General features: G+C 47.6%; 2 protein-coding genes across 2 annotated transcripts; both read right to left on the bottom strand.

Moving 5' to 3' along the window:
• Window positions 1-43,436: 43,436 nt before the first annotated feature.
• On the bottom strand, window positions 43,437-48,806 carry LOC126183246 (uncharacterized PE-PGRS family protein PE_PGRS54-like). Its single transcript, XM_049925041.1, has one exon. It carries the CDS (start codon window positions 48,804-48,806, stop codon window positions 43,437-43,439), a length of 5,370 nt encoding a protein of 1,789 aa, XP_049780998.1.
• Window positions 48,807-49,481: 675 nt separating this feature from the next.
• Window positions 49,482-52,124, bottom strand: LOC126183245 (uncharacterized transmembrane protein DDB_G0289901-like). Its single transcript, XM_049925040.1, has one exon. It carries the CDS (start codon window positions 52,122-52,124, stop codon window positions 49,482-49,484), a length of 2,643 nt encoding a protein of 880 aa, XP_049780997.1.
• Between the last annotated feature and the right edge of the window lie 19,965 nt (window positions 52,125-72,089).

The raw sequence follows: 72,089 nt of genomic DNA, 5'->3' as shown, positions 1-72,089 counted from the left end.
ATAGACCAATGGAGGCAAGTTTGCTGGAGGACGAGGTATTGAATCGGGACGCAATTTGAGTGTTCCATCGTCATTAGGAGTCCCTGAACGTTAGAATTCACTATCAGTTTTTCGTCCGATTCGAAAATCTTTGACTCACAGCAGAACGGCCATAAGGTTCCCGAGGAAGCAATTGACCCATGGAGACAAATCGGCTGGAGGACGATGTATTGAATCGGGACGCAATTTGAGTGATCCCTCGTCATTAGGTGGCCCTGAGCGTAACAATTCACTATAAGTTTTTCGTCCGATTCGAAAATCTTTGACTCACAGCAGAACGGCCATAAGGTGCCCGAGGCAGCAATCGACCCATGGAGACAAGTCTGCTGGAGGACGATGTATTGAATCGGGACGCAATTTGAGTGATCCATCGTCATTAGGTGGCCCTGAACGTTACAATTCACTATCAGTTTTTCGTCCCATTCGATAATCTAGACTCACAGCAGAACGGCCATAAGGTGCCCGAGGCAGCAGTAGACCCATGGAGACAAGTCTGCTGGAGGACGATGTATTGAATCGGGACGCAATTTGAGTGATCCATCGTCATTAGGAGGCCCTGAACGTTACAATTCACTATCAGTTTTTCGTCCCATTCGATAATCTAGACTCACAGCAGAACGGGCCCAAGGTACCCGAGGCAGCAATAGACCCATGGAGTCAAGTCGGCTGGAGGACGATGTATTGAATCGGGACGCAATTTGAGTGATCCATCGTCATTAGGAGGCCCTGAACGTTACAATTCACTATCAGTTTTTCGTCCGATTCGAAAATCTTTGAGTCACTGCAAAACGGCCATAAGGTGCCCGAGGCTGCAATAGACCCTTGGAGACAGTCTGCTGGAAGAAAATGTATTGAATCGGGACGCAATTTGAGTGATCCATCGTCATTAGGTGGCCCTGAACGTTACAATTCACTATCAGTTTTTCGTCCGATTCAAAAATCCTTGACTCACAGCAGAACGGCCATAAGGTGCCCGAGGCAGCAATAGACCCATGGAGACAAGTCTGCTGGAGGACGTTGTATTGAATCGGGACGCGATTTGAATGTTCCATCGTCATCAGGCGGCCTTGAATGTTACAATTAACTATCAGTTTTTCGTCCCATTCGATAATCTAGACTCACGGGAGAACGACCATAAGGTGCCCGAGGCAGCAATAGACCCATAGACAAGTCGGCTGGAGGACTATGTATTGAATCGGGACGCAATTTGAGTGATCCCTCGTCATTAGGTGGCCCTGAACGTAACAATTCACTATCAGTTTTTCGTCCGATTCGAAAATCTTTGACTCACAGCAGAACGGCCATAAGGTGCCCGAGGCAGCTATCGACCCATGGAGACAAGTCTGCTGGAGGACGATGTATTGAATCGGGACGCAATTTGAGTGATCCATCGTAATTAGGTGGCCCTGAACGTTACAATTCACTATCAGTTTTTCGTCCCATTCGATAATCTAGACTCACAGCAGAACGGCCATAAGGTGCCCGAGGCAGCAGTAGACCCATGGAGACAAGTCTGCTGGAGGACGATGTATTGAATCGGGATGCAATTTGAGTGATCCATCGTCATTAGGAGGCCCTGAACGTTACAATTCACTATCAGTTTTTCGTCCCATTCGATAATCTAGACTCACAGCAGAACGGCCCCAAGGTACCCGAGGCAGCAATAGAACCATGGAGTCAAGTCGGCTGGAGGACGATGTATTGAATCGGGACGCTATTTCAGTGATCCATCGTCATTAGGAGGCCCTGAACGTTACAATTCACTATCAGTTTTTCGTCCGATTCGAAAATCTTTGAGTCACTGCAAAACGGCCATAAGGTGCCCGAGGCTGCAATAGACCCATGGAGACAGTCTGCTGGAAGACAATGTATTGAATCGGGACGCAATTTGAGTGATCCATCGTCATTAGGTGGCCCTGAACGTTACAATTCACTATCAGTTTTTCGTCCGATTCAAAAATCTTTGACTCACAGTAGAACGGCCATAAGGTGCCCGAGGCAGCAATAGACCCATGGAGACAAGTCTGCTGGAGGACGTTGTATTGAATCGGGACGCGATTTGAATGTTCCATCGTCATTAGGCGGCCCTGAATGTTACAATTAACTATCAGTTTTTCGTCCCATTCGATAATCTAGACTCACGGGAGAACGACCATAAGGTGCCCGAGGCAGCAATAGACCCATAGACAAGTCGGCTGGAGGACGATGTATTGAATCGGGACGCAATTTGAGTGATCCATCGTCATTAGGTGGCCCTGAACGTTACAATTCACTATCAGTTTTTCGTCCGATTCGAAAATCTTTGACTCACAGCAGAACGGCCAAAAGGTGCCCGAGGCAGCAATAGACCCATGGAGACAAGTCTGCTGGAGGACGATGTATTGAATCGGGACACAATTTGAAGGTTCCATCGTCATTAGGAGGACTGAATGATACAATTAACTATCAATTTTTCGTCCCATTCGATAACCTAGACTTACGGGAGAACGACCATAAGGTACCCGAGGTAGCAATAGACCCATGGAGACAAGTCTGCTGGAGGACGATGTATTGAATAGGGACGCAATTTGAGTGATCCATCGTCATTAGGTGGCCCTGAACGTTACAATTCACTATCAGTTTTTCGTCCGATTCGAAAATCTTTGACTCACAGCAGAACGGCCATAAGGTGCCCGAGGCAGCAATCGACCCATGGAGACAAGTCTGCCGGAGGACGATGTATTGAATCGGGACGCAATTTGAGTGATCCATCGTCATTAGGAGGCCCTGAACGTTACAATTCACTATCTGTTTTTCGTCCCTTTCGATAATCTAGACTCACAGCAGAAAGGCCATAAGGTGCCCGAGGCAGCAATAGACTCATGGAGTCAAGTCGGCTGGAGGACGATGTTTCGAATCGGGACGCAATTTGAGTGATCCATCGTCATTAGGTGGCCCTGAACGTTACAATTCACTATCAGTTTTTCGTCCGATTCGAAAATCTTTGAGTCACAGCAGAACGGCCATAAGGTGCCCGAGGCTGCAATAGACCCATGGAGACAGTCCGCTGGAGGACAATGTATTGAATCGGGAAGCAATTTGAGTGATCCATCGTCATTAGGTGGCCCTGAACGTTACAATTCACTATCAGTTTTTCGTCCGATTCGAAAATCTTTGACTCACAGCAGAACGGCCATAAGGTCCGAGGCAGCAATAGACCCATGGAGACAAGTCTGCTGGAGGACGATGTATTGAATCGGGACGCAATTTGAGTGTCCCATCGTCATTAGGAGGCCCTGAAAGTTACAATTCACTATCAGTTTTTCGTCCGATTCGAAAATCTTTGACTCACAGCAGAACGGCCATAAGGTGCCCGAGGCGGCAATAGACCCATGGAGACAAGTCGGCTGGAGGACGATGTATTCAATCGGGACGCAATTTGTGTGGTCCATCGTCATTAGGTGGCCCTGAATGTTACAATTCACTATCAGTTTTTCGTCCGATTCGAAAATCTTTGACTCACAGACGAACGGCCATAAGGTGCCCGAGGCAGCAATAGACCCATGGAGACAAGTCTGCTGGAGGACGATGTATTGAATCGGGACGCAATTTGAGTGTTCCATCGTCATTAGGAGGCCCTGAACGTTACAATTCACTATCAGTTTTTCGTCCGATTCAAAAATCTTTGACTCACAGCAGAACGACCATAAGGTACCCGAGGTAGCAATAGACCCATGGAGACAAGTCTGCTGGAGGACGTTGTATTGAATCGGGACGCGATTTGAATGTTCCATCGTCATTAGGCGGCCCTGAATGTTACAATTAACTATCATTTTTTCGTCCCATTCGATAATCTAGACTCACGGGAGAACGACCATAAGGTGCCCGAGGCAGCAATAGACCCATAGACAAGTCGGCTGGAGGACGATGTATTGAATCGGGACGCAATTTGAGTGATCCCTCGTCATTAGGTGGCCCTGAACGTAACAATTCACTATCAGTTTTTCGTCCGATTCGAAATTCTTTGACTCACAGCAGAACGGCCATAAGGTGCCCGAGGCAGCAATCGACCCATGGAGACAAGTCTGCTGGAGGACGATGTATTGAATCGGGACGCAATTTGAGTGATCCATCGTCATTAGGAGGCCCTGAACGTTACAATTCACTATCAGTTTTTCGTCCCATTCGATAATCTAGACTCACGGGAGAACGACCATAAGGTGCCCGAGGCAGCAATAGACCCATAGACAAGTCGGCTGGAGGACGATGTATTGAATCGGGACGCAATTTGAGTGATCCCTCGTCATTAGGTGGCCCTGAACGTAACAATTCACTATCAGTTTTTCGTCCGATTCGAAATTCTTTGACTCACAGCAGAACGGCCATAAGGTGCCCGAGGCAGCAATCGACCCATGGAGACAAGTCTGCTGGAGGACGATGTATTGAATCGGGACGCAATTTGAGTGATCCATCGTCATTAGGAGGCCCTGAACGTTACAATTCACTATCAGTTTTTCGTCCCATTCGATAATCTAGACTCACAGCAGAACGGCCCCAAGGTATCCGAGGCAGCAATAGACCCATGGAGTCAAGTCGGCTGGAGGAAGATGTATTGAATCGGGACGCAATTTGAGTGATCCATCGTCATTAGGAGGCCCTGAACGTTACAATTAACTATCAGTTTTTCGTCCCATTCGATAACCTAGACTTACGGGAGAACGACCATATGGTACCCGAGGTAGCAATAGACCCATGGAGACAGTCTGCTGGAAGACAATGTATTGAATCGGGACGCAATTTGAGTGATCCATCGTCATTAGGTGGCCCTGAACGTTACAATTCACTATCAGTTTTTCGTCCGATTCAAAAATCTTTGACTCACAGCAGAATGGCCATAAGGTGCCCGAGGCAGCAATAGACCCATGGAGACAAGTCTGCTGGAGGACGATGTATTGAATCGGGACGCAATTTGAGTGATCCATCGTAATTAGGTGGCCCTGAACGTTACAATTCACTATCAGTTTTTCGTCCCATTCGATAATCTAGACTCACAGCAGAACGGCCATAAGGTGCCCGAGGCAGCAGTAGACCCATGGAGACAAGTCTGCTGGAGGACGATGTATTGAATCGGGATGCAATTTGAGTGATCCATCGTCATTAGGAGGCCCTGAACGTTACAATTCACTATCAGTTTTTCGTCCGATTCGAAAATCTTTGAGTCACTGCAAAACGGCCATAAGGTGCCCGAGGCTGCAATAGACCCATGGAGACAGTCTGCTGGAAGACAATGTATTGAATCGGGACGCAATTTGAGTGATCCATCGTCATTAGGTGGCCCTGAACGTTACAATTCACTATCAGTTTTTCGTCCGATTCAAAAATCTTTGACTCACAGTAGAACGGCCATAAGGTGCCCGAGGCAGCAATAGACCCATGGAGACAAGTCTGCTGGAGGACGTTGTATTGAATCGGGACGCGATTTGAATGTTCCATCGTCATTAGGCGGCCCTGAATGTTACAATTAACTATCAGTTTTTCGTCCCATTCGATAATCTAGACTCACGGGAGAACGACCATAAGGTGCCCGAGGCAGCAATAGACCCATAGACAAGTCGGCTGGAGGACGATGTATTGAATCGGGACGCAATTTGAGTGATCCATCGTCATTAGGTGGCCCTGAACGTTACAATTCACTATCAGTTTTTCGTCCGATTCGAAAATCTTTGACTCACAGCAGAACGGCCATAACGTGCCCGAGGCAGCAATAGACCCATGGAGACAAGTCGGCTGGAGGACGATGTATTGAATCGGGACGCTATTTGAGTGATCCATCGTCATTAGGTGGCCCTGAACGTTACAATTCACTATCAGTTTTTCGTCCGATTCGAAAATCTTTGACTCACAGCAGAACGGCCACAAGGTGCCCGAGGCAGCAATAGACCCATGGAGACAAGTCTGCTGGAGGACGATGTATTGAATCGGGACACAATTTGAAGGTTCCATCGTCATTAGGAGGACTGAATGATACAATTAACTATCAGTTTTTCGTCCCATTCGATAACCTAGACTTACGGGAGAACGACCATAAGGTACCCGAGGTAGCAATAGACCCATGGAGACAAGTCTGCTGGAGGACGATGTATTGAATAGGGACGCAATTTGAGTGATCCATCGTCATTAGGTGGCCCTGAACGTTACAATTCACTATCAGTTTTTCGTCCGATTCGAAAATCTTTGACTCACAGCAGAACGGCCATAAGGTGCCCGAGGCAGCAATCGACCCATGGAGACAAGTCTGCCGGAGGACGATGTATTGAATCGGGACGCAATTTGAGTGATCCATCGTCATTAGGAGGCCCTGAACGTTACAATTCACTATCTGTTTTTCGTCCCATTCGATAATCTAGACTCACAGCAGAACGGCCATAAGGTGCCCGAGGCAGCAATAGACTCATGGAGTCAAGTCGGCTGGAGGACGATGTTTTGAATCGGGACGCAATTTGAGTGATCCATCGTCATTAGGTGGCCCTGAACGTTACAATTCGTTATCAGTTTTTCGTCCGATTCGAAAATCTTTGAGTCACAGCAGAACGGCCATAAGGTGCCCGAGGCTGCAATAGACCCATGGAGACAGTCCGCTGGAGGACAATGTATTGAATCGGGAAGCATTTTGAGTGATCCATCGTCATTAGGTGGCCCTGAACGTTACAATTCACTATCAGTTTTTCGTCCGATTCGAAAATCTTTGACTCACAGCAGAACGGCCATAAGGTCCGAGGCAGCAATAGACCCATGGAGACAAGTCTGCTGGAGGACGATGTATTGAATCGGGACGCAATTTGAGTGTCCCATCGTCATTAGGAGGCCCTGAAAGTTACAATTCACTATCAGTTTTTCGTCCGATTCGAAAATCTTTGACTCACAGCAGAACGGCCATAAGGTGCCCGAGGCGGCAATAGACCCATGGAGACAAGTCGGCTGGAGGACGATGTATTCAATCGGGACGCAATTTGTGTGGTCCATCGTCATTAGGTGGCCCTGAATGTTACAATTCACTATCAGTTTTTCGTCCGATTCGAAAATCTTTGACTCACAGACGAACGGCCATAAGGTGCCCGAGGCAGCAATTGACCCATGGAGACAAGTCTGCTGGAGGACGATGTATTGAATCGGGACGCAATTTGAGTGTTCCATCGTCATTAGGAGGCCCTGAACGTTACAATTCACTATCAGTTTTTCGTCCCATTCGATAATGTAGACTCATAGCAGAACGGCCCCAAGGTATCCGAGGCAGCAATAGACCCATGGAGTCAAGTCGGCTGGAGGTAGATGTATTGAATCGGGACCCAATTTGAGTGATCCATCGTCATTAGGAGGCCCTGAACGTTACAATTAACTATCAGTTTTTCGTCCCATTCAATAACCTAGACTTACGGGAGAACGACCATAAGGTACCCGAGGTAGCAATACACCCATGGAGACAGTCTGCTGGAAGACAATGTATTGAATCGGGACGCAGTTTGAGTGATCCATCGTCATTAGGTGGCCCTGAACGTTACAATTCACTATCAGTTTTTCGTCCGATTCACAAATCTTTGACTCACAGCAGAATGGCCATAAGGTGCCCGAGGCAGCAATAGACCCATGGAGACAAGTCTGCTGGAGGACGTTGTATTGAATCGGGACGCGATTTGAATGTTCCATCGTCCTTAGGCGGCCCTGAATGTTACAATTAACTATCAGTTTTTCGTCCCATTCGATAATCTAGACTCACGGGAGAACGACCATAAGGTGCCCGAGGCAGCAATAGTCCATAGACAAGTCGGCTGGAGGACGATGTATTGAATCGGGACGCAATTTGAGTGATCCATCGTCATTAGGTGGCCCTGAACGTTACAATTCACTATCAGTTTTTCGTCCCATTCGAAAATCTTTGACTCACAGCAGAACGGCCATAAGGTGCCCGAGGCAGCAATAGACCCATGGAGACAAGTCGGCTGGAGGACGATGTATTGAATCGGGACGCAATTTGAGTGATCCATCGTCATTGGGTGGACTGAATGATACAATTAACTATCAGTTTTTCGTCCCATTCGATAACCTAGACTTACGGGAGAACGACCATAAGGTACCCGAGGTAGCAATAGACCCATGGAGACAAGTCTGCTGGAGGACGATGTATTGAATCGGGACGCAATTTGAGTGATCCATCGTCATTAGGTGGCCCTGAACGTTACAATTCACTATCAGTTTTTTGCCCGATTCGAAAATCTTTGACTCACAGCAGAACGGCCATAAGGTGCCCGAGGCAGCAATAGACCCATGGAGGCAAGTCTGCTGGAGGACGAGGTATTGAATCGGGACGCAATTTGAGTGTTCCATCGTCATTAGGAGGCCCGGAACGTTACAATTCACTATCAGTTTTTCGTCCGATTCGAAAATCTTTGACTCACAGCAGAACGGCCATAAGGTGCCCGAGGCAGCAATCGACCCATGGAGACAAGTCTGCCGGAGGACGATGTTTGAATCGGGACGCAATTTGAGTGATCCATCGTCATTAGGAGGCCCTGAACGTTACAATTCACTATCTGTTTTTCGTCCCATTCGATAATCTACACTCACAGCAGAACGGCCATAAGGTGCCCGAGGCAGCAATAGACCCATGGAGTCAAGTCGGCTGGAGGACGATGTTTTGAATCGGGACGCAATTTGAGTGATCCATCGTCATTAGGTGGCCCTGAACGTTACAATTCACTATCAGTTTTTCGTCCGATTCGAAAATCTATGAGTCACAGCAGAACGGCCATAAGGTGCCCGAGGCTGCAATAGAACCATGGAGACAGTCCGCTGGAGGACAATGTATTGAATCGGGACGCAATTTGAGTGATCCAACGTCATTAGGTGGCCCTGAACGTTACAATTCACTATCAGTTTTTCGTCCGATTCGAAAATCTTTGACTCACAGCAGAACGGCCATAAGGTCCGAGGCAGCAATAGACCCATGGAGACAAGTCTGCTGGAGGACGATGTATTGAATCGGGACGCAATTTGAGTGTCCCATCGTCATTAGGAGGCCCTGAAAGTTACAATTCACTATCAGTTTTTCGTCCGATTCGAAAATCTTTGACTCACAGCAGAACGGCCATAAGGTCCGAGGCAGCAATAGACCCATGGAGACAAGTCGGCTGGAGGACGATGTATTCAATCGGGACGCAATTTGTGTGGTCCATCGTCATTAGGTGGCATTGAATGTTACAATTCACTATCAGTTTTTCGTCCGATTCGAAAATCTTTGACTCACAGACGAACGGCCATAAGGTGCCCGAGGCAGCAATAGACCCATGGAGACAAGTCTGCTGGAGGACGATGTATTGAATCGGGACGCAATTTGAGTGTTCCATCGTCATTAGGAGGCCCTGAACGTTACAATTCACTATCAGTTTTTCGTCCGATTCAAAAATCTTTGACTCACAGCTGAACGGCAATAAGGTGCCCGAGGCAACAATAGACCCATGGAGACAAGTCTGCTGGAGGACGTTGTATTGAATCGGGACGCGATTTGAATGTTCCATCGTCATTAGGCGGCCCTGAATGTTACAATTAACTATCAGTTTTTCGTCCCATTCGATTATCTAGACTCACGGGAGAACGACCATAAGGTGCCCGAGGCAGCAATAGACCCATAGACAAGTCGGCTGGAGGACGATGTATTGAATCGGGACGCAATTTGAGTGATCCCTCGTCATTAGGTGGCCCTGAACGTAACAATTCACTATCAGTTTTTCGTCCGATTCGAAAATCTTTGACTCACAGCAGAACGGCCATAAGCTGTCCGAGGCAGCAATAGACCCATGGAGACAAGTCTGCTGGAGGACGATGTATTGAATCGGGACGCAATTTGAGTGATCCATCGTCATTAGGAGGCCCTGAACGTTACAATTCACTATCAGTTTTTCGTCCGATTCAAAAATCTTTGACTCACAGCAGGACTGCCATAAGGTGCCCGAGGCAGCAATAGACCCATGGAGACAAGTCTGCTGGAGGACGTTGTATTGAATCGGGACGCGATTTGAATGTTCCATCGTCATTAGGCGGCCCTGAATGTTACAATTAACTATCAGTTTTTCGTCCCATTCGATAATCTAGACTCACGGGAGAACGACCATAAGGTGCCCGAGGCAGCAATGGACCCATAGACAAGTCGGTTGGAGGACGATGTATTGAATCGGGACGCAATTTGAGTGATCCATCGTCATTAGGTGGCCCTGAACGTTACAATTCACTATCAGTTTTTCGTCCGATTCGAAAATCTTTGACTCACAGCAGAACGGCCATAAGGTGCCCGAGGCAGCAATAGACCCATGGAGACAAGTCGGCTGGAGGACGATGTATTGAATCGGGACGCAATTTGAGTGATCCATCGTCATTAGGTGGCCCTGAACGTTACAATTCACTATCAGTTTTTCGTCCGATTCGAAAATCTTTGACTCACAGCAGAACGGCCACAAGGTGCCCGAGGCAGCAATAGACCCATGGAGACAAGTCTGCTGGAGGACGATGTATTGAATCGGGACACAATTTGAAGGTTCCATCGTCATTAGGAGGACTGAATGATACAACTATCAGTTTTTCGTCCCATTCGATAACCTTGACTTACGGGAGAACGACCATAAGGTACCCGAGGTAGCAATAGACCCATGGAGACAAGTCTGCTGGAGGACGATGTATTGAATCGGGACGCAATTTGAGTGATCCATCGTCATTAGGTGGCCCTGAACGTTACAATTCACTATCAGTTTTTCGTCCGATTCGAAAATCTTTGACTCACAGCAGAACGGCCATAAGGTGCCCGAGGCAGCAATCGACCCATGGAGACAAGTCTGCCGGAGGACGATGTATTGAATCGGGACGCAATTTGAGTGATCCATCGTCATTAGGAGGCCCTGAACGTTACAATTCACTATCTGTTTTTCGTCCCATTCGATAATCTAGACTCACAGCAGAACGGCCATAAGGTGCCCGAGGCAGCAATAGACCCATGGAGTCAAGTCGGCTGGAGGACGATGTTTTGAATCGGGACGCAATTTGAGTGATCCATCGTCATTAGGTGGCCCTGAACGTTACAATTCACTATCAGTTTTTCGTCCGATTCGAAAATCTTTGAGTCACAGCAGAACGGCCATAAGGTGCCCGAGGCTGCAATTGAACCCATGGAGACAGTCCGCTGGAGGTCAATGTATTGAATCGGGAAGCATTTTGAGTGATCCATCGTCATTAGGTGGCCCTGAACGTTACAATTCACTATCAGTTTTTCGTCCGATTCGAAAATCTTTGACTCACAGCAGAACGGCCATAAGGTCCGAGGCAGCAATAGACCCATGGAGACAAGTCTGCTGGAGGACGATGTATTGAATCGGGACGCAATTTGAGTGTCCCATCGTCATTAGGAGGCCCTGAAAGTTACAATTCACTATCAGTTTTTCGTCCGATTCGAAAATCTTTGACTCACAGCAGAACGGCCATAAGGTGCCCGAGGCGGCAATAGACCCATGGAGACAAGTCGGCTGGAGGACGATGTATTCAATCGGGACGCAATTTGTGTGGTCCATCGTCATTAGGTGGCCCTGAATGTTACAATTCACTATCAGTTTTTCGTCCGATTCGAAAATCTTTGACTCACAGACGAACGGCCTTAAGGTGCCCGAGGCAGCAATAGACCCATGGAGACAAGTCTGCTGGAGGACGATGTATTGAATCGGGACGCAATTTGAGTGTTCCATCGTCATTAGGAGGCCCTGAACGTTACAATTCACTATCAGTTTTTCGTCCGATTCAAAAATCTTTGACTCACAGCAGAACGGCCATAAGGTGCCCGAGGCAGCAATAGACCCATGGAGACAAGTCTGCTGGAGGACGTTGTATTGAATCGGGACGCGATTTGAATGTTCCATCGTCATTAGGCGGCCCTGAATGTTACAATTAACTATCAGTTTTTCGTCCCATTCGATAATCTAGACTCACGGGAGAACGACCATAAGGTGCCCGAGGCAGCAATAGACCCATAGACAAGTCGGCTGGAGGACGATGTATTGAATCGGGACGCAATTTGAGTGATCCCTCGTCATTAGGTGGCCCTGAACGTAACAATTCACTATCAGTTTTTCGTCCGATTCGAAATTCTTTGACTCACAGCAGAACGGCCATAAGGTGCCCGAGGCAGCAATCGACCCATGGAGACAAGTCTGCTGGGGGACGATGTATTGAATCGGGACGCAATTTGAGTGATCCATCGTCATTAGGAGGCCCTGAACGTTACAATTCACTATCAGTGTTTCGTCCCATTCGATAATCTAGACTCACAGCAGAACGGCCCCAAGGTATCCGAGGCAGCAATAGACCCATGGAGTCAAGTCGGCTGGAGGAAGATGTATTGAATCGGGACGCAATTTGAGTGATCCATCGTCATTAGGAGGCCCTGAACGTTACAATTAACTATCAGTTTTTCGTCCCATTCGATAACCTAGACTTACGGGAGAACGACCATAAGGTACCCGAGGTAGCAATAGACCCATGGAGACAAGCTGCTGGAAGACAATGTATTGAATCGGGACGCAATTTGAGTGATCCATCGTCATTAGGTGGCCCTGAACGTTACAATTCACTATCAGTTTTTCGTCCGATTCAAAAATCTTTGACTCACAGCAGAATGGCCATAAGGTGCCCGAGGCAGCAATAGACCCATGGAGACAAGTCTGCTGGAGGACGTTGTATTGAATCGGGACGCGATTTGAATGTTCCATCGTCATTAGGCGGCCCTGAATGTTACAATTAACTATCAGTTTTTCGTCCCATTCGATAATCTAGACTCACGGGAGAACGACCATAAGGTGCCCGAGGCAGCAATAGTCCATAGACAAGTCGGCTGGAGGACGATGTATTGAATCGGGACGCAATTTGAGTGATCCATCGTCATTAGGTGGCCCTGAACGTTACAATTCACTATCAGTTTTTCGTCCGATTCGAAAATCTTTGAGTCACTGCAAAACGGCCATAAGGTGCCCGAGGCTGCAATAGACCCATGGAGACAGTCTGCTGGAAGACAATGTATTGAATCGGGACGCAATTTGAGTGATCCATCGTCATTAGGTGGCCCTGAACGTTACAATTCACTATCAGTTTTTCGTCCGATTCAAAAATCTTTGACTCACAGTAGAACGGCCATAAGGTGCCCGAGGCAGCAATAGACCCATGGAGACAAGTCTGCTGGAGGACGTTGTATTGAATCGGGACGCGATTTGAATGTTCCATCGTCATTAGGCGGCCCTGAATGTTACAATTAACTATCAGTTTTTCGTCCCATTCGATAATCTAGACTCACGGGAGAACGACCATAAGGTGCCCGAGGCAGCAATAGGCCCATAGACAAGTCGGCTGGAGGACGTTGTATTGAATCGGGACGCAATTTGAGTGATCCATCGTCATTAGGTGGCCCTGAACGTTACAATTCACTATCAGTTTTTCGTCCGATTCGAAAATCTTTGACTCACAGCAGAACGGCCATAACGTGCCCGAGGCAGCAATAGACCCATGGAGACAAGTCGGCTGGAGGACGATGTATTGAATCGGACGCAATTTGAGTGATCCATCGTCATTAGGTGGCCCTGAACGTTACAATTCACTATCAGTTTTTCGTCCGATTCGAAAAGCTTTGACTCACAGCAGAACGGCCACAAGGTGCCCGAGGCAGCAATAGACCCATGGAGACAAGTCTGCTGGAGGACGATGTATTGAATCGGGACACAATTTGAAGGTTCCATCGTCATTAGGAGGACTGAATGATACAATTAACTATCAGTTTTTCGTCCCATTCGATAACCTAGACTTACGGGAGAACGACCATAAGGTACCCGAGGTAGCAATAGACCCATGGAGACAAGTCTGCTGGAGGACGATGTATTGAATAGGGACGCAATTTGAGTGATCCATCGTCATTAGGTGGCCCTGAACGTTACAATTCACTATCAGTTTTTCGTCCGATTCGAAAATCTTTGACTCACAGCAGAACGGCCATAAGGTGCCCGAGGCAGCAATCGACCCATGGAGACAAGTCTGCCGGAGGACGATGTATTGAATCGGGACGCAATTTGAGTGATCCATCGTCATTAGGAGGCCCTGAACGTTACAATTCACTATCTGTTTTTCGTCCCATTCGATAATCTAGACTCACAGCAGAACGGCCATAAGGTGCCCGAGGCAGCAATAGACTCATGGAGTCAAGTCGGCTGGAGGACGATGTTTTGAATCGGGACGCAATTTGAGTGATCCATCGTCATTAGGTGGCCCTGAACGTTACAATTCACTATCAGTTTTTCGTCCGATTCGAAAATCTTTGAGTCAAAGCAGAACGGCCATAAGGTGCCCGAGGCTGCAATAGACCCATGGAGACAGTCCGCTGGAGGACAATGTATTGAATCGGGAAGCAATTTGAGTGATCCATCGTCATTAGGTGGCCCTGAACGTTACAATTCACTATCAGTTTTTCGTCCGATTCGAAAATCTTTGACTCACAGCAGAACGGCCATAAGTTCCGAGGCAGCAATAGACCCATGGAGACAAGTCTGCTGGAGGACGATGTATTGAATCGGGACGCAATTTGAGTGTTCCATCGTCATTAGGAGGCCCTGAACGTTACAATTCACTATCAGTTTTTCGTCCGATTCAAAAATCTTTGACTCACAGCAGAACGGCCATAAGGTGCCCGAGGCAGCAATAGACCCATGGAGACAAGTCTGCTGGAGGACGTTGTATTGAATCGGGACGCGATTTGAATGTTCCATCGTCATTAGGCGGCCCTGAATGTTACAATTAACTATCAGTTTTTCGTCCCATTCGATAATCTAGACTCACGGGAGAACGACCATAAGGTGCCCGAGGCAGCAATAGACCCATAGACAAGTCGGCTGGAGGACGATGTATTGAATCGGGACGCAATTTGAGTGATCCCTCGTCATTAGGTGGCCCTGAACGTAACAATTCACTATCAGTTTTTCGTCCGATTCGAAATTCTTTGACTCACAGCAGAACGGCCATAAGGTGCCCGAGGCAGCAATCGACCCATGGAGACAAGTCTGCTGGAGGACGATGTATTGAATCGGGACGCAATTTGAGTGATCCATCGTCATTAGGAGGCCCTGAACGTTACAATTCACTATCAGTTTTTCGTCCCATTCGATAATCTAGACTCACAGCAGAACGGCCCCAAGGTATCCGAGGCAGCAATAGACCCATGGAGTCAAGTCGGCTGGAGGAAGATGTATTGAATCGGGACGCAATTTGAGTGATCCATCGTCATTAGGAGGCCCTGAACGTTACAATTAACTATCAGTTTTTCGTCCCATTCGATAACCTACACTTACGGGAGAACGACCATAAGGTACCCGAGGTAGCAATAGACCCATGGAGACAAGCTGCTGGAAGACAATGTATTGAATCGGGACGCAATTTGAGTGATCCATCGTCATTAGGTGGCCCTGAACGTTACAATTCACTATCAGTTTTTCGTCCGATTCAAAAATCTTTGACTCACAGCAGAATGGCCATAAGGTGCCCGAGGCAGCATTAGACCCATGGAGACAAGTCTGCTGGAGGACGTTGTATTGAATCGGGACGCGATTTGAATGTTCCATCGTCATTAGGCGGCCCTGAATGTTACAATTAACTATCAGTTTTTCGTCCCATTCGATAATCTAGACTCACGGGAGAACGACCATAAGGTGCCCGAGGCAGCAATAGTCCATAGACAAGTCGGCTGGAGGACGATGTATTGAATCGGGACGCAATTTGAGTGATCCATCGTCATTAGGTGGCCCTGAACGTTACAATTCACTATCAGTTTTTCGTCCGATTCGAAAATCTTTGACTCACAGCAGAACGGCCATAACGTGCCCGAGGCAGCAATAGACCCATGGAGACAAGTCGGCTGGAGGACGATGTATTGAATCGGGACGCAATTTGAGTGATCCATCGTCATTAGGTGGCCCTGAACGTTACAATTCACTATCAGTTTTTCGTCCGATTCGAAAATCTTTGACTCACAGCAGAACGGCCACAAGGTGCCCGAGGCAGCAATAGACCCATGGAGACAAGTCTGCTGGAGGACGATGTATTGAATCGGGACACAATTTGAAGGTTCCATCGTCATTAGGAGGACTGAATGATACAATTAACTATCAGTTTTTCGTCCCATTCGATAACCTAGACTTACGGGAGAACGACCATAAGGTACCCGAGGTAGCAATAGACCCATGGAGACAAGTCTGCTGGAGGACGATGTATTGAATCGGGACGCAATTTGAGTGATCCATCGTCATTAGGTGGCCCTGAACGTTACAATTCACTATCTGTTTTTCGTCCGATTCGAAAATCTTTGACTCACAGCAGAACGGCCATAAGGTGCCCGAGGCAGCTATCGACCCATGGAGACAAGTCTGCTGGAGGACGATGTATTGAATCGGGACGCAATTTGAGTGATCCATCGTAATTAGGTGGCCCTGAACGTTACAATTCACTATCAGTTTTTCGTCCCATTCGATAATCTAGACTCACAGCAGAACGGCCATAAGGTGCCCGAGGCAGCAGTAGACCCATGGAGACAAGTCTGCTGGAGGACGATGTATTGAATCGGGATGCAATTTGAGTGATCCATCGTCATTAGGAGGCCCTGAACGTTACAATTCACTATCAGTTTTTCGTCCCATTCGATAATCTAGACTCACAGCAGAACGGCCCCAAGGTACCCGAGGCAGCAATAGAACCATGGAGTCAAGTCGGCTGGAGGACGATGTATTGAATCGGGACGCAATTTCAGTGATCCATCGTCATTAGGAGGCCCTGAACGTTACAATTCACTATCAGTTTTTCGTCCGATTCGAAAATCTTTGAGTCACTGCAAAACGGCCATAAGGTGCCCGAGGCTGCAATAGACCCATGGAGACAGTCTGCTGGAAGACAATGTATTGAATCGGGACGCAATTTGAGTGATCCATCGTCATTAGGTGGCCCTGAACGTTACAATTCACTATCAGTTTTTCGTCCGATTCAAAAATCTTTGACTCACAGTAGAACGGCCATAAGGTGCCCGAGGCAGCAATAGACCCATGGAGACAAGTCTGCTGGGGGACGTTGTATTGAATCGGGACGCGATTTGAATGTTCCATCGTCATTAGGCGGCCCTGAATGTTACAATTAACTATCAGTTTTTCGTCCCATTCGATAATCTAGACTCACGGGAGAACGACCATAAGGTGCCCGAGGCAGCAATAGACCCATAGACAAGTCGGCTGGAGGACGTTGTATTGAATCGGGACGCAATTTGAGTGATCCATCGTCATTAGGTGGCCCTGAACGTTACAATTCACTATCAGTTTTTCGTCCGATTCGAAAATCTTTGACTCACAGCAGAACGGCCATAACGTGCCCGAGGCAGCAATAGACCCATGGAGACAAGTCGGCTGGAGGACGATGTATTGAATCGGACGCAATTTGAGTGATCCATCGTCATTAGGTGGCCCTGAACGTTACAATTCACTATCAGTTTTTCGTCCGATTCGAAAAGCTTTGACTCACAGCAGAACGGCCACAAGGTGCCCGAGGCAGCAATAGACCCATGGAGACAAGTCTGCTGGAGGACGATGTATTGAATCGGGACACAATTTGAAGGTTCCATCGTCATTAGGAGGACTGAATGATACAATTAACTATCAGTTTTTCGTCCCATTCGATAACCTAGACTTACGGGAGAACGACCATAAGGTACCCGAGGTAGCAATAGACCCATGGAGACAAGTCTGCTGGAGGACGATGTATTGAATAGGGACGCAATTTGAGTGATCCATCGTCATTAGGTGGCCCTGAACGTTACAATTCACTATCAGTTTTTCGTCCGATTCGAAAATCTTTGACTCACAGCAGAACGGCCATAAGGTGCCCGAGGCAGCAATCGACCCATGGAGACAAGTCTGCCGGAGGACGATGTATTGAATCGGGACGCAATTTGAGTGATCCATCGTCATTAGGAGGCCCTGAACGTTACAATTCACTATCTGTTTTTCGTCCCATTCGATAATCTAGACTCACAGCAGAACGGCCATAAGGTGCCCGAGGCAGCAATAGACTCATGGAGTCAAGTCGGCTGGAGGACGATGTTTTGAATCGGGACGCAATTTGAGTGATCCATCGTCATTAGGTGGCCCTGAACGTTACAATTCACTATCAGTTTTTCGTCCGATTCGAAAATCTTTGAGTCAAAGCAGAACGGCCATAAGGTGCCCGAGGCTGCAATAGACCCATGGAGACAGTCCGCTGGAGGACAATGTATTGAATCGGGAAGCAATTTGAGTGATCCATCGTCATTAGGTGGCCCTGAACGTTACAATTCACTATCAGTTTTTCGTCCGATTCGAAAATCTTTGACTCACAGCAGAACGGCCATAAGTTCCGAGGCAGCAATAGACCCATGGAGACAAGTCTGCTGGAGGACGATGTATTGAATCGGGACGCAATTTGAGTGTCCCATCGTCATTAGGAGGCCCTGAAAGTTACAATTCACTATCAGTTTTTCGTCCGATTCGAAAATCTTTGACTCACAGCAGAACGGCCATAAGGTGCCCGAGGCGGCAATAGACCCATGGAGACAAGTCGGCTGGAGGACGATGTATTCAATCGGGACGCAATTTGTGTGGTCCATCGTCATTAGGTGGGCCTGAATGTTACAATTCACTATCAGTTTTTCGTCCGATTCGAAAATCTTTGACTCACGGACGAACGGCCATAAGGTGCCCGAGGCAGCAATAGACCCATGGAGACAAGTCTGCTGGAGGACGATGTATTGAATCGGGACGCAATTTGAGTGTTCCATCGTCATTAGGAGGCCCTGAACGTTACAATTCACTATCAGTTTTTCGTCCGATTCAAAAATCTTTGACTCACAGCAGAACGGCCATAAGGTGCCCGAGGCAGCAATAGACCCATGGAGACAAGTCTGCTGGAGGACGTTGTATTGAATCGGGACGCGATTTGAATGTTCCATCGTCATTAGGCGGCCCTGAATGTTACAATTAACTATCAGTTTTTCGTCCCATTCGATAATCTAGACTCACGGGAGAACGACCATAAGGTGCCCGAGGCAGCAATAGACCCATAGACAAGTCGGCTGGAGGACGATGTATTGAATCGGGACGCAATTTGAGTGATCCCTCGTCATTAGGTGGCCCTGAACGTAACAATTCACTATCAGTTTTTCGTCCGATTCGAAATTCTTTGACTCACAGCAGAACGGCCATAAGGTGCCCGAGGCAGCAATCGACCCATGGAGACAAGTCTGCTGGAGGACGATGTATTGAATCGGGACGCAATTTGAGTGATCCATCGTCATTAGGAGGCCCTGAACGTTACAATTCACTATCAGTTTTTCGTCCCATTCGATAATCTAGACTCACAGCAGAACGGCCCCAAGGTATCCGAGGCAGCAATAGACCCATGGAGTCAAGTCGGCTGGAGGAAGATGTATTGAATCGGGACGCAATTTGAGTGATGCATCGTCATTAGGAGGCCCTGAACGTTACAATTAACTATCAGTTTTTCGTCCCATTCGATAACCTAGGCTTACGGGAGAACGACCATAAGGTACCCGAGGTAGCAATAGACCCATGGTGACAGTCTGCTGGAAGACAATGTATTGAATCGGGACGCAATTTGAGTGATCCATCGTCATTAGGTGGCCCTGAACGTTACAATTCACTATCAGTTTTTCGTCCGATTCAAAAATCTTTGACTCACAGCAGAATGGCCATAAGGTGCCCGAGGCAGCAATAGACCCATGGAGACAAGTCTGCTGGAGGACGTTGTATTGAATCGGGACGCGATTTGAATGTTCCATCGTCATTAGGCGGCCCTGAATGTTACAATTAACTATCAGTTTTTCGTCCCATTCGATAATCTAGACTCACGGGAGAACGACCATAAGGTGCCCGAGGCAGCAATAGTCCATAGACAAGTCGGCTGGAGGACGATGTATTGAATCGGGACGCAATTTGAGTGATCCATCGTCATTAGGTGGCCCTGAACGTTACAATTCACTATCAGTTTTTCGTCCGATTCGAAAATCTTTGACTCACAGCAGAACGGCCACAAGGTGCCCGAGGCAGCAATAGACCCATGGAGACAAGTCTGCTGGAGCACGAGGTATTGAATCGGGACGCAATTTGAGTGTTCCATCGTCATTAGGAGGCCCTGAACGCTGTAAAGGACAAACATCTCCCCTCTAGCTATCACCCCATTTCTCTCACGAGTAGTGTATGTAAGTTTTTGGAGCGTATGGTGAATTGCCGTTTAGCTTGGTGGCTGGAGTCCCGCCGTCTTTTTACACCTGCCCAATGTGGTTTCCAAAAGTATCGTTCTGCCTTTGACCATCTTGTTGCTCTCTCCTCTTACATCATGAACAATTTTCTCCGGAAACGCCAAACAGTAGCAATATTTTTCGATCTGGAGAGAGCATACGATACCTGTTGGAAGACAGGCATCCTCCGCACACTGTTCTCTTGGGGCTTTCGAGGTCGGTTGCCCCTTTTTCTTCGTGAATTTATGGCAGAGCGCACATTTATAGTGCGGATGCACACTACATTCTCCTGTACTTTCTGGCAAGAAAGCGGGGTACCCCAGGGCACCGTGCTAAGTGTTGTACTGTTTGCCATTGCCATAAATCCAATTATGGACTGTCTCCTTCCCGATGTCTCAGGCTCTCTCTTTGTGGACGATTTTACGATCTACTACAGCTCTCAACGGACCAGCCTTCTTGAACGACGTCTTCAAGGATGTCTCGATCACCTCCACTCTTGGAGCATCGAAACCGGCTTCCGCTTTTTTCCCAGTAAGACCGTTTGTGTCAATTTTTGGCGTCGTACGTAGTTTCTTCCACCTTCCTTACAACTGGGCCCTGTCAACCTTCCGTTCACAGACGTCGCTAAATTCTTGGGTCTTGTGTTTGACAGAAAACTGTGCTGGTCCTCCCACGTTTCCTATCTTTCAGCTCGCTGTCTGCGATCCCTCAACACCCCCCGTGTCCTGAATGGCACCTCCTGGGGAGCGGACCGAGTGGTCCTTCGCCACCCCAATCGCACTTTAGTGCGCTCGAAATTAAACTATGCTTCCATAGTCCAATCCTCTGCTCGGACGTCTATTCTTCGGCGTCTCGGCTGTGTCCACCACCGTGGATTACGTCCTAGCTAGCCATCTGTCTTCCATGCCTGCTAATCCGGCCCATGACATTTTTTTTCGACGCCTCCTTGGGTTTAGGGTATGCGGGTCGTCCTTCCTCCCTACTACCACCGGGAGTCTGCTTCCGTCAACTGCTACGTTCTCTTTCCTTAAACTTTCTTGACAACTTCGTTCCTCTGGATCCCAGGGTATGTTGGTATCTGTGGAAACGAGGCGGCCGATATAGCGACCAAGGCTGCAGTCTCTCTTCTTCAGCCTGCTGTTCGCATGGTTCCCTTCGAGGATCTACGGAGTGTTTTATGTCGTCGTGTTGCTCTTTTATGGCATGCACATTGGTCGACACTTCCCAATAATAAATTGCGGGACGTGAAAGCTCTTCCCTGTGCTTGGACCTCTTCCTCCCGAACTCTTCGTCGGGAGGAGGTAATTTTAACTAGACTCTGGACAGGGCGCTGTCTTTTTCGCCATCGACATATTTTAAGTGGCGATCCTCCCCCGCTTTGTTCCCACTGCTCTAAGCTGTGGACAGTGAGACACCTTTTACTTGAGTGCCCCTATTTTACTCAGTTACGCGCCGGTCTACAGCTGTCGCATGATATATCTTCCAAGTTAGCAGATGACTTCCGCTCAGCCGATCGCGTTATCGAGTTCATTAGTGTCAGTGAGGTGACGTCAGTCATTTGAAGCTCTTTTGGGACACACAACCCCCATTCTGTAGTGGTTTTTTAAGCTTTCCTTCTGTTTTTAGTTTCCCCACTTTTTGAGTTTCGCTCCCATGGCTGCTGGTTTCCTAAGTCACAGACTGGGCGCTAATGACCGTAGTAGTTTTGCGCCCTAAAACCATAACAAAAAAGAAACCCGCCGCTCTCCGCTGTTATTTCCTCTCGATTATTGACGTGTTCTGGGGCTTGAAGTGGTTTACATCGACCGCTCAATGGCTGATGGTCACGTATGTTTCGCATATGTTCATGGAGGACATGTTGAGCAGCACTCCTTGCCAGTTGGCTGCAGTGTTTTCAATACAAAGCTGGCGGCCATATCTCGTGCTCTTGAGTACATCCACTCATGTCCTGGCGAGTCATTTCTCCTGTGTACTGACTCACTGAGCAGCCTACAGGCTATCGACCAGTGCTACCCTCACCACCCTCTGGTAGCGTCCATTCAGGAGTCCATCTATGTCCTGGAACAGGCCTGCCACCTCGTGGTGTTTCCGTGGACCCCATGACACGTCGGAACCCCCGGAAAGGAACTTGCCTACAGGCTGGCCAAACAGGCGAAGCGGAAACCGCTTCTGGAGATCGGCATCTCTGAAGCTGACTAGCATTCTGTCTTACACTGCAGGGTTTTCCTGCTTTGGAGACGGAATGACATAACAGCACGCACAACGAACTGCGTTTCATTAAGGAGACTATGAATGTGTGGAATTCTTCCATGCAGGCCTATCGCAGGGAATCAGTTGTCTTCTGCCGGCTCTGCGTTGGCCATATGTGGCTAATGCATGGTTACCTGCTCCGTCGCGAGGACCCACCTCAGTGTCGCTGTGGCTCCCAAATGTTGTCCACCTCTTGCTGGACTGCCCACTTTTAGCCGCACTGAGGCAGACTTTTAACTTTCCCAGCACCCTGCCTTCACTAGCCTAAGGACATCACACACATCCATGCCCGATGCAGGATTCGAACCTGTACAGAACATCTAGGTCTTATTTAAGAAGGTTGGCTGGAAGTTTGAATTTGTCATTCCTCCTACTCAGTGTGTGTTGGCTCTGTTGTTGTTGTTGTTGTTGTTGTTGTGGTCCTAAGTCCTGAGACTGGTTTGATGCAGCTCTCCATGCTACTCTATCCTGTGCTAGCTTCTTCATCTCCCAGTACTTACTGAATCTGCTTAGTGTTTTCATCTCTTGGTCTCCCTATACGATTTTTACCCTCCACGCTGCCCTCCAGTACTAAATTGGTGATCCCTTGATGCCTCATAACATGTCCTACCAACCGATCCCTTCTTCTAGTCAAGTTGTGCCACAAACTCCTCCCCAATTCCATTTAATACCTCCTCATTATGTGATCTACCCATCTAATCTTCAGCACTCTTCTGCAGCACCACATTTCGAAAGCTTCTATTCTCTTCTTGTCCAAACTACTCATCGTCCATGTTTCACTTCAATACATGGCTACACTCCATACAAATACATTCAGAAACGACTTCCTGACAATTAAATCTATACTCGATGTTAACAAATTCCTCTTCTTCAGAAACGCATTCCTTGCCATTGCCAGTCTACATTTTATATCCTCTCTACTTCGACCATCATCAGTTATTTAGCTCCCCAAATAGCAAAACTCCTTTACTACTTTCTGTGTCTCATTTCCTAATCTAATACCCTCAACATCACCCGACTTTATTCGACTACATTCCATTATCCTCATTTTGCTTTTGTTGATGTTCATCTTATATCCTCCTTTCAAGACACTGTCCATTCCCTTCAACTGCTCGTCCAAGTCCTTTGCTGTCTCTGACAGAATTACAATGTCATCGGCGAACCACAAAGTTTTTATTTCTTCTCCATGGACTTTAATACCTACACCGAATTTTTCTTTTGTTTCCTTTATTGCTTGCTTGATGTACATATTGAATAACATCGGGGTGAGGCTACTACCCTGTCTCACTCCCTTCCCAACCACTGCTTCCCTTGCATATCCCTCGACTCATATAACTGCTACCTGGTTTCTGTACAAATTGTAAATAGCTTTTCCCTCCCTGTATTTTACCCCTGCCACCTTTAAAATTTGACAACATTGACAAAAGCTTTCTGTAAGTCTACAAATGCTCTGTTAGCACTTCTTTAATGGGGTATCAGGAATCAGTATGTCAGTGCAATGGCGTAAAGTTCAGAAAATGATCAAATGTGTGAATTCCTAAGGCACCAAATTGCTGAGGTCATAGACCTCATCGATCCCTGGACTTACGCACTTCTTAAACTGACTTATGCTAAGAACCACACACCCACCCATGCCAGTTGGAGGCCTCGAACCTCCAGCGGGAGGGGCCGCGCAATCAGTGACATGACGCTTTAAACCGCGCGGCCACTCCGCGCGGCGGCGTGTGTCTGACTCTTCCGTATGGGAGAGAGTATCCAATCCCTCCTTAGCTAGCTTAATTTTAGAGATAGTTGATCCTACTGTTATTCAAAGCTCGTTTTTTTTCAAAAGTTCTTGTTATTTTGTAGGAGCTGTTCTGTGTTCTATCTGTTATGGAAGGTGGTTTGAGTAATGGGAAGTGGACATTATTTAACAAGTGTCTTGACAATTATTGCGTAATGTATCCAGGTAGATCTAGAAGCTGAGACCCTGGTGTTCAAGGAGGGCATATTGTAACGATTCTATCAGGTTAATAAAGCTGAGTTTCGTGATAGCTAATTTACTGAAGCTGACATCAATGTTCGTCCCAAAGTACATTGTCATTGGAACCAGTCTGTTTAATTACGTCATTGAGACTGTAGATAAAATGGATTGCATCTGCACAAGGTCTGTCTTGCCACAGCATCGGTGGTTTCATGCCGAAGGCACTGGTATTCCGAGAAATTAGTAAAACGCTGGTCTTTGGCGCTGTGCCAGCCAGAAGCACGTTAAAATCCTTTAGCTCGCATTTCAAATAAAATCACACATGACACTGCCAACGTCTGAAAATAAAATGACCCATTCCAGCGAATTTAACTGCGCAAGTGTTTCATCAGAGATTTAAAAAAGCTTATACAAAAGAAATAAACACCTGGTCGAAGGCTTAATACTACGTATGCCTGAACTTAGTTACGCAGAAAATCTCGTAATTAAAATTTTTATAAGAGATACGCGAAACATGAAAACAAAATACTGTAGTAAACTAAGGATGGAGGTACGGACACATAATAGAGAAATTGTCACGTGTCTGGGAATCATATAATGCATGTGGCAGGAAGACTCAAAGTTGCGTCTTATTGCTATTTGAAATGCGAGCCAACGGATTTTAATGCGGTGTATGGTGGAACAACAACAACAAAGACCCGTATAAGATTTCCAATTCATCACTTCACATACGGAATTCACACCTGTGAAAGCTGCAACTTCAGTTGACGGTGATAAGTTTAATTCGTATTTTTACATTTTTTATGTGGAGTGTGCTATAGTGATTTATCTGCAGGTTGTACCAGTTACCACTGCTTTAAGTGACTTACAGTTGCGATTAGATCCAGCTTCCTTCACAAAAATGTGTCGAAGGTATGTGACCACAGTTTCTCGCCATGGCGGTTTGTAGAAGGTTTTACATAGATTCCTAGCTCATTTCTCTTCTTGAAGCTGCAGTAACTTCAGTCATGTGACAACCAGGTAGCTAGAAAATGACGAATGTGGCAATGTTGTTTCAAAACTAAAAATTGCGTACGCAGGACAACGACTTTCCTTAAGAAACTATAACATATTTGGAAATAATCAGAGGACAGCTTAAACATTCAGCATATAGCATAACAATGGCGTAAAAATTTGTATTGCTCTATATGGTACGCGGATAAGTCCATAATTATCTTGCGTTAGTTTGCGGTTCTGTTATTGACTCTGCAGAAGGAAGGAAATGAAGCTCAGGAGGTAGTTGGAGACCAATTTTTGTTTCCTACAGGGCATTTGAGACAGCTGCACAGTTCGCGAATTATCCCATTTCATTTTATTTAAACTACACTGAAAGCAAGCACGGGATTGGTAGTAAACACGCTAACCCTCATTTTGCTCTCATTGTGAGACCGATGATGAACTGAATAATATGAGAAACCGAGAAAGTAGATAAACACAAGACGAAAATCACAGGAGGATTTGGCCTTGTTTGTCTCCCGAAAGCCATTATTGCCAGAAAGCTTGCAGATCTTGGCTGGCTGACAACGCGGTTCACTTTTAATAGCAATAAAGCAGTTCCTAAAAGAACCCCCTCCCATATTTTCGGGATGCTGCCGCGTTATTTAGTTTCTCTCGTTGCAGAGGAAAAACTAAATTTTCTGTATTACCTTAATCACGCTGGAATTGCCGGTCGCGGTGGCCGAGCGGTTCTAGGCGCTTCAGTCCGGAACAGCGCGACTGCTACGGTCGCAGGTTCGAATCCTGCCTCGGGCGTGGATGTGTGTGATGTCCTTGGGTTGGTTAGGTTTAAGTAGTTCTAAGTTCTAGGGGACTGATGACCTCAGATGTGAAGTCCCATAGTGCTCAGAGCCATTTGAACCATTTGAACGCTGGGGATTTGGCACGAGATCTCTGTTTATCGAATCGTCAGTCACGCACCCCCTTAGCTACACAAGAGGACTCGTTTCGAACCAGTAAGAAGCTATGAACTGCGCATGTAGTCAGGAGTGTTTAACCCAGACACAGTATCAAAGTGCAATGGCTTTCTGAATACCCTAAACCTGATAACTAAGATGCCAAAGCTGTTTTCACTAGACCCGGCAGTTAAAAATGCGCTCTGGTACTGGTTGACGTCTAAAAGGGCCTGGCTTTAGCAAGAAAGACTTAACTGCGAAAGTATCATCCCTGACTATAATTCATGGAACTGGAATACTCCTGAGGCGTTCGACAGGAGAATAGTTCATTGTTGCAGCTCCTTAAACAAAGCACTGTTAGGAAAGACTCCTGCCAGATATTCACCCATTGCAACCAAAGTCAACGCAAATATATTCGTAGTTTGAATCTGCCATTTCGAAAAGAACAGTTCTACGCCACCGTTTACATTTATAAAAAGGCTCGCACTGTTTGTCGAGCTTGTTACCTCATCGTGCTTTTCCGCGCAGCGCGCTGAGACGGAGGGGGAAATTCCAGCTTCTCTCGAAATCTGCCGCCGCAATGACAAGGGCACCGCGCCGGCTGCTTACCGACTTTCCAATTCCATAAACCTTACCGACATTCGTATACTTCAGTTGTCGGTGTCACGCTTTCGTCGAACCTGATGCACAACGATTGGAATTCACGGTCTCCAGTTTTATAGCGCTATACGATAAGCTCGTTCATTCGAAAAATGCGTATAGGGCCTCAAGATGGCAAAATGAATTGCCGAAACTGGTTGCGTTTGAAAGTAAATAAAATAACCTGAAGTATACGGCTGTAGGTAAAGTTTATTGAAATGTCTCCCGGCCGTAATGGACCGACAGAGACATCACCGGTTTCGTTCAGATACGTGACGTATGCAGAACGTGGCCAGAAATTAAAGTGACGGAAGTGGGAGGTCCAGATGACCAAATGTTCAGAAAAACAGTATTTTTGGTGCGGGTCGGACGATGTATGTAGTACAGAACGGTAATCGTAGGGTCGCGGGGTTGAGTTCGTATGTGAAACAATATTTTTCCTTTAAATTTTACATTACTTGCACTGCAAATAAACCGAAGTATAGGTCAATATATTTGCTAATATTTTCATAAAAGGCGTGACAAGGGAAAGCAGTGTACAATGTGGCACTGCAACCACGCTTCCAGGAAAGGATTGTAAGGCGTACACGAGAACTCGGTATAAAAAACTTAATACTTTATTACAGTACAGTTACTGATTCACACTTGCTGAGGTGATACTCGTCGTAAAAACGAGGTAGCACTAATTTTCTCAGTATCTTGCACACGTTATGAACGCCTCATTTTAACGCCACACAGTTACTTTAAAGTTTCTGCAGCGAAGCAGACTCGGTTTACATTCGTGAAAGGTTCTCTCACCGCACAGTTTGGCGCGTAACGTATCATTTCGCCAAATATTGGCGAGTATAGCTGGTAATGCGCGAAGATGCAGTATTCTCGGAATGTGATGTATTTTTGTCACTCGGTGAGGTAAGAGCAGTTTTGTAGCTTTTTGATCAAATTCTTTACCTTGCAATAAGAAAGACGTCACAGAGTTGCAGTAGCAGAGTGCATCCTGTTTTTTTTTTTAATGAAACGCTTGGCCATCTCGAGCTCGCACGTCTGTGCTTTTCCTTTCAGGCCAAGCCCTGCATACACCATAAATTTAGACGAAATCGGGGATGACGAGTAGGCGCCGTCTTACGCGCTTTGTTTGAAAAGTAAGAAAGCCCGCGCACGCGCAGCCTGCGCGCCCTGCCGAGCCAGGTAACCGGAGCGATGACACGGATACTGTTTCGTGTCAGGCAGAAGAAATGGCCCGATTTGTTGACGTACGGTAACGTAGAAGGGGACGCACGAGAGAGAGATGCACAAATTTCATAAATGTGGTAGGTGTATCTCCGGCCAGGTACACAGGTTGTATTATACCTGAAGCCTTCGAGCTGAGAAAAGACAGTCCTGGTGCTACAATTTTCTGCTTACCTGCAGCAGTGAACCGTAAATGTATTTAGCGTAGGTTCTTTAGATTTCTGAACTTTCCTGAAGCGTCTTCACATGTTTCCTCCTTCATATGCACCAGCTTTCTCAACTGTTCTTTTATTCCGGGGTTTTTGTGCATTGCTCTTCGTGTCCCAGAAATCTTTTAAATGAATCGCATATATGAAATCGTAGTTCTCTCATTATACTTTTGAACTGCAAAAAATATCTACATAGAGATTTGATTGACATTTCAAACTAAACTAATGAATTGCACGAGCCCTAGCACGAGTGTTGCAAACGTTTCGTACGAACCATTGACTAGCGGTGCATCAGAGTTCTGTATGAACCGTCTGTAGCCAAGTCCCGATGCATAACCAGTAGCCCGCTTGTAGACTGGTACACAGTCACGTGCCTCAGTACTGGTGTCGCCAGTCCTCGCACCCGTTGCTTTTACGACATATTCAAAAGCGTCTAAACTTGAAACTGCCTTTCTATTCCTTAAGTGTAAATCTTGTTCCACAGTTGTTTCGTCATCAATGTAAAATGTGTCCTCAGTGAATGTTTTCTGGAAAATACAGTCTCCATTTAAATAAATGTGTATTAGCCTGTAGTCGGAGCGAATGACGTACTTAGAGGGGGGGGGGGTAGAGAGAGAGAGAGAGAGAGAGAGAGAGAGAGAGAGAGAGAGAGAGAGAGAGGTGCTCATTCTTGGGAAAAAGAAGACAGGAAAAACTACAGTGGAAAGATAAGAAAACTAATTTCAGTTCGCGCCAAAAAGGGGAAAAAACAGGACACCGGAAGTGGAAACAACGAATACAGAGAAAGTAAACGACAAGAAATGCGATGAAATTTGTTTTAGCACCCTCCTAAGAGGCAATTAGTAATAGTAATAAATCTAATACTAATATTAATAATAGTGTTCTACTGATAAAGTTACATTCGTACGCTTGGAAAATTTTAGCAGAATGCAGGAAGACCTTCATCGCCCGGTATTGCGATTGGCTGCTCACCCTAAACATAAATAAATGTAATTTAATGCTGTGCTTATAGATAGTAAGAAAGACCCATTGATGTATGATTACTCTATAGCAGTACAATAATTGGTAGTCAGATCGATTGTGTATGTAACGCGTCTACGAACGGAGCGATTTAAATTGGAACGACCACACGAAACTAATCGCAGATAACGCAGACGGTAGACAGTGATCGATGGGAAGCATCCTGAGGAATTGTAGTCCACACACGGAGACAGACTGAATCCATCGGATCCAGTGTCACTTGTCTGACACTAATGGATTATGCAATCGCCGTTCCGGTACAGCCTTGGTAGCTTTTTGAAGGGAATCTTGTTCATGAGATACTTTTTTACTCCAGGTAGATCAAGCGAATTACGGAAAAATTTCGAAGTGATCACTGGTTCAACATCATTGTAGGCAATCATACGGACACTTCCAATAACGAGAAATACTCCAAGTGGCGGAGAACGTAGTAGGTAAAGACTTTCAGAGTAGCTCACGAAAAAGAATTTCAGATGATGCTCAGCAACTTTGAAATTACTATCGTTCTCCACATAGACAGCATAGCATATTCTGAATAAGAAACCTCTAACCATAGGCAGGTTTGTATAGAAGCTACAGAATCAGAACTGTGTAAAGAAACTTCTCGATGTGAAATAGCAATTTTATAAAAGAGTAGAGGGCTTAAAGCACGAATATAAAATTAAAGTACAGTGCGTGCATACGGAACACGAAATAAGAATGGTAGCACTGAAAGTACATTGAAAAATTAAAGACATGAAACTAAAAGCATCCAGAATTAAGATAGTCCTGAGGTGCTGAAGGTTGTGGCTATTTCTCAATCTTTGTCGAAGTAATTTCTATCATTATTTTTATTGAATTGAATAGATTTATTTCTAATCCGTGGCCATTAGCTTTTCGAAAGTTTCGACACCAGCAAATGACTGTGGACGCCTGTCAGTAATGGAAAGAGGACAACAGAATGCAGAAATTAGCCTGCTACGTAGAATAATACTGTTGTAGCCAGTTAGTTTCGTGTTGTTAATTTAGAAAAATTTCACCACTTGCGTGTCTTGTTTCGTCAAAGATAAAATGTGATTCTTTATCAACCCGGGTCCCTTACCGGGTAGGACTGGTGGAAAAGGTAGAGAAGATTCGACGAAGAGCAGAGCGTCTCGTCAGAGGACCGTTTGGTCTGTGCGACAGCGTCACAGAGGCGCACAGCAGACTCCGCTGGCAGACGACACGAGAGAGGCGCTGTGCACCACATAGAGGTTCACTACTGAAATTTCGTCAGCGTACTTCCCAGGAATAGGCGGACATCACTTCCTTCTACATACGTGTCGCGAAATGACTACGACGAGGTAATTCGAGACCTTGGAGCTGATACACAGGCCATTCGCGAGTGGATCACAGTAGGGGCAGTCAGTGGTACCACAAGTAAAATTTGCCACACACCGTCAGACGGCTGAAGTAGGTGTAGACATACATTTCCCGAAGTAAAAGTCGTGCGAAAGGAGTGGAAAATAGACTGCCAAAGGACAACATTCCAATCGTGCGCATTTCCCTGAGGATCGTGAAGGTTCTATATAGTAGAAAGAGGGCTGCGTTGATGCTTCGTTACCTACAGTAGTTTTTAAAGTAATGGCCGTAACGGTTGTTTATGCAATTCTTCCCCCTCGTTCCCGTTTCTTTAAAGATGCCCGCTGCTTTCTTAGCTCTTTCCTGAAATTATTGAAGGCCTTGTAATTTCGCCTTTACACTTACCAGTAAATGTACATTTTTGTCATCAAATGCGTTTCTTTTATTGAAACAAAACTCCATCACTGATCTGTAATGAAACAGATTTACAATTTTGTTCGTCTAAAAAGATGGGACTTGGGTTATTTTGTCCCGTTTTCGCTCACATCGGGGAACAAGACGAATTTCACATAAAAAATGAAAAATTCTGCGAAGTAGTGCCGGATGAGCAGGACAAAATCAAACGAAGCAGTACTACAGAAACGTGCCGCCAGACGATGCTTCGTGATACGAGCGAAAATGGGACACGAAATACCGTAAATAAAATAAACACGTTTCGTAACGAACTCTTTTCAGACACCGAAAGCGAGCCAGATAGTAAACGTGTCGTTCTAGACCACTGATAACCTTTCATTTCAATAAAAGAACGATCGAGGTGCCGCAGTGGCTAGCGCGCTGGACTCGTATTCTGGAGGACAACGGTTCAAAGCCGCGTCCGGCCATCCTGATTTAGGTTTTCCGCGATTTCCCTAAATTGTTTCAGGCAAATGCCAGGATGGTCCCTTTAGAAGTGCTCTGCCGATTTCCTTCGCTGGCCGTCCCTAATCCGATGCGACCGATGACCTCGCTGTACGGTTCCCTCCCCCGAATCGATCGACCAACCTTCAGTAAAAAGAAACGCGTTTTGACGACAGGAATACGCATTTTCTTGTAGCGCAAAGACGACTTTAATTACCTTGAATATTCTCAAAACAACTGTAGACAATATGACCACACACAATGAAGAATTCCTTTCCTGTAACATCATTTCAAGTTCTGTAGCGCAGATTTTTATTGTACTTTGGTTCACAGTTGGAATACTGTCTGGAAATGTTCAAAGTGTTTTCATGTACATCCTACGTACTTCTTACATTATTGTGCATGTAATGTTCCCAAAACCGAGATGTTGGGGTATAAGTTTACGCTGTGGCCCCGAATGTGCTCCGCCACAGAAACCCGGATCGCCAGTTGAGAGAAATGTGGGTAACATTCGGCGGAACGAGCCCTTACAGGCCTGCGGGTTTTGCAGAATCCGAGGCAAATAGGCGTGTCCCCGCTAAAATCCGCTCTTCAGCGACCCGCTATGTTAGCAGGAGCTGACGGCAGTCGCTCGCCATCCCCACCACAGGTTCGCGTGGCCCACTCGAGGCCGCCTGTCCCCAGCTGTTTTTCTCAAAAGGGAAACTCCTCACCGCACCCCCTACAGATTTGGTGTTAAAATGGCCCAGTAGGTAGCCCGTCAACAACAGTGAATAGTTCTAGCTTAACAAACGCAATATTCTACATCTACACCTACATGGATACTCTGCAAATCACATTTAAGTGCCTGGCAGAGGGTTCATCGAACCACCTTAACAATTCTCTATTATTTCAATCTCGTATAGCGCGCGAAAAGAACTGACACCTATATCTTTCCGTACGAGCACTGATTTCCCTTACTTTATCGTGGTGAACGTTCCTCCCTATGTAGGTCGGTGTCAACAAAATATTTTCGCATTCGGAGGAGAAAGTTGGTGATTGGAATTTCGCGAGAAGATTTCGTCGCAACGAAAAACGCCTTTGTTTTAATGATGTCCAGCCCAAATCCTGTATCATTTCTGTGACACAAGCTTCCATATTTCGCCATAATACACAACATGCTGCCTTTCTTTGAACTTTTTCGATGTACTCAGTCAGTCGTACCAGGTAAGGATCTCACACCGCGCAGCAGTATTCTAAAAGAGGACGGACGAGCAGTCTCATTAGTATGTCTGTTTCATTTTCCAAGTGTCCTGGCAATAAAACACTCTCTTTGGTTAGCCTTCCCCACAACATTTTCTGTGTGTTCCTTCCACTTTAAGTTGCTCGTAATTGTAATACCTAGGTATTTAGCTGAATTTACGGCTTTTAGATTAGATTGATTTATCGTGTAACCAAAGTTTGAGTTCCTTTTAGCACTCATGTGGATGACTTCACACTTTCCGTTATTCAGGGACAACTGCCACTTTTCGCACCATTCAGATTATTATTATTATTATTATTATTATTATTATTATTATTATTATTATTATTTTCTAAATCTTTTTGCAGTTTGTTTCGATCTTCTGATGACTTTATTAGTCAATAAACGACAGCGTCATCTGCAAACAACCGAAGACGACTGCTCAGATTGTCCCCCAAATCGTTCATATAGATAAGGAACAGCAGAGGGTCTATAACACTACCTAGGGGCACTCCAGAAATCACTTCTGTTTTACCCGATGACTTTCCGTCAGTTACTACGTATCGTGACCTCTCTGACAGGAAATCACAAATCCAGTCACATAACTGTGACGATATTCCATAAGCAGGCAATTTCACCACGAGCCGACTGTGTGGTAAAGTGTCAAAATCCTTCCGGAAATCCAGAAATACGGAATCGATCTGAAATCCCTTGTCAATAGCATTCAACACTTCATGTGAATAAAGAGCTAGTTGTGTTTCACAGGAACCGTATTTTCTAAACTCATGTTGACTATGTGTCAATAGACCGTTTCCTTCTAGGTAATCCTGCTACACTTCGACGTTAACGATATGGGCCTGTAATTTAGTGAATTACTTATACATACTCATACACACCTTTCTCGAATATTGGTGTGACCTGTACACCTTTCCAGTCGTCGGGTACGGATCTATCATCGAGCGAACGGTTGTATACGATTGTTAAGTATGGAGCTAATGCATCAGCATACTCCAAAAGGAAGCTAATTGGTATACAGTCTGGACCAGAAGACTTGCATTTATTAAGTGATTTAAGTTGCTTCACTACTCAGAGGCCCCCCAGGGGGTCCACAACTCTTTTGTGGATACGTGCATGGCGAGCACAGGGCCCCGAGCTATTGCAGCCTTCATTCTTTTCAGGGCTGCATTTCCTTCCCCTTCCCCTCCTTGCTCCTTTCCCCTCGCCCTCTCCTCTACCTCTATTGGTGTCCTTGCTTATGTTGGCCCTCGCTATCCTCCTGGTTCTGTTGGTGTTACAATTTGGCTTTGTTGCGTAATCACCTCCTCCTTTCGGCACTCCCTGGTCCCCCTCTGGGGTTTGACCTCCATTACTAAATTTCTCTTCCGTAGTGTGAGCCATTTGGGGAAGAGCAACTTATCTAGTGTCTCCGACGTATGCCCTCCTAGTTCATTTCACCTTTCCTTTCACGTCATTGTCTGATGCTAGGGTGCATAGCCAGCCCATGTGGTGGGGTCGCTATGTACCCTTTTGGTTGAGCCCCCTGAACACACGGGTATCACACTTCTGATACCTGAGCTGTGACCACCTCATGCATGCCTCGGAGTGGTTGCTCGTCATCCTGGAGCACCGGAACACCCGGCAATGGCTGCCGTGCCAGACGGCCCTCGCTGTGGCTGGGTGGCGCCTGTGAGGAGAGCCCCTGATCAGAGTGGATGGTATCAGTGCGGACGCTATGCAAATGAAACGCATACGGGTCCAGAACTCAGGCCGCTCTTCTGCGGCCCTCTCTCTGTGTGGAACTGATTCTTCTAGTGCTGCTTCTCCTGCCCCTTCGGCCTTCCCTTCCGTGGCTACCTCATGGGAAGAGGGTCAGGGCCGTCGGCTAGGGGCAAAACCTTTCCCCCGCTATCTGGTTTGCACCAGGACTGATGGGGATACTTTCGTCAATACCAAACCTTTATTCTTTGTGGAACACATTGAAGACAAGTTTGGCGAAGTGGACTCCATGAGCAAGATGCGGCTGGGTTCTTTGCCGATCAAAACTGCTTCAGCTACCCAGTCTGCGGCCCTTCGTGTCTGTACCCATCTTGGCACAATTCCTGTGTCCATTACTCCCCACCTTTCTCTAAATATGGTTCAAGGTGTGATTTTTCACAGGGACCTCATCCTTCAAACTGACGAGGAACTTTGGGACAATCTCGGACGGCGGGGTGTTCACTTTGTTCGGAGTGTTCAGAAGGGTCCTAAAGACAATCGCATTGATACTGGTGCCTTTAACCTGGCCTTTGAAGGGGATACCCTCCCTGAGAAACTAAAGATTACGGTTTATTGATGTGATGTGGAGCTGTACATCCCACCTCCTATGAGGTGTTTTAAGTGCTTTTGTTTTGGACACATGTCTTCCTGCTGTTAGCAGGCCCGTCTCTATGGTGACTGTGGACGTCCACTCCGTGAGGGGAGTCCCTGTGTTCCCCTTCCTGTGTGTGTTAATTGTCATGGCAATCATTCTCCACGTTCACCAGATTGACCAGTATATAAGAAGGAAAAGACGATACAGGAGTATATGACGTCTAGTTATGCTTTAGTTACATAGTTACATCTTCACCCCTTTTCCCCCTTCCTTATCCCAGTCCCGGACCCCTCTCCTCGCCCCCTCCCCTGCGGCTCCCACACCTCCTCCTCCTCCTCCTCTGGGCGCTGCTCCCCCTCCCCAGCCGGAGAAGTGTCCCACTCTTTCGGCATCTGCCGGTCAATGGCACCCCTCCCGGGATGCCCCTTCCTGGCACCTTCCAGGCCAAAGGTCTGCTGCCACACGACGACCACGAGAACCGAGGTCTGTCGGCCCGCAGGTTGCCCGATCTCTTTCTCTTCCCGATCTTGCTGCCGCTGGCTCCTTTATGCCACACAGCCCTCCTCGATCTCAAAGAGAAAAGAAGAAACATAAGTACAGGACAAAGAGCCTCTGGTGTCACCAGAGGTCCCATCCCTGGCTTCACAACCAGATTCTGACCTTTCGTTCATGGATGTCGCCCCCTCCTTGTCGGTGACGGGTGGTGACCCGGTGGTATGACTGGCTTTAGCCTGTTCAACCCTCATTTAAATCATTGTTCAGTGGTTATCCAATGGAACTGTAATGGATACTACCGTTGCCTTCCAGAATTGAAATCCCTTATTTCGTCTTACTCTGCAGCTTGTGTGGTTCTACAGGAATCTCATTTTAGTGATGATCACTTACTGACCCTCTGTCGGTTCTGTGTTTTCTGTCGAAATCGGGACGGACTTCTGTGGGCTTCTGGTGGCGTTTCTACGTTGGTCCGTACAGTCATTGCTAGCATGTGGATTCCTCTTCAAACTACATTGGAAGCGGTTGCTGTTGGGGTCCACCTGGACTCTGAAGTCACGGTTTGCAATCTTTATCTCCCTCCTGACAGGACTCTTACACCTGCTGCCTTAACTGCCCTTCTTCAGCAACTTCCTCCTCCCTTCCTCCTTCTCGGGGATTTTAATGCTCATCATCCCTTGTGGGGCAGTGCATTTACATCTAGACGACGTCTTCTCATAGACCAGTTTCTTGCAGACCACGACTAGTGCCTTCTTAATGATGGCTCTCCTACTCATTTCAGTGCCGGTCATGGTACCTTTTCTGCCATTGATCTTTCTCTTTCTTTTCCCTCCCTCCTCCCTTCATTACACTGGTCGCCACACGACGACCTTTGTGATAGTGACCATTTCCCGTTGATTCTCTCTCCCTTCCCGCTTCCCAAAGGACAGGTTACCTCGTTGGTCTTTTCAACTCACCGATTGGCCTCCATACACTGCACAGGTCTTGTTTTCTCCCTCTTTGTCGGTTTGTGTTGATGACGTCCTACGTGACGTGTCTGGCGCGATTGTTCGCGCTGCTAGCCTTGCTGAACCGCGCTCATCTGGACCATTTCGCCGCCGGCAAGTCCCGTGGTAGAGTGCGGCCATTGCCATCCGCGATCGCCGTCGAACTTTGCAACACCTTAAGAGGCAGCCATCCGTTGCCAGCCTTATTACCTTCAAACGCCTTTGCGCTAAAGCCTGTTATTTAATCAAACAGAGGAAACGGGTATGTTGGGAACGATTTGTTTCTTCCTAGGTTCTAGTGTCCCTATGTCACAGGTATGGGCTACACTTCACTCTCTCCAAGATTGCCATCGGCAGTCAACCCTCCCCGGCCTTCACCTCCCAGATGGCCTTTGTACGGACCCGTTGATTCTTGCGGAACATCTTGCGACCCATTTTCCAGTGGCATCAGCCTCCTATCTGGCTGCTTTCCTTCACTGGAAACAGCGGGCCGTTGCTTCCACCTTATGTTTTACCCCTTGTCAGTCAAAATCTTACAACGAACCTTGTACTGAATGGGAATTTCTTTCTGCACTCTCTTCTTCTCATGATACGGCCCTGGCCCAGACTCCATTCATAACCAACTGCTTCAACATCTCAGTGCTCCACAATGGCAACATCTTCTCCGGGTGTTTAACCGTATCTACTCCAGGGTGACTTCCTTCTCAGTGGAGGGATAGCATCGTGGTTCCTGTCCTTAAACCTAGTAAGAACCCCCTATTTGTTGATGGCTATTGGCCAATTAGTCTGATCGATGTTGTTTGTAAGTTACTCGAACGGATGGTAGTCCGTCGGCTCAATTGGGTCTTCGAATCTCGGGATCTATTGTCCCCTTACCAGTGTGGCTTCCGAGAAGGACGATCTCCAATCGATCATTTACTTTGCTTGGAATCCACAGTTCGGCAGGCTTTTTCCCAGCGCCGCCGTTTGGCTGCAGTATTTTTTGACCTACGCAAGGCCTATGACACGGCCTGGCGCTATCACATCTTACTTACCCTTCATCAATAGGGTCTTCGGGGCCCACTCCCGATTTTTATCCGCCAGTTCCTGTTCCATCGGTCATTCAGGGTTCGGGTTGGTACTGTTTTTAGTTCTCCACGGACCCAGGAGACGAGCATCCCACAGGGTTCTGTCTTGAGTGTACTTATTTTCCTCATTGCTATTGATGGACTTGTGGCCTCTGTCAGCCCTTTGGTCGCCTCTGCCCTGTATGTGGATGATTTCTGCATTTGGGTTAGTTCCTCTTAGATGGCCTCTGCAGAGCGGCAGCTCCAGGGAGCTATACAGCATGCCTCTGCATGGACCCTCTCACATGGATTTCAATTATCTCCTCTAAAATCGCGGGTGGTCCACTTCCGTCGCCGTACTATGATCCACCCTGATCCAGAGCTAAATCTCGATGCACAACGATTGCCTATGGTCCCACAGTTTCGTTTCCTGGGTCTTCTTTTCGACAATAAGCTCACTTGGCTGCCCCATATCAGACTTCTGAAGGTAGGATGTAAACTCAATGTCCTTCGTTTCCTTTCCCACTCCTCTTGGGGTGCAGACCGTTCCCTCTCTCACTCATCCTTCCTATTCTATCCTGTTCCCAGACCATGGACGTCGCTCACCTGATTCCCGCCCTAGGCAGGTTTTACCGATTGGGCTCCGCCTTGCGTATCTTTGCCGTGATTTTCAGCTTCCTTCTTTGTCCTGTTTTCCTCGCTCCCTCCCCTCCACCCCCCCCCCCCCCCTTGGTTAGTCCCTCGGCCTCGAATACGGATGGATCTCCGCCGAGGTCCGAAAGATTCCATCTCCCCAATGGTGTTCTGTTCCTTTTTCCGCCGAATTTTATGGGAGTTTCGAGATGCTGTTGTTTTTTTTTTTTTTTTTTTTACACTCGTGGTTCTAAATCTGCTGATCATGTGGGATATGCCTTCATGTCCTCTGTTGGAACGGAAAATCATCTGCTGCCACCTACATGTGCGGTGTTTACTGCAGAATTGATGGCTATTTCCCAGGCCCTTACCTTTATTAAACAGTCCCAACACAACTGTGTTTTGTTAATGTACGGACTCAATGAGTGGCCTTCTGGCTATTGATCGGTGTTTTTCGCACCATCCCTTGGTCTCTGCCATCCATGACCATCTCGCTGATGTTCACCATGCTGCTTGTTCCGTTGACTTCCTTTGGGTCCCTGGCCATCCCGGGTAATGAGCTCGCTGATCGTTTGGCTGGGGGAGCAGTCACTTGACCCCCGTTTTCTGTAACCCCTCCTGCAGCGGATTTACGACTTCACATCAAATCCAACTTCGCACAATCATGAGCCAACTCTTGGGTGGCTACCTCCCTGTCTAATAAACTTTGTGTGATTAAGGTGACACCAGGCCCGTGGTGATCTTCCTTTCACCTCTCCCGAAAGGACTCGACCATACTGTGTCGTTCCCACATTGGCCATACCAGGCTGACCCATGCTTTTCTTTTGTGTGATGAGCCACCCCCACTTTGTGGTTGTGGAGCCTTCTAGTCAGTAGCCCACGTTTTGGTTGAATGCCCCCTTCTTTTGGCTCTGCGTGCTAAGTACAGACTCCCCCACATTTTACCTTTGATGTTGGCTGACGATTCCGGAGTGGTCGACCTGGTTCTCGGTTTCCTCCGGGAAAGTGGTTTTTATTCTCAGTTTTAAGGTTTTTAATCTCTCTGGTGTTGGGGCAGGGCGGTGAGTGTTGGTGTATCTCCCACTGTAAGCCGTGTTTGGAGATTCCCGATTCCCCTCCGTGGCCGAGATCCTCTTTCTTCTCCTCTTACTCTGTATTTCATTTTTTTTTTTTTTTTTTTGTAGGATTGGTTAGTCTGTCTCCTTTTCCCATACGCGCTTCTACATTCTAGCTGTTGCACCTTTTAAGTCGCAGGTGATCTTGCCTCTCCTGCTTCAGAGGTGGGATATTTCCTGCCTCTAGCATAGCATTGGGTTCGTTATCTTGCTGACTAACATCATTTTGTCTTTACCATTGACAACATGACTGCCGTTTTACACTTTTTAGCCTTTTCCGTTTTATCATTATGACTTTTCTGAAATGTCACACATCGGAGTGGACCACATTTGAAACAAGGGACAGATGACCTTGCTGTTTGGTCCCTTCAACCCCAACAACCAACCAACTACTCCGACGATATTTATTTCTACGTTACTCATGTTGGCAGCTGTTCTTGATTCGAATTCTGGAATATTTACTTCGTCTTACTTTGTGAAGGCATTTCGGAAGGCTATGTTTAGGAAATCGGCTTTGGCAGCACTGTCTTCGATAATATCTCCATTGGTATCGCGCGGAGAAGGCATTGATTGTTTCTTGCCGCTAACATACTTCAAATACGACCAGAATCTCTTTTGATTTTCTTCCAGGTTTCGAGACAAGGTTTCGTTGTGAAAACTGTTATAGGCATTGAAGTCAGCGCTAAAATTCGAGCTTCTGTAAAAGATCACTAATCTTGGGGATTTTGCGTCAGTTTAAATTTGGCATGTTTGTTTCGTTGTTTCTGCAAGTGTCCTAACCCGTTTCTTGTACAAAGGAGGATCAGCTCCGTCGTTTGTTAATTTATTTGGTATAAATCTCTCAATTGCTGCCAATACTATTTCGTTGAATTTAAGCCACACCTGGTCTACACGTACAACATTAATTTGGAATGCGTGGAGATTGTTTCTCAGGAAGGCGTCAAGTTAATTTTTATCTGCTTTTTTGTATAAGTATATTTTTCGTTCATTTTTCGAGGATTACAATATTCATACTTCCTACGACAGGCCTGTGTTCACTAATCCCTGAATCGGTTTTGATGCTAGTCATTAACTCACGATTATTTGTTACTAAGAGGTCGAGTGTGTTTTCACAACCGTTTTACTATTCGCGTGAGCTCATGATCTAATTGCTCGAGATAATTTCCAGAGATTGCGTTTAGCACTATTTCAGATGAAACTTTATGCGTACCTCCGGAATTAAACATGTATTTTCGCCAACATATGAGGGTAAATTAAAGTCCCTTTCAGCAACTGTATCATCTGAATTGGGAGGTCGGTAAAAGGATCCAATTATTATTTTATTCCGGTTGCCAACAATGATCTCTGCCCATTCCTACTCGGAGGAAGTATCTACTTCAATTTCGCGAAAAGTTAAACTACTATAGACAGTAACAGACATGCCTCCGCCAACCGTGTTTAGCCTATCCTTTCGGAACACTGTTAGGTTCTACGCAAAAATTTCGGCCTAGCTTATCTCCGGCTTTAGCCAGCTTTCGGTGCCTATAACGATTTGAGCATCAGTGCTTTCTATTAGCGCTTGGAGCTCTGGTACTTTCCCAACACAGCTGCCACAATTTACAACTGTTACACCGATGGTTCCTGTGTCTACGTTCTTCCTGTGTTCAGCCTGCACTCTTTGTGACTGAAGCCCTTCTTGTGTTTTCCCGATTTTTCTAACCTAAAGAACCGCCCAGTCCACGCCACACAGACCCTGCTACCCGTGTAACTGCCTCCTGCGTATAGTGGTAACCTAACCTATCCAGCGGAACCCGAAACCCAACCACACTTTCGCGCAAGTCGAGCAATCTGCAGCCTACACGGTCGCAGAACTGTCTGAGCCTCTGAGTCAGATCCTCCACTCGGCTCTGTACCGGAAGTCCGCAATCAGTCCTGTCGACTATGATGCAAATAGTCAGCTCTGCTTTCATCTTGCAAGCAAGACTGGCAGCCTTTGCCATTTCTGTAAGCCGCTCGAAACCAGATAGAATCTCTTGTGTTCCAGAGTGACGCACATCAATGGTACCGACGTGAGCCACCACCTGCAGTTGGCTGCACCCTGTGCTCTTCATGACATCCAGGAGGACCTGTTCAACATCTGGAATGACTCCACCCGACATGCATACAGAGTGCACATTAGATTTCTTACCCTTCTTGTCAGCTACCCCCCTATGAACCATGGACCTTGCCGTTGGTGGGGAGGCTTGCGTGCCTCAGCGATACAGTTGGCCGTACCGTAGGTGCAACCTAAACGGAGGGGTATCTGTTGAGAGGCCAGACAAACATGTGGTTCCTGAAGAGGGGCAGCAGCCTTTTCAGTAGTTGCAGGGGCAAAAGTCTGGATGATTGACTGATCTGGCCTTGTAACATTAACCAAAACGGCCTTGCTGTGCTGATACTGCGAACGGCTGAAAGCAAGGGGAAACTACAGCCGTAATTTATCCCGAGGACATGCAGCTGATTAAATGATGATGGCATCCTCTTGGGTAAAATATTCCGGAGGTAAAAGTCCCCCATTCGGATCTCCGGGTGGGGACTACTCAAGAGGACATAGTTATCAGGAGAAAGAAAACTGGCATTCTACGGATCGGAGCGTGGAATGTCAGACCCCCTTAATCGGGCAGGTAGGTTAGAAAATTTAAAAAGGGAAATGGATAGGTTAAAGTTAGACATAGTGGGAATTAGTGAAGTTCGGTGGCAGGAGGAACAAGACTTTTGGTCAGGTGAATACAGGGTTGCAAATACAAAATCAAATAGGGGTAATGCAGGAGTAGGTTTAATAATGAATAAAAAAATAGGAGTGCGGGTTAGCTACTACAAACAGCATAGTGAACGCATTATTGTGGCCAAGATAGACACAAAGCCCATGCCTACTACAGTAGTACAAGTTTATATGCCAACTACCTCTGCAGATGAAGAAATTGATGAAATGTATGACGAGATAAAAGAAATTATTCAGGTAGTGAAGGGAGACGAAAATTTAATAGTCATGGGTGACTGGAATTCGTCAGTAGGAAAAGGGAGAGAAGGAAACATAGTAGGTGAATATGGATTTGGGGGAAGAAATGAAAGAGGAAGCCGCCTTGTAGAATTTTGCACAGAGCATAACTTAACCATAACTAACACGTGGTTCAAGAATCATAGAAGAAGGTTGTATACCTAGAAGAATCCTGGAGATACTAAAAGGTATCAGATGGATTATATAATGGTAAGACAGAGATTTAGGAACCAGGTTTTAAATTGTAAGACATTTCCAGTGGCAGATGTGGATTCTGACCACAATATATTGGTTATGAACTGCAGATTGAAAATGAAAAACTGCAAAAAGGTGGGAATTTAAGGAGATGGGAACTGGATAAACTGAAAGAAATGGAGGTTGTAGAGAGTTTCAGGGAGAACATAAGGGAACAATTGACAGGAATGGGGGAAAGAAATACAGTAGAAGAAGAATGGGTAGCTCTGAGGGATGAAGTAGTGAAGGCAGCAGAGGATCAAGTAGGTAAAAAGACGAGGGCTAATAGAAATCCTTAGGTAACAGAAGAAATATTGAATTTAATTGATGAAAGGAGAAAATATAAAAACGCAGTAAATGAAGCAGGCAAAAAGAAATACAAACGTCCCAAAAATGAGATCGACAGGAAGTGCAAAATGACCTCGCTGCCCGCCCGTCCTTTCCGGTTCCCGCCTTGCTGCCCGCCCGTCCTTTCAGGTTCCCGCCTCGCTGCCCGCCCGTCCTTTCCGGTTCCCGCCTCGCTGCCCGCCCGTCCTTTCCAGTTCCCGCCTCGCTGCCCGCCCGTCCTTTCCGGTTCCCGCCTCGCTGCCCGCCCGTCCTTTCCGGTTCCCGCCTCGCTGCCCGCCCGTCCTTTCAGGTTCCCGCCTCGCTGCCCGCCCGTCCTTTCCGGTTCCCGCCTCGCTGCCCGCCCGTCCTTTCCGGTTCCCGCCTCGCTGCCCGCCCGTCCTTTCCGGTTCCCGCCTCGCTGCCCGCCCGTCCTTTCCGGTTCCCGCCTCGCTGCCCGCCCGTCCTTTCCGGTTCCCGCCTCGCTGCCCGCCCGTCCTTTCCGGTTCCCGCCTCGCTGCCCGCCCATCCTTTCCGGTTCCCGCCTCGCTGCCCGCCCGTCCTTTCCGGTTCCCGCCTCGCTGCCCGCCCGTCCTTTCCGGTTCCCGCCTCGCTGCCCGCCCGTCCTTTCCGGTTCCCGCCTCGCTGCCCGCCCGTCCTTTCCGGTTCCCGCCTCGCTGCCCGCCCGTCCTTTCCGGTTCCCGCCTCGCTGCCCGCCCGTCCTTTCCGGTTCCCGCCTCGCTGCCCGCCCGTCCTTTCCGGTTCCCGCCTCGCTGCCCGCCCGTCCTTTCCGGTTCCCGCCTCGCTGCCCGCCCGTCCTTTCCGGTTCCCGCCTCGCTGCCCGCCCGTCCTTTCCGGTTCCCGCCTCGCTGCCCGCCCGTGCTTTCCGGTTCCCGCCTCGCTGCCCGCCCGTCCTTTCCAGTTCCCGCCTCGCTGCCCGCCCGTCCTTTCCGGTTCCCGCCTCGCTGCCCGCCCGTCCTTTCCGGTTCCCGCCTCGCTGCCCGCCCGTCCTTTCCGGTTCCCGCCTCGCTGCCCGCCCGTCCTTTCCGGTTCCCGCCTCGCTGCCCGCCCGTCCTTTCCGGTTCCCGCCTCGCTGCCCGCCCGTCCTTTCCGGTTCCCGCCTCGCTGCCCGCCCGTCCTTTCCGGTTCCCGCCTCGCTGCCCGCCCGTCCTTTCCGGTTCCCGCCTCGCTGCCCGCCCGTCCTTTCCGGTTCCCGCCTCGCTGCCCGCCCGTCCTTTCCGGTTCCCGCCTCGCTGCCCGCCCGTCCTTTCCGGTTCCCGCCTCGCTGCCCGCCCGTCCTTTCCGGTTCCCGCCTCGCTGCCCGCCCGTCCTTTCCGGTTCCCGCCTCGCTGCCCGCCCGTCCTTTCCGGTTCCCGCCTCGCTGCCCGCCCGTCCTTTCCGGTTCCCGCCTCGCTGCCCGCCCGTCCTTTCCGGTTCCCGCCTCGCTGCCCGCCCGTCCTTTCCGGTTCCCGCCTCGCTGCCCGCCCGTCCTTTCCGGTTCCCGCCTCGCTGCCCGCCCGTCCTTTCCGGTTCCCGCCTCGCTGCCCGCCCGTCCTTTCCGGTTCCCGCCTCGCTGCCCGCCCGTCCTTTCCGGTTCCCGCCTCGCTGCCCGCCCGTCCTTTCCGGTTACCGCCTCGCTGCCCGCCCGTCCTTTCCGGTTCCCGCCTCGCTGCCCGCCCGTCCTTTCCGGTTCCCGCCTCGCTGCCCGCCCGTCCTTTCCGGTTCCCGCCTCGCTGCCCGCCCGTCCTTTCCGGTTCCCGCCTCGCTGCCCGCCCGTCCTTTCCGGTTCCCGCCTCGCTGCCCGCCCGTCCTTTCCGGTTCCCGCCTCGCTGCCCGCCCGTCCTTTCCGGTTCCCGCCTCGCTGCCCGCCCGTCCTTTCCGGTTCCCGCCTCGCTGCCCGCCCGTCCTTTCCGGTTCCCGCCTCGCTGCCCGCCCGTCCTTTCCGGTTCCCGCCTCGCTGCCCGCCCGTCCTTTCCGGTTCCCGCCTCGCTGCCCGCCCGTCCTTTCCGGTTCCCGCCTCGCTGCCCGCCCGTCCTTTCCGGTTCCCGCCTCGCTGCCCGCCCGTCCTTTCCGGTTCCCGCCTCGCTGCCCGCCCGTCCTTTCCGGTTCCCGCCTCGCTGCCCGCCCGTCCTTTCCGGTTCCCGCCTCGCTGCCCGCACGTCCTTTCCGGTTCCCGCCTCGCTGCCCGCCCGTCCTTTCCGGTTCCCGCCTCGCTGCCCGCCCGTCCTTTCCGGTTCCCGCCTCGCTGCCTGCCCGTCCTTTCCGGTTCCCGCCTCGCTGCCCGCCCGTCCTTTCCGGTTCCCGCCTCGCTGCCCGCCCGTCCTTTCCGGTTCCCGCCTCGCTGCCCGCCCGTCCTTTCCGGTTCCCGCCTCGCTGCCCGCCCGTCCTTTCCGGTTCCCGCCTCGCTGCCCGCCCGTCCTTTCCGGTTCCCGCCTCGCTGCCCGCCCGTCCTTTCCGGTTCCCGCTTCGCTGCCCGCCCGTCCTTTCCGGTTCCCGCCTCGCTGCCCGCCCGTACTTTCCGGTTCCCGCCTCGCTGCCCGCCCGTCCTTTCCGGTTCCCGCCTCGCTGCCCGCCCGTCCTTTCCGGTTCCCGCCTCGCTGCCCGCCCGTCCTTTCCGGTTCCCGCCTCGCTGCCCGCCCGTCCTTTCCGGTTCCAGCCTCGCTGCCCGACCGTCCTTTCCGGTTCCCGCCTCGCTGCCCGCCCGTCCTTTCCGGTTCCCGCCTCGCTGCCAGCCCGTCCTTTCCGGTTCCCGCCTCGCTGCCCGCCCGTCCTTTCCGGTTCCCGCCTCGCTGCCCGCCCGTCCTTTCCGGTTCCCGCCTCGCTGCCCGCCCGTCCTTTCCGGTTCCCGCCTCGCTGCCCGCCCGTCCTTTCCGGTTCCCGCCTCGCTGCCCGCCCGTCCTTTCCGGTTCCCGCCTCGCTGCCCGCCCGTCCTTTCCGGTTCCCGCCTCGCTGCCCGCCCGTCCTTTCCGGTTCCCGCCTCGCTGCCCGCCCGTACTTTCCGGTTCCCGCCAGGCTGCCCGCCCGTCCTTTCCGGTTCCCGCCTCGCTGCCCGCCCGTCCTTTCCGGTTCCCGCCTCGCTGCCCGCCCGTCCTTTCCGGTTCCCGCCTCGCTGCCCGCCCGTCCTTTCCGGTTCCCGCCTCGCTGCCCGCCCGTCCTTTCCGGTTCCCGCCTCGCTGCCCGCCCGTCCTTTCCGGTTCCCGCCTCGCTGCCCGCCCGTCCTTTCCGGTTCCCGCCTCGCTGCCCTCCCGTCCTTTCCGGTTCCCGCCTCGCTGCCCGCCCGTCCTTTCCGGTTCCCGCCTCGCAGCCCGCCCGTCCTTTCCGGTTCCCGCCTCGCTGCCCGCCCGTCCTTTCCGGTTCCCGCCTCGCTGCCCGCCCGTCCTTTCCGGTTCCCGCCTCGCTGCCCGCCCGTCCTTTCCGGTTCCCGCCTCGCTGCCCGCCCGTCCTTTCCGGTTCCCGCCTCGCTGCCCGCCCGTCCTTTCCGGTTCCCGCCTCGCTGCCCGCCCGTCCTTTCCGGTTCCCGCCTCGCTGCCCGCCCGTCCTTTCCGGTTCCCGCCTCGCTGCCCGCCCGTCCTTTCCGGTTCCCGCCTCGCTGCCCGCCCGTCCTTTCCGGTTCCCGCCTCGCTGCCCGCCCGTCCTTTCCGGTTCCCGCCTCGCTGCCCGCCCGTCCTTTCCGGTTCCCGCCTCGCTGCCCGCCCGTACTTTCCGGTTCCCGCCAGGCTGCCCGCCCGTCCTTTCCGGTTCCCGCCTCGCTGCCCGCCCGTCCTTTCCGGTTCCCGCCTCGCTGCCCGCCCGTCCTTTCCGGTTCCCGCCTCGCTGCCCGCCCGTCCTTTCCGGTTCCCGCCTCGCTGCCCGCCCGTCCTTTCCGGTTCCCGCCTCGCTGCCCGCCCGTCCTTTCCGGTTCCCGCCTCGCTGCCCGCCCGTCCTTTCCGGTTCCCGCCTCGCTGCCCGCCCGTCCTTTCCGGTTCCCGCCTCGCTGCCCGCCCGTCCTTTCCGGTTCCCGCCTCGCTGCCCGCCCGTCCTTTCCGGTTCCCGCCTCGCTGCCCGCCCGTCCTTTCCGGTTCCCGCCTCGCTGCCCGCCCGTCCTTTCCGGTTCCCGCCTCGCTGCCCGCCCGTCCTTTCCGGTTCCCGCCTCGCTGCCCGCCCGTCCTTTCCGGTTCCCGCCTCGCTGCCCGCCCGTCCTTTCCGGTTCCCGCCTCGCTGCCCGCCCGTCCTTCCCGGTTCCCGCCTCGCTGCCCGCCCGTCCTTTCCGGTTCCCGCCTCGCTGCCCGCCCGTCCTTTCCGGTTCCCGCCTCGCTGCCCGCCCGTCCTTTCCGGTTCCCGCCTCGCTGCCCGCCCGTCCTTTCCGGTTCCCGCCTCGCTGCCCGCCCGTCCTTTCCGGTTCCCGCCTCGCTGCCCGCCCGTCCTTTCCGGTTCCCGCCTCGCTGCCCGCCCGTCCTTTCCGGTTCCCGCCTCGCTGCCCGCCCGTCCTTTCCGGTTCCCGCCTCGCTGCCCGCCCGTCCTTTCCGGTTCCCGCCTCGCTGCCCGCCCGTCCTTTCCGGTTCCCGCCTCGCTGCCCGCCCGTCCTTTCCGGTTCCCGCCTCGCTGCCCGCCCGTCCTTTCCGGTTCCCGCCTCGCTGCCCGCCCGTCCTTTCCGGTTCCCGCCTCGCTGCCCGCCCGTCCTTTCCGGTTCCCGCCTCGCTGCCCGCCCGTCCTTTCCGGTTCCCGCCTCGCTGCCCGCCCGTCCTTTCCGGTTCCCGCCTCGCTGCCCGCCCGTCCTTTCCGGTTCCCGCCTCGCTGCCCGCCCGTCCTTTCCGGTTCCCGCCTCGCTGCCCGCCCGTCCTTTCCGGTTCCCGCCTCGCTGCCCGCCCGTCCTTTCCGGTTCCCGCCTCGCTGCCCGCCCGTCCTTTCCGGTTCCCGCCTCGCTGCCCGCCCGTCCTTTCCGGTTCCGCCTCGCTGCCCGCCCGTCCTTTCCGGTTCCGCCTCGCTGCCCGCCCGTCCTTTCCGGTTCCCGCCTCGCTGCCCGCCCGTCCTTTCCGGTTCCCGCCTCGCTGCCCGCCCGTACTTTCCGGTTCCCGCCTCGCTGCCCGCCCGTCCTTTCCGGTTCCCGCCTCGCTGCCCGCCCGTCCTTTCCGGTTCCCGCCTCGCTGCCCGCCCGTCCTTTCCGGTTCCCGCCTCGCTGCCCGCCCGTCCTTTCCGGTTCCCGCCTCGCTGCCCGCCCGTCCTTTCCGGTTCCCGCCTCGCTGCCCGCCCGTCCTTTCCGGTTCCCGCCTCGCTGCCCGCCCGTCCTTTCCGGTTCCCGCCTCGCTGCCCGCCCGTCCTTTCCGGTTCCCGCCTCGCTGCCCGCCCGTCCTTTCCGGTTCCCGCCTCGCTGCCCGCCCGTCCTTTCCGGTTCCCGCCTCGCTGCCCGCCCGTCCTTTCCGGTTCCCGCCTCGCTGCCCGCCCGTCCTTTCCGGTTCCCGCCTCGCTGCCCGCCCGTCCTTTCCGGTTCCCGCCTCGCTGCCCGCCCGTCCTTTCCGGTTCCCGCCTCGCTGCCCGCCCATCCTTTCCGGTTCCCGCCTCGCTGCCCGCCCGTCCTTTCCGGTTCTCGCCTCGACGCCCGCCCGTCCTTTCCGGTTCCCGCCTCGACGCCCGCCCGTCCTTTCCGGTTCCCGCCTCGACGCCCGCCCTTCCTTTCCGGTTCCCGCCTCGACGCCCGCCCGTCCTTTCCGGTTCCCGCCTCGACGCCCGCCCGTCCTTTCCGGTTCCCACCTCGACGCCCGCCCGTCCTTTCCGGTTCCCGCCTCGACGCCCGCCCGTCCTTTCCGGTTCCCGCCTCGACGCCCGCCCGTCCTTTCCGGTTCCCGCCTCGACGCCCGCCCGTCCTTTCCGGTTCCCGCCTCGACGCCCGCCCGCCCTTTCCGGTTCCCGCCTCGACGCCCGCCCGCCCTTTCCGGTTCCCGCCTCGACGCCCGCCCGCCCTTTCCGGTTCCCGCCTCGACGCCCGCCCGCCCTTTCCGGTTCCCGCCTCAACGCCCGCCCGCCCTTTACGGTTCCCGCCTCGCTGCCCGCCCGTCCTTTACGGTTCCCGCCTCGCTGCCCGCCCGTCCTTTACGGATCCCGCCTCGCTGCCCGCCCGTCCTTTACGGTTCCCGCCTCGCTGCCCGCCCGTCCTTTCCGGTTCCCGCCTCATTGCCCGCCCGTCCTTTACGGTTCCCGCCTCGCTGCCCGCCCGTCCTTTACGGTTCCCGCCTCGCTGCCCGCCCGTCCTTTCCGGTTCCCGCCTCGCTGCCCGCCCGTCCTTTCCGGTTCCCGCCTCGCTGCCCGCCCGTCCTTTCCGGTTCCCGCCTCGCTGCCCGCCCGTCCTTTCCGGTTCCCGCCTCGCTGCCCGCCCGTCCTTTCCGGTTCCCGCCTCGCTGCCCGCCCGTCCTTTCCGGTTCCCGCCTCGCTGTTCGCCCGTCCTTTCCGGTTCCCGCCTCGCTGCCCGCCCGTCCTTTCCGGTTCCCGCCTCGCTGCCCGCCCGTCCTTTCCGGTTCCCGCCTCGCTGCCCGCCCGTCCTTTCCGGTTCCCGCCTCGCTGCCCGCCCGTCCTTTCCGGTTCCCGCCTCGCTGCCCGCCCGTCCTTTCCGGTTCCCGCCTCGCTGCCCGCCCGTCCTTTCCGGTTCCCGCCTCGCTGCCTGCCCGTCCTTTCCGGTTCCCGCCTCGCTGCCCGCCCGTCCTTTCCGGTTCCCGCCTCGCTGCCCGCCCGTCCTTTCCGGTTCCCGCCTCGCTGCCCGCCCGTCCTTTCCGGTTCCCGCCTCGCTGCCCGCCCGTCCTTTCCGGTTCCCGCCTCGCTGCCCGCCCGTCCTTTCCGGTTCCCGCCTCGCTGCCCGCCCGTCCTTTCCGGTTCCCGCCTCGCTGCCCGCCCGTCCTTTCCGGTTCCCGCCTCGCTGCCCGCCCGTCCTTTCCGGTTCCCGCCTCGCTGCCCGCCCGTCCTTTCCGGTTCCCGCCTCGCTGCCCGCCCGTCCTTTCCGGTTCCCGCCTCGCTGCCCGCCCGTCCTTTCCGGTTCCCGCCTCGCTGCCCGCCCGTCCTTTCCGGTTCCCGCCTCGCTGCCCGCCCGTCCTTTCCGGTTCCCGCCTCGCTGCCCGCCCGTCCTTTCCGGTTCCCGCCTCGCTGCCCGCCCGTCCTTTCCGGTTCCCGCCTCGCTGCCCGCCCGTCCTTTCCGGTTCCCGCCTCGCTGCCCGCCCGTCCTTTCCGGTTCCCGCCTCGCTGCCCGCCCGTCCTTTCCGGTTCCCGCCTCGCTGCCCGCCCGTCCTTTCCGGTTCCCGCCTCGCTGCCCGCCCGTCCTTTCCGGTTCCCGCCTCGCTGCCCGCCCGTCCTTTCCGGTTCCCGCCTCGCTGCCCGCCCGTCCTTTCCGGTTCCCGCCTCGCTGCCCGCCCGTCCTTTCCGGTTCCCGCCTCGCTGCCCGCCCGTCCTTTCCGGTTCCCGCCTCGCTGTTCGCCCGTCCTTTCCGGTTCCCGCCTCGCTGCCCGCCCGTCCTTTCCGGTTCCCGCCTCGCTGCCCGCCCGTCCTTTCCGGTTCCCGCCTCGCTGCCCGCCCGTCCTTTCCGGTTCCCGCCTCGCTGCCCGCCCGTCCTTTCCGGTTCCCGCCTCGCTGCCCGCCCGTCCTTTCCGGTTCCCGCCTCGCTGCCTGCCCGTCCTTTCCGGTTCCCGCCTCGCTGCCCGCCCGTCCTTTCCGGTTCCCGCCTCGCTGCCCGCCCGTCCTTTCCGGTTCCCGCCTCGCTGCCCGCCCGTCCTTTCCGGTTCCCGCCTCGCTGCCCGCCCGTCCTTTCCGGTTCCCGCCTCGCTGCCCGCCCGTCCTTTCCGGTTCCCGCCTCGCTGCCCGCCCGTCCTTTCCGGTTCCCGCCTCGCTGCCCGCCCGTCCTTTCCGGTTCCCGCCTCGCTGCCCGCCCGTCCTTTCCGGTTCCCGCCTCGCTGCCCGCCCGTCCTTTCCGGTTCCCGCCTCGCTGCCCGCCCGTCCTTTCCGGTTCCCGCCTCGCTGCCCGCCCGTCCTTTCCGGTTCCCGCCTCGCTGCCCGCCCGTCCTTTCCGGTTCCCGCCTCGCTGCCCGCCCGTCCTTTCCGGTTCCCGCCTCGCTGCCCGCCCGTCCTTTCCGGTTCCCGCCTCGCTGCCCGCCCGTCCTTTCCGGTTCCCGCCTCGCTGCCCGCCCGTCCTTTCCGGTTCCCGCCTCGCTGCCCGCCCGTCCTTTCCGGTTCCCGCCTCGCTGCCCGCCCGTCCTTTCCGGTTCCCGCCTCGCTGCCCGCCCGTCCTTTCCGGTTCCCGCCTCGACGCCCGCCCGTCCTTTCCGGTTCCCGCCTCGACGCCCGCCCGTCCTTTCCGGTTCCCGCCTCGACGCCCGCCCGTCCTTTCCGGTTCCCGTCTCGACGCCCGCCCGCCCTTTCCGGTTCCCGCCTCGACGCCCGCCCGCCCTTTCCGGTTCCCGCCTCGACGCCCGCCCGCCCTTTCCGGTTCCCGCCTCGACGCCCGCCCGCCCTTTCAGGTTCCCGCCTCGACGCCCGCCCGCCCTTTCCGGTTCCCGCCTCGACGCCCGCCCGCCCTTTCCGGTTCCCGCCTCGACGCCCGCCCGCCCTTTCCGGTTCCCGCCTCGCTGCCCGCCCGTCCTTTCCGGTTCCCGCCTCGCTGCCCGCCCGCCCTTTGCACAAGTGCAACCCCACTGGACACCTGCGCAATCTCCTACAGAAGCCCACCGTGCTGCTAGCCCCACCCTGCCTGCTGTAGAGTCCCGCGAGGTTCCCCCACCCCTCTTGCACACTAGACATTTGTACCTGCCCTCCACAGTCCTCATTGATTGTTGCTGCCCATTCTCAGTCCCTGTCTCATCTTCAGCCAACAGCGAGCAGCACATGGCAGGCAGATTAACCAGTTCTGCCTGGGTGTTTTCGTTTGTTCTCCAGACTGTATTATACTTGTGCTGTCATGCTGTGACTTGATAAGTAGCTGGTGGCTCACGACTGTTTTTTATTGGGTTTGGAGATAGAACAGGACACAGTGAGCTTTGGAAATTTTGTCTTTCTGTTCCCTGAGGAAAGAGTGTTCTATGTACATTGTGTATGATATTTGTAAATATTCTTCAGGTAGGTTTTCGTTGTAGGAAGTAGTACATATAGCGCCACGTGACAGAAGAATGTTTTTTTTAAGTATGAAAGAGTGCACACACGTTGAATTACGTGGGCAGGAATCTTCATAAGTGACAGTTCTTTCTCAAACGTGCTTAACCCCTGCATTAGGCCATTCCGTGCACCATGCAGCTGCCGTTGTTGTGGTGTTACCTGCTGCTACTGTAGGGATTTGCAGGAGCTGCTATCTGTTGTGGCCTATGTAATTATTCCTGAGCCTTAAGGTGCTCTTTTGTAGCACAATTTATGTTGACACATTTTGACATGCTTTTCTCAAATGAAGTGACTGTTCTGATTGTAATTTGCCAACAGTTTGAAGCTTTTGGCAGTAGCTAGTGTGTTATGGAAATAAACAAATTACTTTTGACTTACTTTGATAGACAGAGGAATGATTTTATCCAAGGAGCTAAGGCATACTCAGTTTCCTTGTACAAAATTTATTTAGAAATTATTTTTTATATGGTACTATTCGAAACAAGGTATTAAAAATAGACCAAAATAACATGCTTTACAAAAAACATGTGTTTATTTTATTTCCTTTGATGTTTTTTCTACTACAACACATTTGGCAATGTCTCATAGGTGCCTGTTTCTTCTCAATAGAGGGAAAATCTTCCAGAAAGCACAATTTCGCCAACCCGTGTCGGAACTGACACTTGGCAGAGGCAACCCACTTTTTTTTGTTGAGAGGAAGAATGTATAAAATGCTCCAAATTTTTCAATTAAAACTTTCAATTGAATTTGACTATCAAATCTCTTGAATTTTTCATTAAGTTTCTTGTGCAAAAAATTAGACTTTATAGCAGCAACAGTCAACATGGTGAAACTGCTTTATGTAATATTTATAAGAGATGTTTCCTTCCTCTCGAATAATTTGTCATGTGCTAGTCAGAAGTCAGTGCCACCCATTGTGTCACTGTATTTGAGGATAGTTTCTGGCTTCACTTTCACTGTTTCCTTCCTCACAACTTGTAATAATTATTCACTGTACATACTAAATACCATATAGACGTCTTTTTTGTGTTACTGTCCTATTTCCATCCATTTCCCTTTGCAAAAAGTCATAACTGTACCCTTCTTGAATTTTGCCTCCCTCAAAGCAGCTGGTATTTCCATGGTGGTACTCATAACTGTGCCAGTGCCGTCAGTATTTTAAGAGACAAGGAAATCAAATAACTGGAGACACGAATAAAATCTGTCGGTATGCCCTTTGTCAAAATATCCTTCGAGCAAAGGCAAAACTTACTTTTATATGTAAGAGAATTTTTAATATGTTGTGGCTCAAATACTATATCTCCCTGTGTGAACTGTAAGGCAAAATAAAAAGCCACTATTTGCTTCGCACAAGCAAAATGTTTCATTCTCAAAATGAGCATATTTCATTGGTACTACTTTTTTATAGAGGTGTCCCTTTCCACTATGAAAATTACTTGTCAGTAGTAAGTTAGTTAAGTGTTCAACAAATGATTTGCATGATAAATTGTAATGATGTGGAATGAGTCATTTTACATTAGAGTAACAAATTAATTTTTGAGTATGGCTGGCTGCATGATGACCATTCTTTTTTTGATATACAGATGTCAATTAGTAATTCCTACCTACCATCTTTAAACATTGCAATAGTACAAATTGTTCTATGAAATAGAAATAGTTGTCAAGGAGAAACTTTTTTGGTTTGTTTTCAAAATTTACATCAGTGTCAGACATTTTATGTCATTTGGTGATCCAAAATTGTTGGTTGCAGCATTGTGCACACCTGTTCATGCTGAAAACAACCATATTGTTGAGTAATGAATATCACTTTTTCTTCTGCTATTGTAATAATGTACATTATTAATCCTTTTGAACTTCTGTGGACTATGTACAACAAACTTCATGAGAGAGTAAATATACTGTGAAGCAGCAAGGGAGTAAATATAATGTGAAGCAATAGTCTAAATGCTTAACTCTCCAAATCCATGCCTATAAGATGATTGGTTGTGAGCACCACTTATGTGTCTTACAGCACATTTTTGGGCAATGAACACTTTCTTTCTTAAAGTTGAATTAACCCGGAACATTATTATGTAAGGCATCATTGATTGAAAAATACGCAAAATATCGCAGATTACAGATTTGTTTCACCCCAAAGATTCTAATGATTCAAAGTGCAAGTGTGGCTGAACTATGTTGTATAAGGGATTTAAAAATGTATTTTTTCCAGTTTAAATTCTCGTCAACATTGACACCAAAAATATCGATCCTTTCCACCCTAATTGTTCTTTCTCACCTAGTATTATACTTAACATTGCTATAGTACCTCTGAGTGTATTGAACTGAATATGTAGTGTCCCTTTAAAATAGTGAGACCATTTACAGAAAGCCAAAATATTGCTTATCATTTCTTCTGTTCCTGTGTATATGCTCGGAATGATGACAAAACTAATGTTGTCAACAAAAAGAAGTAATTCTGCTTGTTGTAGATTAGATAGAAAATTGTTTACCTGTATGATGAACAAAAGCAGAGCTAATACTGAGCCTTGGGAACACCATTCACGATTTCTCACCGGAATTCTCATTCGGGAGTGTACACTGCATGAAATTTTTTCTGCAGATGGTCAGCCACAAGTATTTAATTTTTATAATTTAGCTGGAATACTATAATCTTTCGAGCCGAAACTATAGTCATTAAAATGAATAAATTTCAGCAGAAGACTAAATCTACTTTCTTGCATTACTTTCCAGAAAAGTGATGTTTCAAGAGTTTCTTTGCTTAAATAATAAATTTCAAATAAGAGTTTCTGAACTTTGACTTCGAACAAGGAATACAATTTTTCTCTGTTTGTTGGTACAGATTGATGCACACACAATTGTTTCATTCTGTACTTGTGGGAACTTACAAACTGTTCAGCATACTTGTTCATCTCAGTACTTATCATTGTTAACAACCTATCGTTAAAGTGAAAGTATCACGTGGATTCAGAAAACAAGCAAAACAATTTTTCTATACATTGTCCATACTTACTTACTTTACTTTACACGTGGCTAAGGCCTTATCGACCATACACCTGCTCTACGAGCCTCTTCCAATTATTTCTATCCAGGGAAATTGTTGTCCAATCAGAGTTGATGCCCATCCTAGCTGCATCTTCCCGGATATTCTCCATCCACCTAATTCGAGGTCCTCCTCTTCTTCTCTTTCCTTCTAATTTCTTAGTGGATGCTATTTTGGGTAGTCTGTTCTCCGGCATCCTTGCTACATGACCAGCCCTGTTCAGTCTTCTCTTCTTTAACATTTCCACAATGGTTCTATATTTGTACAGCTCCCATAGTTCTTCATTTTTCCTTATCCTCCACTCCATGACATTTTCATCGAAGATTGGTCCAAATATTTTTCTTAGTATTTTTCTTTCAAATATCAACAGTTTTTCTTCATCTTTTTTCCTGAATGTAATAGCTTCACATCCATATAATGCTACTGGTACAATAGTTGACTGATAAAAATGGATTTTGAATTCAGTACTAAGTGATCTCATCCTTAAATTTTGATACAGCTGTGAAAAGTTCTATTAGCTGCTGCTAGACGGGTGTCTATTTCTATTTCTGCTCTATTGTCTCTGCTAAAAAGACTCCCTAAGTACTTGAAGTGGTCAACTGCCTTGAAAGTGAGACCATTTACGGTCAGTGGTGTATTCTTTTGGAGTTTTTTACTTATGACTAGATATTCTGTCTTTTCTTCATTCACATGAAGTCCAGCTTTCTCAGCTATTTTGTAATAATTTTGCATCATCCTGATTAATTCAGCTTTTGAAGTGCTTATTAAGGCTACATCATCTGCATAAGCAAGTCTAGTAATGTTCTGTCCCTGCAGTTGGATCCCTTGTGGATTAGTTTTGGTGAATTCTCTATCAATCTTCTCTAAGATAATATTAAATAGAATAGGTGAGATGGCATCCCCTTGTCTCAGTCCAGTGTACACCTTAAAATTTTCAGTCTCTCCTGCAGGTGTCTTAACTTTGCATATGGTTTCTTCCAAACACATTTTAACTAATTTGATTAATTTTAATGGTATTTCAAATTCTTTCATGGTGTTAAAGAGTGTCTGTCGGTGTATGCTATCATAGGCCTTCTTGAAGTCTATAAATAGAATATGGATATCTACATTAAATTCCCATGCCTTCTCAGTTATTTGTCTCAATGTGAATTAGTGATCCAAAGTGGATCTGTTAGTGCGGAAACCACATTGGTAGTCCCCAATCAGTTCTTCGGTTATGGGAATCAGTCTGTGTAGTATACACATCGACAAAATTTTATACGTGACATCGAGTAGGGCAATTCCTCTGTAGTTATCACAGACAAGGGGATCATTCTTCTTAAAGATGGGGCATATAATTGCAGTTTTCCAATTGGCCGGTATGTTTTCTGTCTCCCAAATTGTTTCAATTAAGGAATGTAGTTCTATTTCCAATTGTGGTCCTCCATTTTTTAAAAGCTCAGCATATACCTGGTCTTCCCCACAGGCCTTGTTGTTCTTTAATTTCTTTATTGTTTGTCTTATTTCATTTACTGATGATGTGGTGACTTGTATATCAACTGTATCTGGTTCTTCAAATGTAAAGTAATATTGTGGATCATTGCAGTTGAGCAGCTGTGTAAAGTATGTCTTCCATGTTTCTTGTATGTCATTCTTGTTCGTAAGTATTTTCCCATTATGGTCCTTTATAAACTGTTCCCTTTTAGTGAATTTTCCCAAGGACTTTTTTATATTCTGGTACATCTGCCTTGCTCTGTGATGCTTGAAATCATCCTCCGCTTCTCTTACCATGTTGTTGTAGTGTTTTCTCTTCTCTTGTCTTAGAGTTCGTTGTGTTTCCTTGCGGATTTTATAGTATCTCTCCTTTAGTATAATATTGTCCATGTCTTGTAACCATGCCTTCCTCGCATTTTTCCTCTCCAGTACTCTTTCTTGGCACTTTATATTAAACCAGATTTTGTTTGTTCGTTTTCTTTTACCTATAGTTTTGGAAGCTAAATCTTGAATACTGTTTCTGAGGTGTATCCATCTACTTTCCACGTCTTGCTGGTCACTATGTGTCAGTCTAGATTCCGATAGGTTAATTTCCATTTCTTTCCTAAAGTTTTCTTTTATTTTTTCTTCTGCCAGATTTTCTACATCGTACCTTTTAATTTCAATCCTATTTGTACTTTGTTTCTTTTTTAGCTTTATTTTCATTTGAGCTATGATTAACATATGATCTGTCTCACAATCTGCTCCCATAAAAGTTCTAACGTCTTTAATACTGTTTTGAAATCATCTTTGGATGGCGACATGGTTAATCTGGTTCACTACTTTTCCATCTGGTGATATCCATGTCCCTAAATGAATGCGTTTGTGTTGGAATTTTGTGCTGCTTAATGTGAGACCATTTGCCATTGCAAAGTTTATGAGTCGCACACCATTCTCTGAACTTTCATCATGTAAGCTGTAATTCCCAATGGTTGGTTTGTAGATTTCTTCTTTTCCTACTTTGGCATTAAAGTCTCCTAACACTATTGTTACATTATGTCTACTTATTGAATTATATGTCTGTTCCAGTTGACTATAAAATTCTTCTTTCACGTCATCTTCCTTATCTTCTGTGGGTGCATGAACATTTATAAATGTAATATCAAACCACTGAGCCTGAATTGTAATGTGTGATATTCGGTTATTAATTGATTTGAATTCCTTTATTGTGTCAATTGCTGTTTTATGAATGTAAAAGCCCGTTCCAAATTCATGGCGCTGACCGCAGTCTCCATACATTATTGTCCTGTCTCCTATTTTCATTGATCCCGTTCCCTGCCATCTTATTTCTTGGAGCGCTACCAGTTGTACCTTGTATTTTCCTAGTTCGTTTATTAGTATTTGTGCGCTTCCTGGGCGGTATAGACTTCTGACATTCCACAAACCAAAAGAGAAATCCTTGTAACTTTGCCAGTTTCTGTTCCAGTAAATTCTGTCCAGTTTCCGAGGCATACCTTGAGTGTCCTGACTGGCCATTGTTTTACATGAGTGGGTTGGTAGCCCTCTGCACAACCCCCAACCTGGAGGACCAGGAGTCTTGATTTTGGGGTACTCTACCCCTAGGGATTTGCCTTCACCATGGCTTAACGAGTCTTCCCACACCCGTGCTAGTTTTGGTCCACCCCGGGTATTTTATTTCCCCAGTACCCCCCATAACTGGAGAGCATTCCCCAATCCGCCACCCGGGGAGGCGCCCGATGGGGGACTAGCAACCCCACACATTGTCCATGTAAATGCAAATTTAGTCCCGCCTGCACTATAGTTAACAGACCATGTTCTCATGGAACCACAGTCAGCAGGGTCACCTTACCTACGTGACGTCTCTGTATCACCTTCGTAAAGATCCTCATCTCCACTGTTTTCTCCACTACTAGACCAATTATAAGCATTTTCATTTAATATTCTTCTAACGCCTTCACCATGCAGAGACATGTGTGATGTATGACATACATTCTCCTGGCTCTCAACAATGTGTATACTACCTGATGCAATAATTGTTTCATAGAACAGAAAAGCCATCCACAAATGTTGGATAGTGCTTACACTAGGTAATGTGACCCTTGTGGCTAATATACAACTCCAAATACATGTTGTAGAGCCTTCTGAATGTTGCCACTGTGCAGTGTATCCTGAGCCCAGCTGGTAGAGCACAGTTGAGGGTTTAAAAGTGTTATGGCTTCTGGTGTGTGCCATCTTTACATTTATCATTTTGAGAAACAAATGGAAAATTGAAGCCAGTTTGCATGTTCATTCTCTCTTCCTTCTCTCTTACGTATCTTTTATCAAATATAAATTATTTTTTGTTTTGTCTTTTACTTCTTCAAGTAGAATAATTGGGTTACCGTTATTTGTGTGTCTGAAAGTTACGAAAATAAAAACTTTTTTTTTTTTTTTTTTCCCCTAGGTCAGAGTGGCAATGGCTGAGGAACAGTTTTGCCTTTGCTGGAATAATCACCAGCCAAATTTCATCTCAGTTTTCACACATCTGCTACGCACGGAATCTATGGTGGATGTAACACTAGCTGCTGAGGGCAAGCATCTCCAGGCTCACAGAGTAGTTCTCTCTGCTTGTAGCCCATACTTTCAGGTAGGCACACATGCACAATCAGCAAAATTATAATTTTTTGGATTAACAGTTTACATTTAATATGCTGTAAATACATTTCTGTAAGCTTCTACGATGGTTATGAATTCTTTTCATTACTTTTCCATTTTTTCGACGAGTATGCAATTTTTTCATTCTTTCTCTCCATTTTTTTCAATTTGGTACTACCTAGGGATTTAATTGGCAAATTTAAAACCTTTTTTTGCTCACTATACTCCCATAAAACAATATTTTTGGTGAGAAAATGTGGTAAGTACTCAATATGCATAGTATTTGTGTTTTGTAATGACTTCTTAACTATTTGACAGCTGTTAATGCTTTGGAAGTTAAAGCTTAAGTCTTCAGTACCTTGTTAAAATGCCTGGTTGTTGTTGTTGTTGTTGTTGTTGTTGTGGTCTTCAGTCTTGAGACTGGTTTGATGCAGCTCTCCATGCTACTCTAACCTGTGCAAGCTTCATTATCTCCCAGTACCTACTGCAGCCTACATCCTTCTGAATCTGCTTAGCGTATTCATCTCTTGGTCTTCCTCTACAATTTTTACCCTCCACGCTGCCCTCCAGTACTAAATTGGTGATCCCTTGATGCCTCAGAACATGTCCTACCAACCAATCCCTTCTTCTAGTCAAGTTGTTCCACAAACTCCTCTTCTCCCCAATTCCATTCAATACCTCCTCATTAGTTATGTGATCTACCCATCTAATCTTCAGCATTATTCTGTAGCACCACATTTTGAAAGCTTCTATTCTCTTCATGTCTAAATTATTTATCGTCCATGTTTCACTTCCATACATGACTACACTCCATACAAATACTTTCCGAAACGACATCCTGACTCTTAATTCAATACTCGAAATTAACAAATTTCTCTTCTTCAGAAACGCTTTCCTTGCCATTGCCAGTCTACATTTTATATCCTCTCTACTTCGACCATCATCAGTTATTTTGCTCCCCAAATCGCAAAACTCCTTTACTACTTTATGTGTCTCATTTCCGAATCTAATTCCTTTAGCATCACCTGACTTAATTTGACTACATTCCATCATCCTTATTTTGCTTTTGTTGATTTTTGTCTTATACCCTCCTTTCAACACACTGTCCATTCTGTTCAATTGTTCTTCCAAGTCCTTTGCTGTCTCTGACAGAATTACAATGTCATCGGCGAACTGCAGTTTTTATTTCTTCTTCATGGATTTTAAAACCTACTCCGAACTTTTCTCTCATTTTCTTTACTGCTTGCTCAATATACAGATTGAATAGCATTGGGGAGAGGCTACAACCTCGTCTCACTCCCTGCCGTCTGCTTTCTGTACAAGTTGTAAATAGTCTTTTGCTCCCTGTATTTTACCCCTGCCACCTTCAGAATTGGAAAGAGAGTATTCCAGTCAACATTGTCAAAAGCTTTCTCTAAGTCTACAAATGCTAGAAATGTAGGTTTGCCTTTCCTTAATCTTTCTCCTAAGATAAGTCGTAGGGTCAGTATTGCATCACGTGTTCCAACATTTCTACGGAATCCAAACTGATCTTCCCCGAGGTCGGCTTCTACCGGTTTTTTCATTCATCTGTAAACAATTAACGTTAATATTGTACAGCTGTGACTTATTAAACTGATAGTTTGTTAATTTTCACATCTGTCAACACTGCTTTCTTCGGGATTGGAATTATTACATTCTTTTTGAAGTCTGAGGGTATTTCTCCTGTCTCATACATCTTACTCACCAGATGGTAGAGTTTTATCAGGACTGGCTTTCCCAAGGCTGTCAGTAGATCTAATGGAATGTTGTCTACTCCCGGGGCCTTGTTTCATCTCAGGTCTTTCAGTGCTCTGTCAAACTCTTCACGCAGTATCATATCTCCCATTTCATCTTCATCTATATCCTCTTCCATTTCCATAATATTGTCCTCAAGAGCATTGCCCCTGTATAGACCCTCTATATACTTCTTCCACCTTTCTGCTTTCCCTTCTTTGCTTAGAACTGGGTTTCCATCTGAGCTCTTGATATTCATACAAGTGGTTCTCTTTTCTCCAAAGGTCTCTTTAATTTTCCTGTAGGCAGTAACTATCTTCCCCTTGCATGATAAGCCTCTACATCCTTACATTTGTCCTCTAGCCATCCCTGCTTAGCCATTTTGCACTTCCTGTCGATCTCATTTTTCAGACGTTTGTATTCCTTTTTGCCTGCTTCAGTGGGAAAAAACTGGGAACATTTTGGAATTCTAGAAATTTTTCATTGTTTCAGTTTTGAGTTAAATTTTTGCAATTTTGATGAGTACTGATACACTAACAAAGAGTTTCACTGTCGCCTACTGCTGCAGAATAATACTGCAGCAATAAAACATAAACAAGAGAAAAACACCAGTATAAAAGTTACAAAGAAAATGCTCCATTTGGAACAACAAAACGCAATGTACATACAAGCGTTTGCTGAAAGCAAAATGTGTCAAAGGCTTTAGGACAGAGATTGTGCAATGCTTCATAACAAAAACTATTTTGACGAATGTGGTGTCACAACTGTTTAAGTTAGGTACATTTGAGCAGATGCCAGTGGGCTCATGTACATGCACAGAGCTACCCAGAAAAAATTTTCTGGCACACCAAAGGTGCGCAGAGCAATCTTTTTTTGTAGGGAGTAGTAGTGTCCACATAACCTGCATTTATGTTATGTGATTTTGCTGTTCTGTCTTTGTTTACAGCTCTCACGTCAGATGAAAACAAATAACTGCAGCTATCAAGTGAATTAAAATACACTCCTGGAAATTGAAATAAGAACACCATGAATTCGTTGTCCCAGGAAGGGGAAACTTTATTGACACATTCCTGGGGTCAGATACATCACGTGATCACACTGACAGAACCACAGGCACATAGACACAGGCAACAGAGCATGCACAATGTCGGCACTAGTACAGTGTATATCCACCTTTCGCAGCAATGCAGGCTGCTATTCTCCCATGGAGACGATCGTAGAGATGCTGGATGTAGTCCTGTGGAACGGCTTGCCATGCCATTTCCACCTGGCGCCTCAGTTGGACCAGCGTTCGTGCTGGACGGGCAGACCGTGTGAGACGACGCTTCATCCAGTCCCAAACATGCTCAATGGGGGACAGATCCGGAGATCTTGCTGGCCAGGGTAGTTGACTTACACCTTCTAGAGCATGTTGGGTGGCACGGGATACATGCGGACGTGCATTGTCCTGTTGGAACAGCAAGTTCCCTTGCCGGTCTAGGAATGGTAGAACGATGGGTTCGATGACGGTTTGGATGTACCGTGCACTATTCAGTGTCCCCTCGATGATCACCAGTGGTGTACGGCCAGTGTAGGAGATCGCTCCCCACACCATGATGCCAGGTGTTGGCCCTGTGTGCCTCGGTCGTATGCAGTCCTGATTGTGGCGCTCACCTGCACGGCGCCAAACACGCATACAACCATCATTGGCACCAAGGCAGAATCGACTCTCATCGCTCCATTCGTCTCTCCATTCATGCCTGTCGCGACACCACTGGAGGCGGGCTGCACGATGTTGGAGCGTGAGCGGAAGACGGCCTAACGGTGTGCGGGACCGTAGCCCAGCTTCATGGAGACAGTTGCGAATGGTCCTCGCCGATACCCCAGGAGCAACAGTGTCCCTAATTTGCTGGGAAGTGGCGGTGCGGTCCCCTACGGCACTGTGTAGGATCCTACGGTCTTGGCGTGCATCCGTGCATCGCTGCGGTCCGGTCCCAGGTCGACGGGCACGTGCACCTTCCGCCGACCACTGGCGACAACATCGATGTACTGTGGAGACCTCACGCCCCACGTGTTGAGCAATTCGGCGGTACGTCCACCCGGCCTCCCGCATGCCCACTATACGCCCTCGCTCAAAGTCCGTCAACTGCACATACGGTTCACGTCCACGCTGTCGCGGCATGCTACCAGTGTTAAAGACTGCGATGGAGCTCCGTATGCCACGGCATACTGGCTGACACTGACGGCGGCGGTGCACAAATGCTGCGCAGCTAGCGCCATTCAACGGCCAACACCGCGGTTCCTGGTGTGTCCGCTGTGCCGTGCGTGTGATCATTGCTTGTACAGCCCTCTCGCAGTGTCCGGAGCAAGTATGGTGGGTCTGACACACCAGTGTCAATGTGTTCTTTTTTCCATTTCCAGGAGTGTACATTCACATAATTATGGAGTACTGAAATATGTTATTAATTTGTTTTCTGATTTTATTTTATTTCCACGTTATTTCCAGTTAAGCTTAATCACTTTGCAGAACAACGAATTTATTTTTGTTGGTTTGCTAAGGAAACGTCGCTTCTATTAGTCTTTTTGCACAGGCATTCTGTTTCTTTGAAACAAAGTGTTTCATTACACACTATTAAGCACTCAGTCTTCAGGCCACGAGTGGCCTGCCAGGATGATCCGACTGCCGTGTCATCCTCAGTGGAGGATGTGGACAGGAGGGGTGTGGGGTCAGCACACCGCTCTCACAGTCGTTACGATGGTATTCTTGACCAAAGCCGCTACTATTTGGTCGAGTAGCTCTTCAATTGGCATAACGAGGCTGAGTGCACCCCGAAAAATTGCAACAGCACATGACAGCCTGGATGGTCACCCATCCAAGTGCTGACCACACACGACAGCGCTTAACTTCAGTGAGCTCACAGGAACTGGTGTATCCACTGCAGCAAGGCCGTTGCTGCTTTCCACACTATTAGCTAGTTTGCTAGTCACTGAATCTCAAGTGCACGTTTTTCACCTTCTGGCATGTATGGCATTATGCCATAATAAATAATGGAACTTGAAATAATGCAGTAATAGTACCCCGAGAATATTGACATCTCGAAAGCCACACTGAAATGCTTTAGCGGAATTTTACATATCTGCCTCCCGTGAAACAGTCTTTTTTTTCAATTGCAAGACATGTTTCAACACTTTCCTGGTTCCTCCTCTAGGCCTCACATTATTTCTTAATTTGTGTTGTCCACATCTTAAATTTACAGAACACCACTCTCGGGTACATTGTAGACTGAGAGCACACCATGTTTGTTTACTCCTGAAGTAGAATCTAATAGGTAGGTATACAGTTTCTTGATTTCACAAATAAAATTATTAATTTTTATACAGTTTGAAAATCATGAAAAGCATGCTGTTCTTAGTTCTGGCATATAGAAGTAGATGTTTATTTTTAATATAATAGAGGGAAACATTCCACATGGGAAAAATACATCTAAAAACAAAGATGATGTGACTTAACAAACGAAAGCGCTGGCAGGTCGACAGACACACAAACAAACACAAACATACACACAAAATTCAAGCTTTCACAACAAACTGTTGCCTCATCAGGAAAGAGGGAAGGAGAGGGAAAGACGAAAGGATGTGGGTTTTAAGGGAGAGGGTAAGGAGTCATTCCAATCCCGGGAGCAGAAAGACTTACCTTAGGGGGAAAAAACGATGGGTATACACTCGCTCGTGCCCACACACACACACACACACACACACACACACACACACACACATATATATCCATCCACACATATACAGACACAAGCAGACATATTTAAAGACAGAGAGTTTGGGCAGAGATGTCAGTCGAGGTGGAAGTGCAGAGGCAAAGATGTTGTTGAATGACAGGTGAGGTATGAGTGGCGGCAACTTGAAATTAGCGGAGATTGAGGCCTGGTGGGTAACGGGAAGAGAGGATATATTGAAGAGCAGGTTCCCATCTCCGGAGTTCGGATAGGTTGATGTTGGTGGGAAGTATCCAGATAACTCGGACGGTGTAACACTGTGCCAAGATGTGCTGGCCGTGCACCAAGGCATGTTTAGCCACAGTGTGATCCTCATTACCAACAAACACTGTCTGCCTGTGTCCATTCATGCGAATGGACAGTTTGTTGCTGGTCATTCCCACATAGAATGCATCACAGTGTAGGCAGGTCAGTTGGTAAATCACCTGGGTGCTTTCACACGTGGCTCTGCCTTTGATCGTGAAATTTTTATTCCTTCTTACTGGCTTTGTGCAATACTGTGTGGATGTGAACCTGACTGGAAATGCTAAGTGACAGTATTGTAGAGTACGAATAAAAAATCTGTGTTAAAGTCACCAAATAGCAAAATATTTGCATACTTTGAGTTGTAGAGTCTAGTTTTGAAACAAATATTGTGGCAATGAGTGCATTCTAATTTTGCATTTCTTATATGTCCTAATTACAGTCCTCAGAACAATAACTCCAAATACCCCTTTCAAACAAAATGTCACACTGCTACACAGGGTCACGTGATGTCCCGCTATGCACAAAATTCCAAACAGAAATGTGAGTGTGTACGAGCAGAGCAAACACAAAGCGTGGGCTTGCTATGTCATCATAGCTGCCCGTGCGCTGTAATTCCTGTCTCCTGGTGCTCTTTTTTTATTTATTTATCTTACAGCTCTAAACACGTATTTAACATGCACGGGCTATGTTACAATAATTACATTTAGATTATTGATACACAATATAAATAGATTACATGCTACTAAGTAAAATATCATTTAAGTATATTTAACATAGCATTCCTGAGGTCAAATCAGTCAGCACCATAGTGTATGGGCACTTCAATACAAGCCATTTTTTTAACTCGTTTTTAAAAATTCTACCAGAAAGCGGTTTCAGGTTGTATGGCAGAGAATTATAAAATATTGCTCCCTTAATGAATGGGGTATTTGTTGTTAGATTCAATCGTCTGCTCACCATATGAAAGTCTGATTTTTGTCTTGTATTGTAATCATGGATTTCCATATTCCTGTTTGTCACTTTTTTGTCTTTTTCCACTAATAATATTGATTGAAACATATATACTGCATAGATAGTCATAATATTAAACTTAATAAACAGGTTTTTACATGAAGTTCTGGGTCTTACTTTTGCCATAGTTCTTATTACTCTTTTCTGCAATACAAATACCCTTTTTATATTGTATTGGCTACACCCACCCCACAATACAATTCCATAAGGTAGATGGGGATACACCAACCCAAAATACGCTATTTTTATTGCTTTGATATCTAAATATTGAACCAATCTCCTTAGTAAATACAGACTAGATGTTACTTTACCACAGACATGATCTATTTGCTGATTCCACGAAAGTCTGTCATCTATATATATATCCCCAGAAATTTACATTCTGAACAGGTATTTTCCTGAATGTCCTCATTTAGAACAGTATTTTTATTTGAACTACTTGTCTTAAAATAAATTAAATTAGTTTTGTTAATATTGACCCTCAGGTTTTCTTTTTCAAAATGTGTTTGGGCTTTTTCAACAAAATTCTGTACCACTGAATTTAGGTCATCATTACTACGTGCGCAGCAAACCCCAGAGGTGTCATCAGCATACATATTAATACGATGACTGGTGTCTAATACTTTTGGGAAATCATTCATGTAGCAAATAAACAAGAAGGGGCCCAAGATAGAGCCTTGTGGCACACCAAAATTTATATTCCTTATCTTTGATCTTCTTTTTGCAATTACCTCTCCATTATCATACACAACTTCTGTGCATTGTTGTCTATCTTTAAGGTAAGATTCTATTAAAAGCAATAGTTTCCCTCTGACACCATTATAAGCAAGTTTACTTAAAAGAGCGCCATGAGGACTCTGTCAAACGCTTTGGAAAGATCTAAAAACACTCCAGCCGTTTCGTAACCCTCATTTATTTTCTCCATCAGACAGTGTACAAACTGTACTGCTGCAGATATGGTGCTCCGACCACTTCTAAAGCCATGTTGGAAATATCCTATTAAGTTATTCATATTATAGTGCTCAATTAGGATTTCTAGCATTATTTATTCAATTAATTTACCAAACACTGAGGTTAAGGCAACTGGTCTGTAGTTCTGTGGTTGTTTTCTTTCCCCTTTTTTATATAAAGGTTTAACTATAGCAAGTTTCAGTTTCTTCGGAAACACACCTCCTTCAAGTACACAGTTTATTAGATGGACTAATGGTCTGACTAACTCAGCCTTGCTTTTTTTCAGTAGAAAAGGAGAGAATTCATCCCATCCAGCTGATCTTTTATTTTTTAGGTTAATTAGCTCTGTTACGTCCTTGATGGTTACTGTAGGTAGCTTACAAGAGTCCCGTTCCTTTTCCTTATCATATTTAAACTGCCTCTCCTGTTTCATGCAAGTATCATTTTCAATAGCATCTATAAAGTAATCATTAAATATATTGCTAACTATATAAGGATCAGAAAAATTATCATTATGTATACTTAACTCTATATTATTAATTTTAGTTTTTGAATCAGTGTTCCTCGTATCATTAACTATTGCCCAGCACGACTTTGAGACACAGTCAGAATTTCGGATCTGTTTACTAATATGTTCTACTTTCCTTCTCCTTACTTCCTTGCGATACTCATATTTATATTTTTTATAATCCTCTTTATATGAATCAAGACTGGTTTCTCTGTGTAGTTTATACATATACTCCATTCCTTCTTTGAGTCTTTTCGTTTCTTCATCCAGTTTTACACGTTTGACTACTGGAGGTTTATTTTTATTTACATTGATCTTCTTTGCCAGGATAATAATATCAATATGTCTAGTTAAAATTTTTACAAATACTTCCCATTTGCTGTCAACTCCCCTTTCTCTATAAACTGATTCCCAAGATTCTTGACCCAAAGTTTTCTTTAGCAAGGTTGTGATGTATTCAGAAAATAATCTTCTATTCTCATATTTTTTGTTTTGTTTAAGTTTATTAAGACAACCAATCACTAATAATTGTCCTAGATGATCAGATATGTGCCCGTTTACAGTCTGTGCCGACACAAGATTTTCATAATTTGTCATTACATGATCTATGGAACTGCTGCTTGACTCAGTTATTCTAGTGGGCACATGACCAAGTAGATCTTTAATATCATAGGATCGTATGCAGTCTTGTAAACCTTTGCATTCCTGGCTGTTGCTTAGTGCGTTTATATTAAAGTGTCCTAACATGATAATATTTACTGTATTGCCACCCTTGCTTAGCTTCCACAATACACTATCCAGTGCTTCCAGGAAAACCTCAAGATTACCAGAAGGGGCTTGATATATACCAACCACAATAAGTGGGACGGATACAATCATTAACGTAATTATCACTGCTCCAAAGTCTTTCTCGATACAATAATCCTTAACCCATGATACTTTTTCTACAGAACTTGTTAGGTTACATTTCCTTACGTAAGTAGCAACACCCCCTCCTTTATGTTCTGTTCTACAAAAAACGATGTAAGATTATACTCCTGTAACTTATAATACTGAATATTATGGTTAGCTTTTTGATTCTCTGTAACCACGATTACATGTGGAGCTAGATCTGTAACTAAGGCCACAAATACATCGATTTTGTTACCCAAGCCCTCAACATTATAATGTAAAAATGATACATTAGTACAATCATGAGAGGATATATCCTTCTCAAGGTTAACATTATCACACAAATTGATAGTTTGTAAATTGGGAACACTGAGGGACTTTTTTATCCTAAAAAATCAACAGTCTTGACACTGCAGTGAGGAATTATTTTCATTTGCTTGCTCTGCAGGCATATATAATTATCACCTCCGTCTTTCGTGTGTATGACATCTGAGGTACAAGGTAGCAGATTTGAATTATTGCTTTTTGTTTCCTCAATAGCTCTGTTGATGTCAGTTGCTAGAGTATTCTTACCCAGACGATTAAGATGTAGTCCATGTACAGTGAAGCTGCTTCTTTGATAACTGTTAAGATCCAGCAGTCTCACATTTTTTTAACTTGGAGCAGAAATGTTTTGATTTTTTATTTGTAGATCGGATTTCTTGGTTCACACATGACCAGTCAGGCAGATCAAATCTCGCCGGAATATTTGACAAGATCACATTTGTATGGGACAACATCATTAACGTAACAGTCAACTTTTTAATAAATGAACTGGCCTCGTTGCAATAAGCGTCGTTTGAACCTGCTATAATAACAACATCACTTTCTGTAAAATCGGCGCAGTCATTGTTTACAGAGCTTGTTACATCAACAAACTTCGCCCCAGGTTTAATAACAGATGAAATGCGCACATTTTCTGTGGTCAAGTTAGACATACAATCTGAAATATTGCGTGCATGACTATCTCCGTAAATTTTAACATTCGTTTTACACTGAAACTGAGCTTGTTTAACCTTAGGACTACTTTTTGTAGTTTTGGTGACACTACTTGCATTTGCAGTTGCACTTTCACACGTGGTTTTCAATTCTTGTTGCTGTTTTGTTTTATGTATTTCACCCACATCGGACTGTTGTTCAAGTATTAATCTAGAATTTCCTTCCTTTAAACATAGTATTTCAGTTTTTAATGCCTGAATGTCATTTTGAAGTAATTTTATAATTTCATTTTTGGAGTCCACTATAGTTACAAGATCGGCCGTTTCGTTACGTATATAAGCGTGACACGTCCACGGAAAATCCTCACTGATGTATTTTAAGTTTATTTTTGCACACTTTTCGTGTAACCAATAGTTGCACTTGACACACCAAATACCTTTTATAACTCGCTTTTCGCATTCTTTACACGACAAACTGCTTATTTTTTGCCTTTTGGACGAGAGCACAGTGCCACTATACTTTTCTGTCGGCACCATCTAGCAACTGCTCAAATGTACCTATTTGAAACAAGTTGTGAGAAAAAATTGTGAATGGTGGTTTGAAAAGTGTTACTTTCAAAGCAGATTTCCTTTTATGTAAGATGAATTATGTTAACTGTGAGAATGTGAGACGACTTTGTTAAATCGCAGTGTGTTTGACCCTCATTCAAAATACTTTGAGGACCAGCCACTGAGAAAAAAATTGAACCCAGGAGACCAGATATTTATGTCGTCATTTAAAATTTTTGTGGCACATTTGTATTTTACATAGTTTAAAGGGTAACACATGCAAAGAAAGACCAATGGAAAGTTCTATGCCAATGTATAAAACCTTTACTATTCAAGGGATTAATAAGTTTTACACTTCTGAGAGAAAGTATACTGTCACTTAACATGGAGAAAGTGTGTTGTCATCAGGGAAAATTTGTATTTTCACTCAGGAAAAATGTATTTTTAACCATAAAATCTGGGAATTTTTTTTCTTGTCTGCATACACACTGCATGTACATCAGGAGGTATGATGTCAAATACCGAAATGCGCGAAAAACTACTGCATTGTGCATGGCATTTTAATTTATCACTTCTTTGCTACTAACTCTAATCGGAACATATTTCACAGACATTATCCACATATGCTGCTGAATGTGCCTAGAAAAGAATACCTTTGTAAGACAAGTAGAGCAGGAGATATGACATAAACATTGAGATGCACAAGCAACTTCTACATCGTGGATGACATTTTAATTTAATATTTCTTTACTACTTACTGTATTCACAACACATTCTGCAGACAATAGGCATGTATACCACTGGATGTACCTGAAAAATTACAATGTTAAACATCATATACAGTAGTTCAAGAAATACAATGTCATAAACATTGAGCTGCATAAAAATGAAACTGCGCGGTGAAATTCTCGACGTGCAAGTGAAATATATGTACAAATGTATGTGAAATATGTTAAATGTGTGTGAAATATACTTGACATGAGCATATGCAGCAAAGCCACTAATAAAAAGGTCTGATTTGCTACAAATGAGTTACAGTCTGGGAAGAAATACTGTAGGGATAAGAACCACCAGCCTCTCATTGAGGATAGGTTAGTGACATGGAAGTTGCCTAAGTGACATCCAATTTTATGACCTACCAGGCCACTGGACCACACATCATTATTATTATTACTGTTGTTGCTGCTGCTGTCATCATCATCTCAACTGTGGGTCATCATCAACATCATCAACATCATCATCATCATAACTGTGACATTTACAGGTGCCTACACGTATCATGGTAGTGTATTGCATTCATTCACTTTGTGAGTTGCTTGTGTGACATTCTTTTTTGTGAGTTGTTTGCTCACTTACTGTTCTTCAGTGTAGTATTCTCTGAATGGTGGAAAAAAAACCACTGATTTTTGTACTCATCCAGTTCATTGGATCAGCAACAAGTATATTCTCCTTTTGGCAGCAATTATTTCCAGCTCCTCAAGTGCATCAAGTCAGTCACCTTCCCCTCCCATGCACAATCTTCCCCTCAATCTGTTATCTAACTTATCCAAAGACAACTTTGAGAAGTCTTTCCTTGCTGCTGTGGAGTGGCACCTGTCGTGCGCTCTTTGTCTTGTAGAATTTCATTTGGAATATTACGGGGCATCTGCTAAGTCACTCACAGTTTTTAAAAAACTATAATTTCTGTATTTATGAATCAGTTTTCTTAGAACTACTTTCGTTAGAAATGAAACTCCGTGAGGTTGTGTATAACATAATTTTAAACCTCCATATAAGGTCCACCATTCCCTACAGATTTGTTAAACAAGCTGATATGTTGATGCGTGCACCATTAGGTGGAAAGTTGGCTAAATCATTATATATTACTGCTTCAAATTCATCCAAGTTCCTTGGTTTTC

Source organism: Schistocerca cancellata, chromosome 4 (assembly GCF_023864275.1).
Source record: "Schistocerca cancellata isolate TAMUIC-IGC-003103 chromosome 4, iqSchCanc2.1, whole genome shotgun sequence".
Taxonomy (NCBI): domain Eukaryota; kingdom Metazoa; phylum Arthropoda; class Insecta; order Orthoptera; family Acrididae; genus Schistocerca; species Schistocerca cancellata.
Note: the sequence above shows the minus strand (reverse complement) of the source record. Positions and strands in the feature narration are given on the sequence as shown.

What these genes read in the sequence shown, in the direction of transcription:
- LOC126183246 (XM_049925041.1), bottom strand. Translation starts at nt 48,806, where the DNA reads ATGGGCGGGCAGCGAGGCGGGAACCGGAAAGGACGGGCGGGCAGCGAG.
- LOC126183245 (XM_049925040.1), bottom strand. Translation starts at nt 52,124, where the DNA reads ATGTGCTGCTCGCTGTTGGCTGAAGATGAGACAGGGACTGAGAATGGG.